This window comes from Myotis yumanensis, unplaced genomic scaffold, assembly GCF_028538775.1.
Source record: "Myotis yumanensis isolate MYYU_CA2020_CCGP unplaced genomic scaffold, mMyoYum1.0.hap1 SCAF_9, whole genome shotgun sequence".
NCBI lineage: Eukaryota > Metazoa > Chordata > Mammalia > Chiroptera > Vespertilionidae > Myotis > Myotis yumanensis.
This window is the reverse complement of record NW_027223760.1, coordinates 11584518-11656606: the sequence shown is the minus strand read 5'-3', so window position 1 is coordinate 11656606 and position 72089 is coordinate 11584518. Positions and strand designations below refer to the sequence as shown.

General features: G+C 42.7%; 1 protein-coding gene and 1 long non-coding RNA gene across 2 annotated transcripts; one reads left to right on the top strand and one right to left on the bottom strand.

Annotated features, from left to right (window-relative positions):
• Positions 1–16460: 16460 nt before the first annotated feature.
• Positions 16461–26299, top strand: LOC139016750 (uncharacterized). The gene is made up of 3 exons (XR_011472704.1): positions 16461–16539; positions 25090–25213; positions 25831–26299. It is a non-coding gene; the product is annotated as an uncharacterized lncRNA (long non-coding RNA).
• A 13626-nt stretch (positions 26300–39925) lies between these two features.
• LOC139016749 (leucine-rich repeat-containing protein 37B-like) lies at positions 39926–57470 on the bottom strand. The gene is made up of 12 exons (XM_070424976.1): positions 57411–57470; positions 56247–56327; positions 54724–54795; positions 54029–54103; positions 51215–51330; positions 49312–49434; positions 48927–49054; positions 48079–48177; positions 41742–41779; positions 40375–40429; positions 40193–40293; positions 39926–40078 (listed from the first exon to the last, which is right to left on the bottom strand). The coding sequence occupies exons 2-12, from the start codon at positions 56264–56266 to the stop codon at positions 39997–39999; spliced, it is 909 nt and encodes a 302-aa protein (XP_070281077.1). The 5' UTR covers positions 56267–56327; positions 57411–57470; the 3' UTR covers positions 39926–39996.
• Positions 57471–72089: the final 14619 nt, after the last annotated feature.

Here is a 72089-nt window from a genome sequence, read left to right as displayed (position 1 = left end):
AGGGCTGGAGCAGCTAGGAGGGCTTTCTTTAACTGGTTAAGGCAGCCTCTTCTTTCTCAGTCCATTCAAATGCCCTCCCCTCTTTGGTAGCTTCATATAGGGGCCTGGCGATCTCAGCAAAACTCAGTATCCAGAGGCGGCAGTAGCCGGCCGATCCTAGGAATTCCCTTACTTCCCTTCGGGAGGTGGGAGTAGGGATTTTCAGGACAGTTTCTTTTCTGGCATCTGATAACCACCACTGTCCGCCCTCTAGGATGTATCCCAGGTAACTTACCCTCTCTCTGCATATCTGAGCCTTCTTCGCAGATGCCCGGTACCCTAACGCCCCCAAGGTGGCCAGCAGATCCTGGGTCCCCCGCTCAGTCCTCGGCCATGTCCGCATTAGTCAGGATGTCATCTACGTACTGAAGGAGGGTGAGGCTGGGGTGCTCCCTCCTGTACTCACACAGATCCTCGTGTAGCGCCTCGTTAAAGATGGTGGGCGAATTCTTGAACCCCTGAGGCAACCGTGTTCAGGTTAATTGTCCACTGTAGCCCTCCTCCGGGTCCTGCCATTTGAGGGCAAATAAGGGTTGGCTTCGGGGTGCCAGCAGCAGGCTGAAGAAGGCATCCTTTAAATCTAATACGGTATACCAGACTCTAGAGCAGCCGTGGGCAAACTATGGCCTGCGGGCCGGATCCGGCCCATTTGAAATGAATAAACCTAAAAAAAAAAAAAGACCGTACCCTTTTATGTGATGATGTTTACTTTAATTTATATTAGTTCACACATACACTCCATCCATGCTTCTGGTCCGGCCCTCCGGTCCTGTTTAAGAACCCATTGTGGCCCTCGAGTCAAAAAGTTTGCCCACCCCTGCTCTAGAGGGTGCCAAGGAGCTCAAGAGAGTATATGGGTTGGGAACTGTTCGGTGTATATCCATGACTCTTTTACTTACTTCCCGGAGGTCCTGTTCTGGTCGGTAGTCATTCGTGTGAGGCTTCCTGACGGGCAGGAGGTGGGTATTCCAGGCAGACTGGCAGGGAACTAGTACCCCTAGGCTTCGCAGTCTCCGGATGTGAGGCTGGATTCCCTTCCGGGCTTCCTGAGACATAGGATACTGCTTCATCCTTACTGGGCCTTCTCCTGGTTTAAGCTCTACTAGGATTGGGGTCCTGTGAGCAGCTAGTCCTACCCCGCCCCTTCTCTGCCCAAGCTGTGGGGAATTCTTGTAGCCATCTGTCCATGTTGTTCTGTATTGGGGACACTTTCTGGTGGAGGCAGTACTCATCCTACAGTCTCAGAGTCAGGACCTGGATGGGGTGGCCTTTGCCGTCGGTGACCTGAGGCCCCCCTTGACTGAAAATTATCTGAGCTCCAATCTTGGTCAGTAAGTCCCGTCCTAATAGTGGGTAAGGGCATTCTGGTATCACCATAAAAGAGTGGGATACCCGGCCCGTTCCTAGATCTACCGTTCTTCGGGTAGTCCATGAATATTGGCTCATACCTGTTGCCCCTTGTACCCAGGACTTCTAGCTTGCTAGCTTCCCCTGAGGTGTGCGGAGGACCATATATTGCACTCCTGTGTCGACGAGGAAGTCAATAGGGATCCCCTCCACGATAAGAGTTACCCTGGGCTCGGGGAGGGGGTCCAAACCCCGACTCCCCTAATTGCTCAGTTCATGCAGCTCTAAGATTTTCACTCGATCAGTCTTGCTTCACTTCCCGCCGGCCTTCTTTGGACATTCTCAGGCCCAATGCCCTATCTCCTTGCAGTAAGCACACTGATCCTTCTGCAGCCTCCGCCTCCCTTCCCTGGCAGTCTCCTTACCTCTTTTCCGGTCACTTGCAAGCTGTCGGAGGTGACGGTCCTGTTCCTCAGGAAAGTCCGCGGTGGTAGCCAGCAGTATCCTGGCCAGGTCTCGGGTTTGCTTACTGCTGGCAGCCACCACAGTGCGAACCTGTTTATCTTCAGGAGCCTCCTTGTTGTTGTACACCTTTTCGGCTATTACCAGCAAGTCCTGAAGACTTTTCTCCCCTAGTCTATCTTCTGCAGTTTTCTCCTAATGTCTGCAGCAGATTGGTTTACAAAGGCCATGATAACAGCCGCCTTATTTTCAGGAGCCTCTGGGTCCATGGGGTTATAGGTACGGAACGCCTCCATGACCTGCTCTAGGAAGGCCGCTGGAGATTCATCCTTTTCCTGCTGAATATTTCCTACCTTAGCCAAATTAGTCAGCTTCCTAGCAGCCATCCGAAGACCACCCCCCCCCCATTAGAGTCTGCGGTAGACTCAGAGCCTCTCCTTACCTTCTGCCGCGTTGAAATTCCATTCAGTCCTAGTTAGAGGAAAGGAGGTATCTATCTGAGCCTGGTTGGTGGTAGGATTCCCGTCCACGCCCAGGACTAGCTTTCGGGTCACTGAGGATCCTCTCCCTCTCCTCGGTGGTGAATAGGACCTGCAAAAGCTGCTGACAGTCGTCCCAGGTAGGCTGATTGGTGAAAAGAACAGAGTCTAGTAAATCAATGAGCCCTGCCAGCTTTTCAGAGAACTTAGGATTCTGAGCTTTCCAATTATAGAGGTCACTAGTGGCAAAAGGCGAGTAATGATGGGGCTGATGGCCCCCCTCATCCGGGGGACTGGTGGCTCGCAGGGGTAGAGTCTTAATAGTGGAGTCGGTGACGGAGGAAGACTGCTCTCTCTGAGCCCTTTGTCTGGTATAGGGTGGGCTTCCCACTGGAACTCCTCAGCGCTCTGCTTTCGGAGCAGCGTCTGCTTCCCCAGATGGGGGCTGGCTGGATCCCTCCAGCACTGTAGGGGACTGATATGGGGGAGGAAAAATTAGTTCTTCTTCAGTTCCCCCCTGCAAGACAGGGTAAAGGGGAGCTGATGGCTGAGTGACCTTCTTCTCCTCCTCCATCTCTGTCCCCTGCAAAGCAAGAATAGGTCTCGGCTCTGGAGGATGTGGATCCTGGAAGGGCTTAAGCAAAGAGGGTGGGTCCTCCACAAGGTCCTGCCAAGTAATAATGTAAGGGAGTTGATCAGGATGACCCTTCTTGGGCTGGGAGACGACGTCTCTGACCCGACGGATGGTAGGGAGGTCGAAAGTTCCCCCTGCGGCCATCTGACATTGAAAGTGGGCCACTGACCCTTCCCTACCTCCACACTGAGGTCGTTGGCTCTTCCCCTAATCTCTTTGAGATGATCAATCATAATACTTAAAGGAGTAGTCTGAGTCTGTCCCATAATGTTCGTCCATTAAGTCCACAGAATAAAATAGAGAGACACAAACACAGACAAACAAAGGGTACCAAAGAACAGTCTTCCAACTCCGCGGAAGCAAAACCGAAAGCTAGACGATGGCCTCAGGCTGACCGGCGGATCCATGTCCCTCCAGAAAGGAGGATCGGAACGTCTTCTGAGTCCTCCTGCCTGTGGTCCTCCAGTGCGTCCACTTAGAACATGTCGGGCACAACCAGAATACCAGAGATGAGCTCACACCAGAGGGACAGAAACACACAAACACACAGACACCTACCACAGTCAGTCAGGCTCTCCAGGTCGGGGTCCCTTGTGGGTCTTGGGGATCCCGGACGAGCCCCCAAATATTATGCCCAGATTTCAAGATCCCCAAAGACCACCATGGAGCCGGGTCTGATGCAAAACCAAAGAGCCTTTATTCAAGCTCGAGCTTGGTCTCTCCGCCTCTACCAACGCAGCGGCAGGATGCAAAAGAGCCCCCAGTCCCAGAAGTACAGCAAGTTTATAGGGCTTGGGGTCAGGTGGTGGGGTGATGCTCGGACCACTGAGTTGGCTGATTCCGATTGGTTGGGTGAGGGCTAGGGTCCAGTTACACAAAGACAGGATGTGGTTAGCATACCTTTGGCTTTAGGTTATTCCCCTTGCATTTCCATTGGCTGATTTAAGGGTGGGCTGAGTAACTGACACATTCTGTGGATTTTTTCAGAAAGAGGTCATGTCGGGGACATAGTTTCACAAGATGGAGGATGCAGTACAAAATGGAGTCAGTCCTGCTCTGCCCTTTCATTATCAAATTACCCAGGTCCACACCTTTAACACCAATAGGCAAGAGTTGATGCTGAACTTCACAACAATCTGGAATTGAGTTTGCTGCCTCATGATGTATTAAAGGTTGAGCTTTAACATCCATAGAGGATTTTGGAGGTTGACATAGACTCTTCAGAATGATTTGAGAAGTTTGTATATCATCAAGAGCAAAGGTCCTCAAACTTTTAAAACCGGGGGCCAGTTCACTGTCCCTCAGACTGTTGGAGGGCCGGACTATAGTTTAAAAAAAAACTATGAACAAATTCCTATACACACTGCACATATCTTATTTTGAAGTAAAATAACAAAACGGGAATAAATACAATATTTGTATTTGCATGTGGCCCGTGGGCCATAGTTTGAGGACCCCTGGACTACAGGATCTTCTGTCCCACTGATACTTATCTCTCCTCTCCCCTCTCACATGCAGGAACACCAACTTCTGTTTCTCGAAAATCCTGACATGTCCCTGACCCAGTCCCCAGCTCTAAAGCCAGCCACTCTCCTTCCTGCTGCCTCCACCCTACCTGCGGCAACGCATTCTTGCCCCAAGGTCATCGAGGCTCTCACTCAGCCTTGGGCAGGACTCTCAGATTCTCCTCTCTCCAATCCTGACTTAACTCTGTTTGTGGATGGAAGCTCCTGCCTGGACCAACAGGGAGGTCGGAAAGCCTTCTATGCAGTAGTGATACCCGAGTGGACCCTGGAGGCAGCCCGATTCCCAGAGGGTACCACCTCTCAAAAGGCCGAGCTCATCGCACTGACCCGCTACCACACCTGGCCAAAGGGAAGAGAGTAAACATATATACAGACTCCAAGTATTCCTTTCTGATAGCCCATTGCCATGTGGTTATCTGGAAGGAAAGGGGCTTCCTCTCTAATAAAGGCTCACCTATTATCAATGCTAGACTCACAACACGCTTACTTGATGCCTTACAGCTTCCCTCCCAGGTAGCCATCATGCACTGCTGAGGCCATCAGACAGACTCCTTGCTGGTTACTCCTCGCAGGGAAATGCCCAAGCAGATGTGGTACCCACAGGCTTAACTCAGGGTGAAGGGTCCGCAGCCCCGGTCCTGTTCCTTTCCCTTCCATCCATTACCCCTCAATACACAGAAGAAAAAAAACAAATTCCTGCAGGTGTAGGCTCTCTGGTCCTGAGGGACGGATCTTTATAAACAACAAAATCGCCCTTCCTCAGGCCCAGACAGGGGCCATTGCCCAACAAATCAACCGGTCTTTGCATATTGGACCACTGGCACTTTGGAGGTTCCTCGAACCCCTCTTCACCTTGTCCAAACAGCGGGAGGTGATCACAAGTACCTGCTCCTCCTGCCCCACATGTGCGGCTGTCTCACCCCAGGGAGGGTTGCGCCCCAACTTTCCCACCCATCAAATGAGGGGACACCTTCCAGGGCAGGACTGGCAGGTAGACTTCACCCATATGCCTCCCCACAAAAAGACCAGGTATCTGCTTACCATGGTAGACACCATGACAGAGTGGGTGGAGGCCGTTCCCACCAGCAAGGAATCTGCTGAAGTGGTGGTGAGACCCTAATAACACACATAATCCCAAGGTTTGGCCTCGCCACCTGCATCCAATCAGACAACGGCCCAGCTGTGATATCAAGGGTGGTCCAGCAGGTTAGCACTTCTCTTGGCATCTTCTGGAAACTACACATACCCTACCGACCACAATCATCAGGTAAGATTGAGAGAATTAATGGACTCCTTAAAGACCATCTAACTAAACTCTCTCTAGAAATTTGCAGCTCCTGGCCAGACCTCCTGCCCATGGCTCCGACCAGAATCCGGGCTACACCAAGGAGCCCCACCTTCTTAAGTCCTTTTGAGCTTCTATATGGGAGATCCTTCTTGCTCAACAACTGTCTCCCTATTGATCCTCCTCCCTTGGGTCCTTATGTTCCATATTTGTCTCTACTCAGGCAGCTGCTCTGAGAACACACAGAGAGGTTTCTGCCCAAGCCAGAACCAACCAACCAAGGATCTCTAGGACTAGCCCTTCACCCTGGTGACTTGGCCCTCTTTAAGAATCTACATCCAAAAGCCTTGGAGCCTAGGTGGACAGGACCTCACACTGTAATCCTAACAACCCTCACCGTGGCCAAACTGCTTGGTGATCCGTCGTGGGACCACCTATCCAGGCTCAAGAGGACCCCGGAGCAGCATGACTTTTAGAATGTGAGGTGCTGGGCTCCACAAAGGTCCGCCTTAGTCGCCCTCCCCCTCCTCCTTCTCCTCCCGGCCCTGAGCAGCCTACACCCACCCCACCCGCTTATGTATGGAGGTTCAAGGTCTGTGAAACCTACTATCAGGATGACAAACAAGTCACCCGGCAGGTAGGATCTCAGCATTGCCCTCTGGTCAGATGCCAGATGGAGATCCTGATGGCTGTCGAACTCCAGTCAGTGTCCAACCGGGGGCAATCCTATGTCTGTTTTGCTTATGACCAGCAGGACCCAGAGACTTGAAATCAAGATGTTGACACCTATGGGCGTTGCCACTGGAGAGGCTGGGTCACTCATGATGCCTAAGACGAGGTTTGGACTAGGCCCTTTTTCTGGAAGGATGGGACCTTCAACATCAGGGTCAGGGATCTCTGTGACCAGCGATGGGTTACGGGTGTTATGGGAATGCTATACTGGAATGATTGGAGCTCTACCCCTTCAGGGACCATTTATATCTCCTGGGAATATGTCTTGGACCAGGAGGCTCAAATCCAGGTTTCCAACAGCATCCTTAAAGGGAAGCTGCCTGACTCCCCCGTGTAGAAGTCCTATCCTCTTGACTCCGACTTATTCAACATACTCTACTATTCCTCAATGAGACCCACACCCTGCCCAATGTCTCCCGCTGCTTTCTATGCGACTCTCTCCAAAGGCTTTTGCTGGCTGCCGTCCCACTCATAACTCCTCCAGGAGCCCAGGGGCAAGGTGAATGTGAGCCTCCCTTGGCTGTCATTCCCTTTTGGAACCCAAAACTTCAGAACCCATGCTTCCGCCACGGATATGCTACAAACCAGTAATCCGGTAACTGGGGGACGAGAAACTTGGAAATCTACCCAAAACTACACCGCAGCCAGTCTCACCAAGGCCAGCCCGGGTACCTTCTTTTGGTGCAATGGCACCTTCAGCAACTGCAAAAACTCCTCTGACCCCGGGCCTTGCTTCGTGGTCACAGTAGTTCCCCAACTAACCTTGTATGGAGAGTTGGAGCTCACCTGGCTGCTCCCTTCATCCTGCTCCTGGGCCTGCTGGGCCGCCTTCCTCCCTGTCATGTTAGGGGTAGGTATCGCTGCCTCGGTAGCCCTTGCGGGGGAGGGAGGGGGCTCAGGAACAGTCTGGTCACTGCTCAGGAATTCACTGACATGCCCCAGTTAGCCCTGGAGTCTACAACCACCTTTTTAGCCTCCCTACAATAACAAGTAACATCAATACCCCAGGTAGCCCTACAGAACTGGCGTACCTTAGATCTCTTGACAGCAGAAACAGGAGGGACCTGCATATTCCTTCAGGAAGAATGCTGCTACTACATCAACGAGTCTGGAGTAGTGGAACAAAACGTGCAGATCCTGACTAAGCTGAGTGAAGAACTACGTGCAAGACACTCCCAGAACAACTCTCCTTTCGGCTGGTTCCAAAGCCCCTTAGCTATCTGGATCCTACCCATGATAGGACCCCTAATTCTCATCTGTGTCTTTTTTCTCCTAGCCCCCTTCCTCCTTAAGTGCATCCGCTCCTGCACTGCGGAGATGTCACGGGTGACTGGTAATCAGCTTCTGCTCCATCCCTACACTCGGCTACCCTCCGACCTGCTTCTGCCTGACCCCGGCCTTTAACCTCCCCCCCGCCCTTTGTCCCTGGTCAGCTGGGAGTAGTCAGAACGAACCTGCGCCCCCTATCACCAAAACACCTGGATGTTAGGTCGAAAGGGGGTCCAGGAGCTGATGCATGCCTCCACCAGGCAGATGGTAACATAAATACTGAGCCCTTCCTAGAATCTGTAACAGGACAGTTCACCAGGTCAATAGTGACGCAGATACTGGTCCCGCCCTGGAATTCCTAACAGATCAGCTACCAGACAGATGATGACACCTGGAAACCATGTCAACCCCCGAGGCGGGAACACTCACAACTCATGCTCCCCCACCCTCACTGAACAGCTGTATAAAAAAGCGCCCCCCTCCCTATTGGTGCGGATCCACATGCCCTGTCTTTGGGGTTCATGGGTCGCCCAGGGACGCAGAATAAAACCTCTCATTCCTTCCTTTTCTGATCAGCTCTCTTTATTTCCCATGCTGCCTCCTGAGCCACCTAACCTAACAACTACCTGGTGCACATGAATTTTGATTATTGAAAAAATATCTACTTACTATTTTTATGTCTCCAAAATCATCTTTAAAAGAGCGAGTTAGCCCAACTGGCTCCCAGACAAAATTAAGTATTAAGAATCTCAACAGAATTTTTTTCAAATTATTAAAAGTACTACCACATATACTATGATAGAAAATAAACAAGAATTACAAAAATGTGGTAACATTAAATTTAAAACAAGTTCCCAGTATTATCATGTGTAATAGTACAATGAATTGTGAGTCAAAGCTTAAAAGATTTAAAAAAAAAACCACACACACTCACACATACACACAAACACCCAGGACTAGTGGCTGCCTAAATTTCAGAAATATTTATCAGATCCACCTGGTTTCTTGCCCTCTTTGTTTTAGCAGTCTCCTCTCATCAGTGAACCAAGCAGAACACTGTAGTCATTCACTAAGTAGGTAGGTGGCTTTCTGACCTACTCCAGGAATCTCCCTGGGGGAATTCCCAAATCTCTTCAGACAAATCCAAATTACTGATTTCTTATCTGACCAGGAATGATACTTACGATAAACCTGTAAATGCATCCAGGTTTATTCTGAGTCTGGTTTACTAGTCTGATGATGGCATCTGCTTTGTAAAGGAGTGCTTCAGAGGCAGTGTTTTGGTGTGAGAGAAACAGCTATCCCTCTAGGAGAGAGAGTGCTTTTGTGGGCATCCCACTTTCTGAGTTACACTTGAGCCCCACTCTGGAGCCAGAAAGCCTACAGTGACGATCCCACTTAGTACTTGTATTATCTTGGGTGGTTTACATAACTTTTCCGTACTTCAGTGTCCTCATCTGTAAAATGAAAATAATAATTTTAACACTTACCTCAATAAGTTCCAGTGAAGATTTTGTGAATTAATGACTATAAAGTGATTAGGGAAGTGCTACGTGTTAGATAGTAATGACTTAGAGCATGGACTACAGTGCTGTTTCCTGCCTTTGAATTCCAGCCCCATTAGGTAGGTGATCTTGGGTAGGTGACTGTACCTTTCTGTGTCTCCATTTCCTCTTCTGTAAAATTGAGATAGTATTGAGCTCAACGGGTTGTGTATTGAATGACTTAATATAGGTTAAGCGCCTAGGACAGTGACTGTAATGTGGGACGTACTATAAAATGAAATTACTATCATTATTATTTTTTTTAATATATTTTATTGATTTTTTACAGAGAGGAAGGGAGAGAGATAGAGAGTCAGAAACATCGATGAGAGAGAAACATCCATCAGCTGCCTCCTGCACATCTCCTCCCGGGGATGTGCCCGCAACCCAGGTACATGCCCTTGACCGGAATCGAACCCAGGACCCCTCAGTCCGCAGGCTGACGCTCTATCCACTGAGCCAAACCGGTTTCGGCTACTATCATTATTATTGCTATTATCATCATCCTAGGTTACAATTCAGTGCAAGATTTTTGAGACGTTGATGTCTTCCAGGTCTCCTGCTTCTTTAATCACTCTTTCTCAGGCTCCTTTGTTGCTTCCTTTCCTTTGCTGGATTTCTGAAAGAATAGTCATTCCCTAAGGATATGTTCCCAGCCTTCTGATCTCATCCTATCCCTTCTCCCCTTGGCAATATCATTGCTTTAATATGTCCATTATTACGTCTTAGGAAGATATTTTCTAAAGCTGAACTAATAGCCCAGGTCCCTCTGGGAGCTCCACATCTTATCTGAACATGGATGTTCCTCAGCATTTCAGACTGTCTCTGTGCAGAACAAAGCTTATCTCTGTTTCTTCAAAATGTTTTCTTGTGTTCTTGTCACATTAGCTTTGACTCCTCCCACCTTATCCTTCATATACAGTCACCAAATTCTACTGATGCTAATTCATGAGAAATTTTGAATGCATGCTCTCCTCTCCATTTTTCCTGCCATTTCTCCAATTCACAATGACATTAGCCTTTTAATGAGTCCTGGCATCTCCTGAAATTACCCTCTAAAATTAATACTACATATTATTTAGCATAAAGAGTCATGGAATGAATACAATGTAGACATATATGATATACTGGGGTTGACCAGTATCCCCACAAAACATTTGTTCACTCAGAACCTGTGAATGTAACCTTGTTTGGAAACAGGGGTTTTGCAGACGTAATCAAATTTAGATGAAGTCATACTGAATTAGGGTGAGCCCTAAATAGAGAGGCAGAGATTAAAATGATGTATATATGAGGTAAGAAATGCCAAGGGTTGTCAGATACCACCAAAAGGAAAGAAAGTATCCTCCTGTAGAATTTTCAGAGGGTACATGGTGCTGTTTACTAGGACATTGTGATTTCACACTCCAGAATGGTGAGAGAATATATTTCTATGGTTAAAAGCCAACCGGCTTGTAGTAATTTCTTATGGTAGTCCTAGGAAACTAATATAAACGGTATGGATATGCCACCTTTTGTTTATCCATTCATCAGCTGATGGACTTTTGGGTTGTTTCTACTTTTTGGCTAATAGAAATAATGCTGCTGGGAACATTGTGTACACCTATGATACATTTTGAGTTAATTTTTGAAAAGAATGGAAGGTTAGATAGATTCTTTTTTAACCTATGAATATTGAGTTGGTCTAGCATCATTTGTTGACGATTATCCTTCCTTCAATGAATTGCTCTTTCATCTTTGTCAAAATCATTTGTTCTTACTTCTAGGCTCTCTATTCTGTTCCATTAATCTATGTAGCTATCCCTTCTCTAACACAATCCAGTCTGATTACTACAGTTACACAGTAGGTTTTTAGATCAAGTAGAGGAATTTCTCCTAATTGATTCTTCTTTCTCAAAATTCTTTTAGCTATCTAGGTTCTTTGCCTTTCCACATATATTTTAGAATAATCTTATCTATTACCATAGTCTGCTTGGGCTGCTATAAGAGAATAAACACACTGGGTGTTTTATAAGTAACAAAATTTTTTTAAATGTATTTTATTGATTTTTTATAGAGAGAAAGGGAGAGAGATAGAGAGTAAGAAACATCGATGAGAGAGAAACACCAATCAGCTGCCTCCTGCACATCCCCTACTGGGGATGTGCCCGCAACAAAGGTTCATGCCCTTGACCTGGGACCTTTCAGTCTACAGGGCGACGCTCTATCCACTGAGCCAAACCAGTTTCAGTGAGTAACAAAAATTTATTTCTCACAGTTCTGGAGGCTGGGAAGCCCAAGATCAAGGTGCTGGCAGATTTGGTGTCTGGTGAGAGTTGGCTTCCTGATTCATACAGCGTCTTCTTGTTGTGTCCTTACATGGTGGGAGGAGAAGGGAGCTCTCTGGAGTTTCTGTCATGAGGGCACTAATCCCATTCATGACGGTTATGCCCTTCCCCATGACCTACCCAGCTTCCAAAGTTTCCTCCTCCACAAACCATCATTTTGGGGATTAGGTTTCAGCATATAAAATTTTTTTTGGCGGGGGGGGGGGGGGGGGAGATTAGAAACATTTAGTCTAGAGCATCTGTACTTACAACTATTTTTTTCTGAGTAAATCCCAAGTTTGAAAAATCAATTACATATTCAATTAAATGAATAAGTCACATATTTCTATCTCTTAACTCCAGCCTTTCTCCTGAGATGCATATTTGAATATCCAACTAACCACTTGACAGCTACACTTCAGTATTTTGTTTTGAATATGTTAATTTTGAGATGCTCCTTTTATCTTCAAGTTTATCCTCTAGTCTTCTCCCTTTTAGAAAATGGCACCACTACTTAGCCAGATGCTCAAAACAAAACAAAACAAAACCTTCTTGTACTGGCTGGATGGCTCATTTGGTTAAAGTATCGTCCTCCTCTACACCAGAAGCTTGTTTGTTCAATTGCAAGTGAGAGTACCTACCTAGGCTGAGGGTGTGATCCATGCTCAGGGTGCCTGCATGTGTGTGTGTGTGTGTGTGTGTGTGTGTGTGTGTATGTGTGGCAAATGATCAATGTTTCTATCTCCCTTCCTTTCTCTCTAAGATCAATAAAAAACAGCATGTACTTGGGCAAGGATAATGAAACAATAACAAAAAACAAACAGAAGAGTTTTAGTGTCTTTAAATACACACACACACAAGCACAGCAGAACATGTCTTTGTTAGTTTCAAAACATTTCAGGTTCTGGTGAAGTTGGCAGAATAGGTAAATGCAGTGCTCACAGTCTCCTACAACCACATCAGAAGCACCTGAAATATAGACGAACAGAAGTCCTAAAACTAAGGATACGCAGAAGAAGGCACATAAAGACTAGCAGGAGGGGCACAGAAGCAAAAGTTGCTGGTCCCACATCCATGTGTGGCAGGAAAAAATCGGGAGGGATATTTCATCATTGGAGATTCCTCCTGAGGAGCTGAGGAGCAAGGAGTCCCAGTCCCACACCAGGCCCCCCAGGCCAGGGTTCCAGTGCCATGAAGAGAAGTGCCCATAATTTCTGGTTTTGAAAACCAGCAGGAATTGTGACTGACTGAAATGGAGGGCTTCAGGAGTCCCAGGTTTTTCTCTTAAATGGCCCATGCCCAGTGTTACTTGAACTCACTTGTTCTGAGCTCCAGTGTGTGTGGAGTAATAGCTCTAAAGGCTTTAGGGGAAGGGTTGGCAGGGCAGCTTTCTGCAAGACAGAAGTGCTGGCAGAGACCATTGTTCCTTCGCTGAGCCTTCACCCCACAGAGAAGGTGCCTTGTCTGAGACTCCATTCATCTAGCTAACACTGTTTGCCCCACTCTGGAGATTCCCTGAGACCCTGCCCCAACCAACTTTTGGACCCACCGAACTTTCCAGTGGCTCCTCCATACAAATGGCCTGTCTTGGCTCATGCAGCAAACTTTCCTAGAATTTCTCAAAGGTTCACAAACCCCCAACAAGTAACATCTGTCCTCAGCATGCTCCATACCTCTTGCTAAGTGGCCCCAGGCCCAGCACCAATAGCAGCTGGTCATGGGTTGCAGCTTGGCATTTCCCAGGCATCTCCAAACCCAGCACAGGTAACAGCCATCTGTAGATCTCTCTGTAGCTCCTGCGGAACAGGGCACTCGCGGCAAATGATCCCGGTCTGCACCTACTGGAAGGTCCCAGAGCCAGCTCATCCCGTAGACAGCTTCAGATCATACCAGAGCACCACCCAAGCACCCCCACAATGACACACTCAAGGGGTGAACTCAGTGGGCAGTGGAACCCCTCTGAAGTGGAGTTGGCCCCTGCACAGCAGCTCCTCTGCTGCCATCTTGGCCAGTCCTCAAGCCAACTGACCTGAGGGTAAGTCCCTCCCAGTGATGTGCCAACAGAAATCAAGGCTCAGCTACAGCCGGAGGGTGCACAAAGTCTCACAGGGTGAACCCCTGAAGCACCTCGTTCAGGTGACTGAGAAGTCTGAGTGGGCCACTGGGCCCTACAGGACACTTACTACATTAGGCCACTCAACCAGCACTCTACCCAATACATAGAAACATACACAGGCAGGCAAAATTAGGAGATAAAGGAATAGTATGTCTCAAATGAGAAACAAAACAAAACAAACACATACACACACACACACACACACACACACACACACACACACACACACACGCAAACCCCAGGACAAGATTGCAGAAAAAGAATTAAATAAAATCGAAGCAAGCAACAGATCAATGTTTCTCTTACATCAATGTGTGTTTCTCTCTCTCAAATCAATAAAAACATGTCCTCAGATGAGGATTAACAAACAAAAACACTTGTGAGCTCCAAGAGACAGCTTGTTTTGTCTGTGATGTTGTCTCCCCAAAGCTAGCTGTGTTCAGTTATCCATAACGCTTATTGAATGGGTGCATTAGAAAGAGAGGCATGACCCCCAAAGTACCAAACTACCTAAAAACAGTTATCTCTGAAAATCTCTGAAGTAAATAACTCCAAACTCTTACATCAAAGATTCCTTAAGGAAAAAAAAAAATCATTGCCAAACTTTCAAAGAATAGCACATGGTTACCTTTCTTTTCAATCAGCCTCGGGTGATAGTCCGTGCTATTCCTTGGTGGATCTACATTTCTGTGGCATTTCTCGTGGAGGTCAGCCGCGGAACCGTGGGTCTGGGCTGCCTTCACCTAGAGCTGTTTGTATTATTGACTTGTTCTCTGAACATTTAAATAATTTCTTCTTCCCAGCTCTTGGTCCACTCTCTCCCCTTCCTTCCTTGACTGAATTTTTCCTTGAGTGGGTTTACACTCTCTAGGTGGGAAAGCGTGGGGGTTTTTTTTGTTTTAACTATATTTTTATTGATTTCAGAGAGGAATGGAAAGGGAGAGAGAGAGAGATAGAAACATCAATGATGAGAATCATTGATAGGCTGCCTCCTGCATGCCCCCTGCTGGGGATTGAGCCCGCAACCCGGGCATGTGTCCTTGGCTGGAATCGAACTTTGACCCTTCAGTCCACAGGCTGACACTCCATCCACTGAGCCAAACCAGGTAGGGCTGGGAAGCGTTTTGATGCTCTTATATTTCTGAATCTACAACGACATCTGATCGCATGAAGTTTATTTTTATTTTTTAAAATATATTTTATTGATTTTTTACAGAGAGAAAGGTAGAGGGATAAAGAGTTAGAAACATCGACGAGAGAGAAACATCGATCAGCTGCCTCTTGCACATCCCACACTGGAGATGTGCCCGCAACCCAGGTACATGCCCCTGACCGGAACTGAACCCGGGACCCTTCAGTCCCCAGGCCGACGCTCTATTCACTGAGCCAACCGGTTAGGGCAAACCCCATGACATTTAAAGGGAGGGATTCTCCTGGCACGTTCGCCAGCGCCCATGTGTCTCGCGGCTTCTTGCCTGCATGGCTGGTGCTCCTTAGGGATAATATGCTCCCCTCTCCAAGGGTAGCATGTCCGGCGGTGGGTTTGGAGGCGGGTGGGAGACGGGGGCGGCTGAAGGGGAGAAAGCATAGGCATACCTTGGCGTACAAATCCCAATTCCGCCCCAGCGACAAGTGGGGCAACCCTGAAAGCCCAAGGACTTCTTCAAACGCTGCCAGCCCCACCTGCTCCATGAGACATGCAGGTCCCATCTCATAGCCACTGGCTACCAAGAGGGATGAGGGCGGCTGCGCGAGGACACGCGCCTGCGCACCTGCGCCCAGGAGCCCCAGGTCCTGGCTGGAGCACGCAGGTCCCGCCTTCCCGGGTAAACCAGCATGGCGCAGGCGCAGGCGCAGGCGCAGGCGCAGGCGCAGGCGCAGGCGCAGGCGCAGGCGCAGGCGCAGGCGCAGGCGCAGGCGCAGGCGCAGGCGCAGGCGCAGGCGCAGGCGCAGGCGCAGGCGCAGGCGCAGGCGCAGGCGCAGGCGCAGGCGCAGGCGCAGGCGCAGGCGCAGGCGCAGGCGCAGGCGCAGGCGCAGGCGCAGGCGCAGGCGCAGGCGCAGGCGCAGGCGCAGGCGCAGGCGCAGGCGCAGGCGCAGGCGCGAGCCAGTGGAGGGGCAGGGTCTCACGCGGGCAGGGCGGAAGGGAGGGGCAGGCGGCCAAGGCTGCGGACAAGGCCTCCAGCTTGTTCTGAGGCCTGGCGGTGGCTGGTGGAGGCCAGAGTAGCGAGAGCGAGGATGACGGCTGGGAGATTGGGTATCTCGACCGGGCCTCTCAGGTAGCAGGGGAGGCTGTTTCTTCTCCGCGCCGAGGTCTACCTCCCCGGCTCTCGAAGCCCCGGCCTCCTCGGGAACCCTCTTCCTTCCTCCCCTGTTTGCCCTTCCTCCTTCGTTTCTCCAGTGGGAGTACAGGCGCTGGGGTTGGAGAGAAACACGCAGCGTGTTGGTCTGGTTTCCTTACTGTGCTTTCCATCGCCGGCGCCTCGCTAGGGTGTCCACGTGGTAGCTCGTCCCGTGGGCTCGGACCCGCCATTACCCGGGCCCCTTTCGAGGTCATTTGAGACACGAATTCTTTGCAAACTTCGGGTGTCGCCCACCACCACCGTCCCGTCCCCCCTCCTCCCTCTTCCAAAACGATTTACCGGTTACGGTGGAAATGAAAACGTGTATAATTGTTTTTTATAAAAGGTCTGCTTTTTTTAGAAATTAAAAGAACTGTGACCCACTGAAGACAAGAATGAAACGTTTAAGAAAGCGTTGACCACAGGCGATATTTCCTTGGTCCAGGAGCTCCTCAGTTCTGGTGAGAGATACGGGGTAGTTTCAGCCCAACACCATTGTCTAAGTTCACAGCTGTTTCTGATTTTAAAAGGTGTGAGTTGCTTTTCTCAGGGGGTCACAGCGAAGGTTAGTGGATCGAGTGTCCTGCAAATCTTTCTGACTCTGAGTTCTCTCTGCCTTTTCTTCCTCTAGTTTGAATGCCACCCTGTTACCTTCCATTAGTTCTTCCACCTCAAGACGCTTATTCTGACCAGTCCTACCCAACTAATACTGTTGTTGTTTTTTTTCTTTACTTTTTTTCAGCATTTCTTAATCTATTAATATGTTTCTCAAGAGTTGATTCTAGTTAGGTACATCTCAGTTACGGTTTTCTCCTGTGCCTGGTGTGTGTGCGTGTGCATGTGTGTATGTGTGTGTATGAGAGTGTGTGTGTGTGTGTAACATGAGGCCTGGGGTAGGAATCAGAATATCTGGGTATCTGTCCCAGCTGTATTGACTGCAGTGTGGTTCCCTGGAAACGTCATTTAAATTTCCAGAGCATCAATTTCTTTGTGTCAAGCATCATAATGCTGGCCCTGGGTCCCATGACATTTTATTTTCCGTGGATCAAATACTATTTTTAGGAATTGCCTTGACGTAGAAATGTGAGTCGTTGATCATAATGATTGAAATTATCCAAATGAACACCAGGCATTTACCATTGGAGTGGAGGTGTGGGGGTGGGTGGAGGATTGAGCAAAAAAGAAAGAGAGAGAGAACTCATAGACATAGACAGCAGTGTGGTGATGTAGGGGGCAGGGATAGAGAAGGTGGAAAATGCATGGAGGGGGTAAATGGTGATGGAAAATAGAAAATAAAAACATTCACACACAAAAGAGTTAAATGATATTGTATATAGAAAAACGTTTGTCTTCTACCCTAGAGATGCCTCATTGTATAGTGGAAAGGAAGTCATTTTGTTAACAGTACAGCTCTGGGTTTGAGTACTAGCCCTGCCATGGGTGGCTCTGTAATTTTGACCAAGTTACCAAACATTCCTAAACTTCAATCCCCCACCCCCTTTTCAATGGGATACATTTTATCAAAGATATTTTTCAGGGAGGGATGTTAAAATGAGATAATACATTAATAAAGTTATTAGAACAATAGGCATTAGGTAAATATTAGCTGTTATAACAAAAAAGTTTTATGTGAATTTGTGGACAATGGAACTTGAGTTGTAAGTGAAGAATGAAATTCGAATAATTAAACAGGGCCTACTACATAACATAAGCACATGCAAAGAATGCACATAGTGTTGGATGTGATGTATTGTCTTTCTCTGACTTATTTCACTTAGCACAATGCCCCGAGATACATCATTCCTGTTGTTGCTGAAGGGAAAATTTTGTTATTTTTTATGGCTAAGCAATGTTCTATGTAGTTGTTCTTTTTTTTAAACATTTCTTTTTTTTCTTTCTTTCCTTTTTTTAATATATTTTATTGTTGTTTTTTTTACAGAGAGGAAGAGAGAGGGATAGAGAGTTAGAAACATCGACGAGAGAGAAACATCGATCAGCTGCCTCCTGCACACTCCCTATTGGGTATGTGCCCACAACCAAGGTACATGCCCTTGACTGGAATTGAACCTGGGACCATTGAGTCCGCAGGCCAACACTCTATCCATTGAGCCAAACCGGTTAGGCGGGTTATGTAGTTCTTCTTTATTCATGCATCTGTTGATGGACATTCATGTAGCTTCCTTATCTTGCCAATTATAAATAATGTAGCAGTGAAAATATGTGTGCATATGTGTTTTCAAATTCGTTTTGGGATTAATTCAGATAAAATACCCAGAAAAGGAAATGCTGTGACCTTTCTTGTCTCTTGTTATAGTCTTTGTTTTAAAGTTTGTTTTGCCTGGTATAAGTATTGCTACTTCAGTTTTGCTTGTTTTCATTTCATGAAATACCTTTTTCCATTCCTTTACTTTTCTTTCTTTTTTTTCTAACATGTTTTTTTTAAATTGATTTCAGAGAGAGGAAGGAAAAGGGAGAAAGAGATAGAAACATTAATGATGAGAGAGAATCTCCTATTGACTGCCTCCTGCATGCACCCGACTGGGTGGGGATCGAGCCTTCAACCCAGTCATGTGCCCTTACCAAAATCAAACCATGAATATTTGGTTCATGGGTCCATGCTCAACTACTGAGCCACACCGGTTGGACCCCCCTTTTACGTTTCAATCTGTGTGTGTCTTTTGATCTGAAGTGATTTACTTGTAGGCAACATATGCAATGGTCTTGTTTGGTCAGCCAGTCAGCCACCCCATGTCTTTTGATGGGAGCATTTAATACATTTACATTTAAAGTAATTGTTGATAGATATGTATAGTTATTGCCATTTATTATAAATATTTATTTATTTCCTTCTTAATGAAGTCCGTTTAACATTTCTTATAATACTGGCTTATTGTTGAAGTCCTTCAACTTCGTCTTGTCTGGGAAGCTCTTTATCTTTGATTCTAAATGATAGCCTTATGGTTAGAGTAATCTTGATTGTAGGTCCTTTCTTTTCATCACTTTGAATATTTCTTACCAGTCCTTTCTGGCCTGCAAAATTTTTGTTGAAAACTTAGCTGAAAGTCTTATGGGATCTCCCTTGTAAGTAACTACCTGCCTTTGTCTTGCTGGTTTTAAGATTCTCTTTGTCTTTAATATTTGGCATTTAATGTATGTGTCTTGGTGTTGGCCTCTTTGGGCTCATCTTCTTAAGGACTCTTTGTACTTCTTGGACTTGTATGTCTATTTTCTTCACCAGTTTAGGGAAGTTTTCTGTCATCATTTCTTTGAATATTTATCAGTCTGTTGCTCTCTCTCTTCTCTGATACCTCTGTGATAAGAATGTTGTTATGCTTGACATTGTCCAAGTTTCCTCAGACCATCCTAATTTTTTTATTCTTCTTGTGTGTCTTTCCTTTCTTTTTTTTCTTTTTGCTATTGCAAGTGCCTGTTTTTCGCTACCTTGTATTCCACATTGTTAATTTGATCCTCCACTTCATCTAATCTATTAATTCCATCTAATGTATTCATTTCCTTTTTTGTAATCTTCATTTATGAGGGTTCCTTTTTATGTTTTCTCTCTTCTTTTTTATGTGTTTTATCTCTTTGTTGAAGTTCTAAGTTCCTCTCTTCTTTCCCTAAATTCGCTGATCATTCTTATAACCAGTGTTTTGATCTCTCTATCTGGAAGATTGCTTGCTTCAGTTTTATTTAGTTCTTTTCCTAGAGTTTTATTAGGTTTTTTCATTTGGGACATGTTTCATTGACTCATTGTTCTGATTGCCTTCCTGTGATTGTTTCTATGGATTAGGCAGAGCAGCTACATCTCTCAGTCTTGGTAAAGTGGCCTTATGTGTTAGGTGTCCAATGAGGCCCAGCAGCACAGTCTTCATGGTCACCTGATTAGGATCCTCCATGTGTTTCTTCCATATGAGTTATGTGTGCCCGCTTTGATTGAGGTTGGCACCTTAATGGGAGGGATTGAACCTCAGGTGATTGGTTGTGATTATTGGCAGTTAAGGAGCTGTTGTGAAGAGGCTGACCTTACTAAGATTCATCTTAATGGGGCTCTAGTGCTGGCTGCGACTACCCTTTTAGTGTGTGGTTGGTAGAATTGTTTGTGCAGTGCACTGATGTGGTCTGAAGCTGGCCACCAGGTGTATCGGTTCTGGACCTTTTGGAAAGGGTTCGGGGGCAGGCCAAGGTCAGCTGCTGCCTGTACCTGCCCACGACCACTTGGTTTGAGCTAAAGAGTGACCTGAGGATGTTTCCCACTTATGATTGGCATGGAGGTCCCTGGAGGATGCTAAGCTGTGAACTGAGGTTGACTGCCTCTAATGCTGGGCTTGGAGCTGTTTATTAAGAGGACTAGAGGCCCAGTGCATGAAATTCATGCACTGTGGAGGGTGGTGTCCCTCAGCCCAGCCTGCACCCTCTCCAATCTGGGACCCCTCGTGGGATGCCTGACTACCTGCAGTCGGACATCCCTCTCACAATCCGGTACTGCTGGCTCCCAACCCGTCGCCTGCCTGCCAGTCTGATCACCACCTAACCACTCCCCTGCTGGCCTGATCGACCCATAACTGCTCCCCTGCCGGCCCGATCGCCCCCAACTCCCCTCCCCTGCCAGCCTGGTCACCCCCAACTGCCCTTCCCTGCAAGCCTGGTCACCCCCAGCAACCCTCCCTTACTGGCCTGATCACCCACAACTGCCCTCCAGTGCTGGTCATCTTGTGGCTGTGGGTGCTGCCATCTTTGAGGGTGGGCATTGAATTACCATATTTCCTCCTTGACTGTGGGTGCCCCCATCTTTGTGACAGTGTGAGGGTCAATTAGCATATTCCCTCATTATTAGATAGGATAAGAGACTGCTGTTTAGGGTTGTATACCTTTGAGAGATTTTAGGAAAGACGAGCACGAGCCAAGATAGGCCATTTGTATAGAAAAGCCATTGGAATTTACTTGAGTGGGCCCCAAATTTGGGAATGTTGGGGTCTCAGGGACTCATCAGGATGAGGCAAATGTTGTCAGCCAGGTTGATGGAGACTCAAACAGATATGGCACCCACCAGTGTGTGCAGGCTAAGTTGGGCAAGGGCTCAACAAAGGAACAATGGCTCTCCCCAGTACTCTGTCTGGGAGAAAGCTACCCCTACAGCTCTTGTCCTGAAGCCAGACAATTCACTTCCTGCACATCTCTCCCTGGTACCTTGAACTGCTGCCCCAGTGCTGGAGTTCAGAGCGAGTGAGTCTCTCAGTGAATATGTGTGTGGGCCCTTTAAGAGGAACATTTGGGACTACAGCAGCCTATTTTCTCACTCAATCACAATCTTTGCTGGTTTTCACAGCCAGAAGTTACGGTGACTTCTTTTCCTAATACTAGAACCCTGGGCTGGGTGGCCTGGAGAGGGGTTGCTCCGAAAGGGGGACCTCTGCATGTGAAATAGCTCTCTGGATTTTTAACCACCACACATGGATGTGGGACTAGCCCCCTCCTACCTATCTGCCTGTGGCTTCTTAAGTATACCCTTAGCATTGTCTACATTTTCAAATTGGTTTTTACTTATATTTCGTCTGTTAGGTCTTTAATTTTTTCTGTTCCATGTAGACTTTTTTAATCTTGTGGAAAATGGCATTGACTTAATATTTAATGATTAGCTTTCTATATAAGTACATCAAGATCTATTTTGTTGTTTTATTTTTTCTTATGTTTAAAAATTCTTTTTTATTTTCCCTCCAGTGGGACTAATAGTCAAAACATGATAACTTGAGCCTGGCCGGAGTTGCTCAGTGGTTGAGCATTGACCTATGAACCAGGAGGTCACAGTTCGATTCCTTGTCAGGGCTCATGCCCGGGTTGTGGTCTTGTTCCTCAGGTTGGGGGGTGGGGAGACAGGGGGGAATGCAAGAGGCACTGGATAAATGATTCTCTCTCGTCATTGATGTTTGAGTCGCTCTCTCCCTTCCTCTATGAAATTAACTAAAGCATATTTTTTTTTTAATAATGTCAGCTTGAAAACCATTTTTAAATTAACACAAATCACATCTTACGTTTCTCTTGGATCTTGCTATTGGCAATACTTAGCGCATTGTTTTTTGTCTAGCAAATATGGGAATTTAATACTGTCTTATTTATTGGGGTCTTAGAATTTGTTTCTGGGGTGATGTTTTTTAGTTTTTAAAGGAAACATGTATTGAATGTTTTCTGTGTACTGGTTATTGTGTTAATTGCTTTTAAGTGTGTTATTTAATATATTCCTTACAACTAGAGATAGGTGCTATTTTATTTGTACATAAAAGAAAATTGGCATGAGAGCATTTAAGTCTTTGAGTGCAGCAGAGGTTTAATCTGAACAGGATCTACCATTGGAATGAAATTATATTTTCCATTTTCTCTGTATTTGGGATTATATTACATATTTTCTCATTGTTGCAAAACACATGTCTGTGTTACATTGCCGTATGTCTTTGGGTTTTTCCCTCCCTTTCCCTAAATTGTTGTAGGTAATTGAATATTTGGGTTTAAAAAGTCTACAGATTGCAATGGGAAGCACTATATGAACAGAAAAACATTGTTACTTTAATTTGACATAATATTTAGCCCTGAAAACAAGGTAGCCTGTGATCAACTTAAGTGAAACTTGGCAATTGTGCCAAAGTATGGATTTAACATTCCTTTTTTATTTGCAATGGTAATCTACACTTCTACACTAATAAAAGAGAAACATGGTAATTGGCGTACGACCGCTACCCTTCCCATTGGCTAATCAGCGTATCCTTATGCAAATTAACTGTCAGCCAAGATGGCGGCCGGCAGCCAGGCACCAGGCCTCTATTCTATATAGTAAAAGGGTAATATGCCTCCCGGCACCGGGATCAGCGGAGCAGCGAGGCTTCCCGGCACCGGGATCAGCGTGACAGGGGGCAGCGCCCAATCCCCCTGATCAGCCCTGCTCTGTGCCTAATGGGGGGGAGCTCCCCAATCCCCCGATTGCCCTGTGGCTCTGTGTTTGACAGGGTGCAGCGCACCAACACCCTGATTGGCCCTGCTCTGTGTGTGACAGTGTGCGGCGCCCCAATACCCCCCCCATGGGCCCTGCTCTGTGCCTGACAGGGGGGAGCTCCCCAATCCCCTGATTGCCCTGTGGCTCTGTGTTTGACAGGGTGCGGCGCACCAACCCCCTGATCGGCCCTGCTCTGTGTGTGACAGGGTGCGGTGCCCCAATACCGCCCCCCCCCCCCCACGGGCCCTGCTCTGTGTGTGACAGGGTAGAGCCATAACCTCTCCATTGGCCCTGCCCTGAGTGTGACAGTGGCGGTGCCCCAACCCCCTGATTGGCCCTGCTCTGTGGGTAATAGAGAGCGGCGGCCCAACCCCCCTCCACGGGCCTTGCTCTGTGTGTGACAGGGTAGAGCCATAACCTCCCCATTGGCCCTGCCCTGAGTGTGACAGGGTGCAGCACCCCAGCCCCCTGATCTTCCCTGCTCTGTGTGTGACAGGAGGCAGTGCCCCAGAACCCCTATCGGCCCTACTCTGTGAGTGACAGGGGGGAGCTCCTCAACCCCCTGATGGGCCCTGCTCTGTGAGTGACAGGGGGCAGCGCTCCAACCCCCCTGATGGGCCCTGCTCTGTGAGTGACAGGGGGCAGCGCCCCAACCCCCTGATCAGCCCTGCTCTGTGAGTGACAGGGAGCAGCGCCCCAACCCCCTGATTGGCCCTGCTCTGTGAGTGACAGAGGGCAGCGCCCCAACCCCCTGACCGGCCCTGCTATGTGCGTGACGGGGTGGCGCCGCAACCTCCCCATCAACCCTGCCTTGAGTGTAACAGGGGGCGGTGCCCCAACCCCCCAATCAGTCTACCCTGAAAGTGACTGAGGGTGGCATTGCAACCTCCCGATCCGCCCTGCTCTGTGCATGACGGGGTGGCGCCCCAACTCCCCAATCGGCCCGGTTCTGAGCCTGACCAGGGGCTGCAGTTAGAGATTGGGCCTGCCCTCTGCCACCCGGGAGCAGGCCTAAGCCAGCAGGTCGTTATCTCCCGAGGGGTCCCCGACTGTGAGAGGGCACAGGCCGGGCTTGGGGACCCCCCCCGCAGTGCACAAATTTTTGTGCACCGGGCCTCTATTGTGTTAATAAAAGATAGTATAAATTATGAAAGTCTAAAAGGTTTCTATTAGATTATTAAATACATGATAAAATTTGAAACCTCCTTCAATCTTGCCTTAAATTTAGAATTGACATTTGTATTGTTGGAGACTTTTAAAAGTATATATAATAAACATTTCTGGATTTAGGAATTAGGTGGGTTTTCTTCCTAGTTTGCTGACACATTTTTTTAAATAAATAAAAAAATTCATTACACTTAGAAGGCAGTTTTCCTGGCAGAAGAGGGTGTTCTATTGAGATTGCTCAGTCACGAGGTAAAGGTTTTGTAAAATGATGTGACACTTTAATTTCAATAGGTGTTTTATTAGTGTTGATAAGACAGCACACATTAACTAATGTCCGAGGTTTTTACGTAATCATTGTGCGATCATTAACTTGTCAAATGTTAATGCCCATTTTAACAAATAGAAAATACCCTGGGAAAAATGTTGCTTTCTTTCTCTGAAGAGAAATTTAGTTGTAAATGTCACTGAAGCAGTTTGGTAGATTGAGGCCTAATTTTGTATTATAATGTTATCTTGTTTTTTAGTTATGAGGAATTAAGTGATATATCTTTGTTGAAGTCACACAAATATTTTCAGAAAGGGTTTGTTAATAGCTTATTTAGAAAACATTACTAGAAATGGTGATTTTTCTGATTTTTTTCCTGTATTTTTTCCAATAAATTGCCTGTCCATATCCTATGCTCATTGTTTTATTTACCTGTTTTCCTTATGTACCTTTAGGAGCTGATCTTAACTTTGTTAGCAGTTTTACATGTTTGCAGACAATTAGGAATATCTTAGTGTAACTTTACATGAAGAGGGCATAGCATTCATATTGCTGTTTATGTACCTGGAAATCTACTTGTTCCTTTTGAAAGCACAGAATGGAGATGAAGGAAGTCCTTCGCAAAGGCACAGAAGTGAAGTCTTAACATTTAAAAAAAGAAAGAAAACTACCTTCCAGATTCTGACTTGACTTTTTGACTTACTGGTGTCTAGAACCAGTGGTAAGTTGTGTGCTGGCATTTATTCTCTTTCATTGTGGTCACATGGGCATATATAACTTCAAGGGAGTGAGAAAGTATAATCTTCCTGTTTTCACAGAAGTGAAATCAGTAATAATGGTGGACAGTCCTGACTATTTACCACCTAAATATATTTTCTTCATGACCACAATAATTGTATTTCTTTTTACTATGTGGTTAAAGCAATAACTAATTTGAAAATAAATTTGCACCAAGAAACATTATTTATCGCAAATTATTTCATTTACTCTTATATATAATTTGTCCCAAATTGGTTCTTTCTTTGTAATGTCTGTTAGATTCATTGCAGTTTTGATATTGTAATCCTTTAGGGCAGGGGTGTGGTACATCCAGCCTGTGGGCTGTCAGGAGGCCCTGGAAATCATTTAGTCAGACCCTGCCAATGCATTAGGAGTGAGTTAACAATGTTTTACCAAATAGAGCAGGCTAATTTTTAAGGTGATAATTTTGTATGGCCTATGAATGATAATATAAATGGCCCTTGGCAGAAAAAAAATTCTACACCCTGCTTTAGGGGTTACTTTTATAGCCCCCTAATTGATATTTTTTTAAATATGTATTTTATTGATTTTTTACAGAGAGGAAGGGAGAAGGGTAGAGATTCAAAATGCTGACACGCTGAGCTCAAAAGGTTCGACATCACTGGTCTAAGAGAAGACTAATTTGCTGTTTTGTCAATGCGGTTTCAATTAACCCTTGGATGAGACCCACAACACGTGGGATGGTGTGAGATCTCATCACTGTAGCTCCTAATCAAAGGGGTGAATGTGGACACCATTGCTCTAGTGCAGTGGTTCTCAACCTTCTGGCCCTTTAAGTACAGTTCCTCATGTTGTGATGACCCCCAACCATAAAATTATTTTCCTTGCTACTTCATAACTGTAATGTTGCTACTGTTCCGAATTGTAATGTAAATATCTGATATGCAGGATGTATATTCATTGTTACAAATTGAACATAAAGCATAGTGATTAATCATAAAACAATATGTAAAAGTTGTCCCAAAGTCACAAGAAGAAGTAATTTTGATAGAAAACACAGGTTTATAATTCAAAATTGTAAATTTCTTATTGATTCATAAAGTATACCATATAGGGTTATGTATGGAATAGCATATAGGGCAAATGGCCTCAATGGCTTCACTGGCACATACGCACTCTTTTTTTTTTTTTTGTAATATACTTTATTGATTTTTTTACAGAGAGGAAGGGAGAGGGATAAAGAGTTAGAAACATGGATGAGAGAGAAACATCTATCAGCTGCCTCCTGCACACTCCCCACTGGGGATATGCCCACCACCAAGGTACATGCCCTTGACCAGAATGAAACCTGCGACCCTTGAGACCACAGGCTGAAGCTCTGTCCACTGAGCCAAATCGGTCAGGGCACATACGCACTCTTGTGTTGAAGTTTTCCATGACCGTTTTACATAAATGTGGCTGAATTTTGTTGATACAGTGCTCAATTTCCTCCATGAAGACGTGGGTGGTCATGGGCTTGTTGGAATAAACCTTAGAATTCAAAAAACCCCAAAGAAAAAAGTCCAACGTCGTTAAATCCCATGATCTGGGTGGCCAATTCTGATCACCAAAACGGGAAATTACACCACCAGGAAATGACTCATGCAGTAATTGAATTGTTTCTCAGGCGTATGTGGCAGCAAAGCCATGGAGGCCATTTACCCGATATGCTATTTCATACATAACCCTACACAGTATACTTTATGACTCAATAAAAAATTTACAATTTTTTATCATAAACCTGTGTTTTCTATCAAATTTACTTTTTGGGACACTCTTTAATTATATGTGTTTACTGATGGTCTTAGGCAACCCCTGTGAAAGGGTTGTTTGATCCCCAATTGTGTCACGAGCCACAGGTTGAGAACTGCTACTCTAGTGCATCAGAGAAAGGACCCTCAATCCCAGGTTCCAGCTCACTCATCAGGTAAAGCTGCCAATGCCTTAGGGCAGTGGTTCTCAACCTGTGGGTCGCCACCCCTTTGGCGGTTGAACGACCCTTTCACAGGGGTCGCCTAAGACCATCCTGCATATCAGATATTTACATTACGCTTCATAACTAGCAACATTACAGTTATGAAGTAGCAACGAAAATAATTTTAGGTTAGGGTCACAACATAAGGAACTGTATGTAAAGGGCCAGAAGGCTGAGAACCACTGCTTTAGGGCCTTAGTGATGGTCTGTGTGCTGTGTTGTCAGGGATGAATGTGCAGCACTGGCCCACATCTTCCTCCTCCTGCCTGTTCTCCCAGGTCACCCTGCTGCCGGCATCTAGCTGTTCACCATCCCTTTAGCTGCATCTTAAGGAGAGTTAACAAGTGCTGGTTCTAGAAAATATAATTAATCCACCACATTCCTGTTCACACCTCTATGGATAGGTGGTCAAATATCCTATCTAATAAAAGACAAAAAGGGTAATTGATGGTACCTTTGCTACGCTTCCCATTGGTTAATCAGGGTGATATGCAAATTAACTGCCAACAAAGATGGTGGTTAATTTGCATACATAGGCTCCAAGCCCCCAAGTCAAATTGCCCCGAAGCCCGCCGAGCAGCCAGGCCTCCTGGCCACGGCGCCAAGCATATCCGCAAGGCCTCCCAGCCCCAGGATCAGTGGAGCTGCAAGGCCTCCCCGCCCCAGGATCAGCAGAGCCGCAAGGCCTGATAGCTGGGGTGGGGCTCTGACCTGAGCCCAGCCAGAGCAAAGGCCTTGGTCCTGGGTGCCAGAGGAAAACTGGTGCCAGCAGCCAAGGGAAGGGAAGGCCTATTGCACAAATATCTTTATGCAACAGGCCTCTAATCTATATAATAAAGAGGTAATATTGTAATTTGTCCATTACGGTGTCCCAGTCACAACTAGTCTGTGGGCAGGGCCGGGGCGGGCACTTCTGCCCCCAGCACTAACATCAAGTTGCCTGGGTGCATCCCCATTCAGCACTGATATGATGCTGGGGGGGTGGGAGGGGGGAGTGGGGAGGCTGGGCTTGGCGGGGGACCTCAGGCCACATCCCCTTGTATGACTCTGGGCCAGGAGACCTCAAGTTGCACCCCCCGCGCCAGCACTGTGCCGGGGGACCTCAGGCCATGCCCATGGCCCACAGGGCTTGATGGGGAACTTCAGGCCATGCTGCCCGCCCTGGCTCCAGGCTAGAAGACTTCAGACTGGGCCCCCTGCCCTGGTGCCAAGCCGGGAGACCTCAGACTGCGCCCCCCACCCCAACACTGGTCCGGGGGACCTCAGGCCATGCCCCCCACCCGGCGAGGCTTGATAAGAACCTCAGGCGGTGCCCCCTGCCTGGTGGGGTTTGATGGGGAACCTCAGGCCACATCCCCCACCCCGGCACCAGGCTGGGAGGCTTGAGGCTGTGCCCCCACCTGGAGGGGCTTCTCAGGGGTGTGGTCAGCTGGGTCTAGGTCTCACCCAGTGGGGATGTGGCCGGCTGGGTCTGGGTCTCCTGCATTTTCGAAGTGCATGAGGGTGGTGGTCAGGGACTTGACTCTAGGTCCCGCAGCATGCCCCAGACTCGGACAGGAGGGAAATTTTATATACATTTTACTAATTTCTTTCATCTCTGGCACTTCTATTATAGAGAAACGGCAAATAGCAATATTAAAATATTTCTTCTCATTAATTCTCTTTTAATGTGCATGAATTTCATGCACTGGGCCACTAGTGTTATAACTGATGAGCCAAGGGGATAGAGCATCAGAATAACCTATACCCCTGGGGGAGGAGGTGTCTTCCAGTTCTCAGGGACTGAGTGTCTTGGGGAAACAAGGAAGAGAAGACCTCTTCACCAGGTTGGACCACACTGCTGCTTGAGGAAGTATTGGCTTCCCCAGGGATTCTAGCTTCAGCCCAGCTTTTCTTGTCTCTGGCCCTTCTTATTTGTATATAAATACTTGACTATTTACACTATAATTCCTTACCTTAAGGCTAGAGTTAGCTATGAATTGATACATTCACATGCATGCTTTAGTAACTATACTAATAAAAGCCTAGGTCAGGGGTAGGCAGCCTTTGTGTGAGTTCATGCCAAAACCAGCAAAATCTCTGCCTCAAAATTCTTCTGCCTGCCAACCCTAATTTTTTTAGAACATGTTACACCTACTTGATATCTCTTAAGGTGTACGTATGTGAAGAACCTTGAAGAAATAATAAAATTCAATCGAGCGACAAAAACACAGTATATGATGATGAAAAATACATTTATTTTTTTAAATTAAATCTTTATTGTTCAGATTATTACATTAGTTACTCTTTTTTCCCACCATAACCTCCCTCCACCCAGTTCCCACACCACCCTCCGCCCTCACTCCCCACCAACTGTCCTCATCCATAGGTGCACGATTATTGTCCAATCTCTTCCCGCACCCCCCACAACCCTTCCCTCCCGCCCCAAGAATAGTCAGTCCATTCCATTTCTATGTCCCTGCTTCTATTATAATCACCAGTTCATACTGTTCATCAGATTATTTATTCACTTGATTTTTAGATTCACTTGTTGATAGATGTGTATTTGTTGTTCATAATTTGTATCTTTACCTTTTTCTTCTTCTTCCTCTTAAAGGATACCTTTCAGCATTTCATATAATACTGGTTTGGTGGTGATGAACTCCTTTAGCTGTTTCTTATCTGTGAAGCTCTTTTTTTAATTTTTTTATTGCTTAAAGTATTACAAAGGGTATTACATAGGTGTCCCTTTTTTTCCCCTGCCCTGACAATCCCCTGGCCTCCCCACCCCGCCAGTGTCTTCTACCCATTGGTTATACTTATATGCATGCATACAAGTCCTTCGGTTGATCTCTTACCCCCTCCCTCCTGCCCCCCAACCCTCCCTGGCCTTCCTGCTGCAGTTTGACAATCAGTTTGAGGCAGCTCTGCCTCTGTATCTATTATTGTTCAAAAGTTTGTAATGGTCTCTATTATCCATGAATGAGTGAGATCATGTGGTATTTTTCCTTCATTGACTGGCTTATTTCACTTAGCATAATGCTCTCCAGTTCCATCCATGCTGTTGCAAATGGTAAGAGGCCTTCCTTTTTTACAGCAGCATAGTATTCCATCATGTAGATGTACCACAGTTCTCTAATCCATTCATCTACTGATGGGCACTTAGGCTGTTTCCAGATCTTAGCTATGGTGAATTGTGCTGCTATGAACATAGGGTGCATAGAACCTTTCTGATTGGTGTTTCTGGTTTCTTGGGATATATTCCTAGAAGTGGGATCACAGGGTCAAATGGGAGTTCCATTCTTAGTTTTTTGAGGAAACTCCATAGTGTCTTCCATAGTGGCTGCACCAGACTGCATTCCCATCAGCAGTGCATGAGTGTTCCTTTTTCTCCACATCCCCTCCAGCACTTGTCGTTTGTTGATTTGTTGATGATAGCCAGTCTGACAGGTGTGAGATGGTACCTCATTTTTGTTTTGATTTGTATCTCTCGGATTATTAGTGACTTTGAGCATATTTTCATATGTCTCTTGGCTTTCTGAATGTCCTCTTTTGAAAGGTGTCTATGTAGGTCTTTGCCCATTTTATGATTGGATTGTTTATCTTCTTTTTGTTAAGTTGTATGACTTCCCTATAAATTTTGGAGATTAGGCCCTTATCAGATATGATATTGGCAAATATGATTTCCCACGCAGTGGGTTTTCTCATTGTTTTGTTGATGGTTTCTTTTGCTGTGCAGAAGCTTTTTATTTTGATGTAGTCCCATTTGTTCATTTTCTCTTTAGTTTCAACTGCCCTAGGAGCTGTATCAGTGAAGAAATTGCTTCTGCATATGTCTGAGATTTTGTTGCCTTTAGATTCTTCTAGAATTTTTATGGTTTCCTGTCATACATTTAAGTCCTTTATCCATTTTGACTTTATTCTTGTGTATGGTGTAAGTTGGTGTTCTAGTTTCATTTTCTTGCATATATCTGTCCAATTTTCCCAACGCCATTTATTGAAGAGACTATCTTGGCTCCATTGTATGTTCTTGCCTCCTTTGTCAAATATTAATTGAGCATATTGGTTCGGGCTAATTTCTGGACTCTCTATTCTATTCCATCGATCTATATGTCTGTTCTTGTGCCAGTACCAGGCAGTTTTGAGAACAGTGGCTTTGTAATACAGCTTGATATCTGGCATTGAGATCCCACCTACTTTGTTCTTTCTCAGGATCGCTGCAGCTATTTGGGGTCTTTTTTTATTCTAGATGAATTTTTGGAGAGTTCGTTCTAGATCTTTGAATTAGGCCTTTGGTATTTTAATGGGAAGTGCATTGAATTTATAGATTGCTTTGGGCAGTATGGACATTTTAATGATGTTGATTCTGCCAATCCAAGAACATGGTATGTTCTTCCATTTCTTTATGTCTTCCTCTATCTCTTTTTTCAACGTCCTGTAGTTTTCTGAGTAGAGGTCTTTTACCTCTTTAGTTAAGTTTATTCCTAGGTAGCTTAATTTTTTTGGTGCGATGGTAAATGGGATTGTTTATTAAGTCTCTCTTTCAGCAAGTTCACTATTGGTGTATAGAAATGCCATAGATTTCTTGGCATTAATTTTGTATCCTGCTACATTGCTGAATTCTTTTATTAAGTCTAAAAGTTTTTTGATGGAGGCTTTAGGGTTTTCTATGAATAATATCATGTCATCTACAAATAAGGACAGTTTTACTTCCTCTTTTCCAATTTGGATGCCTTTTATTTCTTCTTCTTGTCTAATTGCAATGGCTAATAATACTTCCAAGACTATGTTGAACAGGAGTGGTGAGCATGGGCATCCCTGTCTTGTTCCTGTTCTTAGGGGAAATGGTGTTAGTTTTTGTCCATTGAGTATGATGTTGGCTGTGGGCCTGTCATATATGGCTTTTATTATGTCGAGGTATGATCCTTCTACTCCCACCTTGCTGAGAGTTTTTATCAAAAATGGGTGTTGGATTTTGTCAAATGCTTTTTCTGCATCAATTGATAGGACCGTGTGGTTTTTTTCTTTCAATTTGTTTATGTGATGTATCACGTTTATTGATTTTCGGATATTGTACCATCCTTGCATCCCTGGAATAAATCCTACTTGGTCATGGTGTATGATCTGTCTGATGTACTGCTGGATCCAATTTGCTAAGATTTTGTTGAGGATTTTGGCATCTATGTTCATGAGCGATATTGGCCTGTAATTCTCTTTCATTGTGTTGTCTTTCCCTGATTTTGGTATGAGGGTGATGCTGGCTTCATAGAATGAGCTTGGAAGTGTTCCTTCCTCTTGGATTTTTTGTAGTAGTCTGAGGAGGATTGGTTTTAGTTCTTCCTTGAATGTTAGGTCAAACTCCCCTGTGAAGCTGTCTGGTCGTGGGCTTTTGTTTGCTGGAAGCTTTTTGATTACTGCTTCAATTTCTTCCATAGTTATTGGCCTATTGAGATTTTTAGATTCTTCCTGATTGAGTGCTGGAATGTTGTATTTTTCTAGGAATTTTTCCATTTCCTGTAGGTTGTGTAGTTTGTTGGAGTAAAGCTGTCCATAGTATTTTTTAACAATCCTTTGTATTTCTGTGGGGTCTGTTGTTATTTCGTTTCTATCATTTCTGATTTTGTTTATTTGGGTCCTCTCTCTTTGCTTCTTGGTGAGCCTGGCTAGAAGTTTGTCAATCTTGTTTATCCTTTCAGAGAACCAGCTCTTGGTTTCATTGATTTTCTGTATTGTCTCTTTGGTCTCTATGTCATTTATTTCTGCTCTAATCTTTATTATCTTCTTCCTTCTGCTCACTCTGGGGTTTTCTTGTTGCTCTCTTTCTAATTCTTTGAGTTGTAGAGTCAGATGATTTACTTACCATTTTTTCTTGTTTTTTGAGATAGGCCTGTATAGCTATAAACTTCCTTCTCAGGACTGCTTTCATTGTGTCCCATAGGTTTTGGATTGTTGTGTTTTCATTGTCATTAGTGTCCAGGATGTTTTTAATTTCTTCTTTGATCTCATTGGTAACCCAATCAATATTTAATAACATGCTATTCAGCTTCCTGTAGAGGGCCGCCTGGGAGGCACCTAGACATTTTCTTATTATTATCAGCTGAACTCAGAGTATAGGCAGCCATGCCCTGGGAACATGCTTCCCCAATAAGGCTGGGCATGTTAATCAGGCAGGCGCGGAACTAGATATGTAAATCTAGGCCTTTAAAATAAACCTGCTGTGTGGCTCAGCCGCTTTTGCCGCCCCTCCATCAGAGAGGATGGCGCCCACCTGGCCCCAGCTTAAGATCTATTTCTGCATCTTGGTCTTTCTTTAATTTCTTAATCCCCAGCTCCTCCGCTCAAGAACCTGTCGTTTTCCCGTGCGGGTCGTGGGAAACAGAAATAGCCCACCGCAAGCTTCCAAGTGTTTCAGTATTTTGGGTTGTTTTTATTGTAGTTTCTTTCTAATATTATGCCATCGTCATCTGAGAAGATGCTTTTTATGATTTCAATCTTCTTGAATTTGGGAAGACTTTGCTTGTGACCCAATATGTGGTCTTTTTTTGAATCTGTCGCTTGAGCACTTGAGTAGAACATATATTTTGTGGCTTTGGGGTAAAGTGTTCTGAAAATGTCTATTAAGTCCATCTGATTTAGTGAGTCATTTAGGATTGCTGTTTCTTTGCTGATTGTTTGTCTAGAGGATATCCCGTGATGTCAGTGGTGTATTAAAGTTCCCTACTATGATTGTATTCTTGTTGATCTCTCCTTTGATATCTTTCAGGAGTTTTTTTATGTATTTGGGTGCTCCTGCATTAGGTGCACATTTGTTTACGATGGTTATATCTTCTCGTTGTATTGATCCCTTTAGTATTAAGAAGTGGCCTTCCTTATCTCTTGTTATGGCCTTCACTTTGAGGTCTATTTTGTCTGATATAAGTATTGCTACCCCAGCTTTCTTTTCCTTTCCATTTGCCTGAAAGATATTTTTCCATCCCTTCACATTCAGTCTGTTTGAGTCCCTTCTAATGAGGTGGGTCTCTTATAGACAGCAAATATATGGGTCATGTTTTTTTATCCATTCAGCCACTCAAAGTCTTTAGGTTGGAGCATTTAGTCCATTTATGTTTAAAGTTATTATTGAAAAGTACTTGTTTGTAGCCATTTCTTTTTTTGTGTGGCGGTTTTCTTTCTGAACTTTTTATTTCTTCTTTTTACACCAGTCCCGTTAGCATTTCTTGCATTGCTGGCTTGGTGGTGATAAACTCCCTTAGCCTTTTTTTTTTTTTTGTCTATGAAGCTTCTTATTTCCCCTTCAATTCTGAATGCTAGCCTTGCTGGATAGAGTATTCTTGGATTCAGTCCTTTGCTTTGCATCACTTTGTAAATTTCCGTCCATTCTTTTCTGGCCTGATGTGTTTCTGTTGAGATATCTTTTGATAATCGAATGGGAGATCCCTTGTATGTATCTTTCCATCTCTCTCTTGCAGCCTGTAAGATTCTCTCTTTATCCTGAACATTTGCCATGGTAATTATGATGTGTCTTGGTGTGTGTCTTTTCGGGTTCACCTTGTTTGGGACTCTCTGTGCTTTTGTGACTATTTTCTCCCCCACCTCAGGGAAGTTTTCTGATATTATTTCTTTGAGTAGGTTTTCTAATCCTTGTTCCTCTTTCTGTTGTTCTGGCACCCCGATTATTTGTATGTTGTTTCGTTTCATGTTGTCCCAAAGCTCCCTTAGGCTCTCCTCCTGTCTTTTGATTTTTTTCTCCAATTGCAGTTCAGTTTGGGTGTGTTTTGCTTCCTTGTCTTCTAATTCACTAATTCGGTCCTCTGCTTCTCCTAGTCTACTGTTGATGCTTTCAATGGTGTTTTTTATTGCAGCTATATCACTCTTCATTTCTTCTTGGGTCTTGCATAAGTTATTGATTTTTTCATCTGTTTCTTCTTGCTTCTTGCATAAGTAGTTGATTTTTTTCATCTGTTTCTTCTTGCTTCTTGCATATGTTGTTGATTTTTCCCTCCATCCGGTTTATGCATGCTAGCACACTTATTCTGAATTCTTTTTCTGTCAGGTTGCATGCCTCTGTCTCACTTAGCTGATTTTCTGGTAAGTTCTCCTTTTCTTTCCTTTGTGGGTTTCTTTGCCTTCCCATGTTTGATCTCACTGACATATCTAGATGTTGAGTCTTTCAGTGGCTGCTCCATGGGTGGCATTGGCACCTTGGGCTGTGGTTGCGATAGAAGCTCCTTCTCAGTTGGTAGCAGCTCCTTTGGTGGGTGCTGTTCACAGGTGTGGTGGCTCTTCTGACTAGTGGGGGGAGGCTTCACGTACAGCTGCGGTTCCTCAGACGGAGGGTGTGGTGATCAGGAGGCTGCTGTTGCTTGGATCTGCTGCGTTGATTTAAAGGCACAAAATACAACACAACAAGGCACAACGTACCAGGCACTGAACACAAATATATTCACGATATTAATAACCCCAAATAAAGGTGACCACCCGAAGTAAGAGAATTAGGGGATAAGGAAGAAAGAAGAGAAAAAGATAAAAGAGAAAAAAGAAAAGAAAAACAAAATCACAAAAAAGGAGTGCAAAAATGAAATTGGGAAAAAAAGAGGGGGGTGGGAAAAAGAGCGAAAAAAGAATGAAGTAGAAGAGAGGAAGTGACTATTTGTATGAGGAGAAAACTGATAGAACTGCCACTAATCCCAACAAATTCCAGCAACAGATCCTTGGAGATGAATGCAAACTACAAACAACCAATGATATCAAGAGAGGTCAAGGGAAAACAGAAGCACAAAAATACCCGGGGGGTGGGGGAGGGGAAGGAGGGGGAAAACCAGCAGAAAAAAATAAAAAGAAAAAGCAAAACAACCTCACAACCAGTTCTAAAAAAGCAAAGAAAAGCACAAAACATAACAAACAAAAAAACAATATACTCAACAATCAAGCAAACAGCAAGAAAACAATAGAAAGATAAGAGAAAAAATATTTGGATAGTGAAGAAGGATAAGGGATAGGTGTATAAGGATTTAGAGCAGTGGATTGGAAATAGGATATATAAGTAGGGTGAAAATAGACAGGGGGTAAAAAGACGGAATAGGGAAAATCTAAAGCAGGAATAGGGTAAGAGAAACAGGACACCAAAAGGGGAAAAGTGAGGAAGAGGGTTTTAGCATAGAGGTAAAATTGAGGTAGGGAAAATTGATGCTAAAGGAATGATGAAAATAGAATGGAGAACACTACTCCCAAAATAAAATAAAGAGAAAATAAAATGGCACTTTAAAAAATGGTAAAATGATAGCAGTAATAATACTGGTTAAAAATAAAAACGTAGTAATTAAAAGGGTAAAATCAGGTGATGGAAAAATAAGAAAAAGAAAAAAAATTGGTTTCTTAGTTAAAAGGTGAAAAAAGAAAAAATTTGCAGTAGTGAAGGTCTTTCGGTTCTCCTACTCTTCAGCCTGGCTCGCCTTAGTCCTGCCAGGTATTCAGGAGAGTGTTGAATTTCCCTGCGATACACTGTTCCTCCGTGTTGTAAATCACAGTCCTGATTTTGAAGCAGGACGTATTTGTGATCCAGATTGCCTTAATTTGTATTCACCTAAGAGTCAGTTTGTGGCTCAGACTCTGGGTGGCAGTGTTTTGGGGTTGGCCTCTGAGGCTATACGGCTTCTCTATTCAGCAGCAAGGGTTTATTTTCTCTCTTGCACTTAAAACTGGTTTTCAAAGCTCTTTATCTGACCTTCACTTCTGAATGATAGCTTTGCTGGATAAAGTAATCTCAGTGGTAGATTCTTGGCATTCATCACTTTGAATATTTCTTGCCACTCTCTTCTGGCCTGCATAGTTTCTGTTGAGAAATCAACTGGAAGTCATATGGGTACTCCCTTGTAGGTAACTGACTTTTACTCTCTTGCTGCTTTTAAGATTTTCTCTTGGCATTTTAATCATGATGTGTCTTGGTGTGGTCCCCTTTGGATTCCTTTTGTTTGGGGTTCTCTGTGCTTCCTGGGCTTGGAAGTCTATTTCTTTCACCAGGTAGGGGAAGTTTTCTGTCATTATTTCTTCAAATAGGTTTTCAATATCTTGCTTTCTCTCTTCTTCTGGCACCCTTATAATTCTGATGTTGGTACTCTTGAAGGGGTCCCAGAGGCTCCTTACACTATCTTCATATTTTTGGATTCTTTTTTCATTTTGCTTTTATGATTGGGTGTTTTTTGCTTCTTCGTATTTCAAATCTTGGACTTTATTCTTGCTATCCTCTGGACTGCTGTTGGGAGTCTGTATAATATTCTTTATTTCAGTCAGTGTATGCTTAATTCCTAGTTGGTTCTTTATCACAACATCGAGGGTCTCACTAGATTTCTCGAAGGCCTCACTACATTTATCGGCAGTCTCACCAGTCTTTTCGAGGGCCTTACTAAATTTATCGGCGGCTTCTAGATAGTTCTTTAAAGTCCTTAAAAGTGTGGTTTTGAACTCTATACCCAGCAGTTTGCCTTCCTCCATTTCTGTCATTTGAGTCCTGTTTCTTTGTCTCTGCATATTTTGTGCTTCGTTGTGTTGATAGAGTACCTTTCTGTGCTAAGTGTCCTAATTACCTGAGGTAGACACTCTAGGTGCACCCCTTTGTGGGCTTTGTGCACAGTCTTGTTGTAGTTAAGCCTTGATTGTTGTAGTTATCACTGTGAGGAATTGACCTCCAGCCCAATTGGCTGTGAGAATCAGCTGTGTCTGCAGTGGGAGAACTTCTGTGCTAGAGACTCCCCTCTGGGGCAAGACTTGCTTCAATGGGGCTTTGGTGCTCACGGAGTCTGCCCCCTGAGTGTGTCTTTTATGGTCCCATGGAGCTGCCAACTGGATGGTCCCACTCTGACCTCTGGGCTTCCTGGCTCCTGAATCTCTAGGGAGGTGCTAATCTCGCCTTTGCCTGTGGCTATCCAGCAAAAGCCTCCCAGCAGGGCTTGGTCCCATGGGATCAATAGGGTGGGACTAGCAGTTATGGCTGCTCTCAGTCTTGCCCTCAGAGGCTCTGGGAATCGCTGCAAGCCCCAAGGAGAGAAAGCTGCCCTCGGGTTCTGACCGATGCTAGACAGTTGCACTTCTCCTGTGGGAGTCTGGGTCCCTAGAGACCCGCCCGGAACTGGAGCTCAGAGCCTGAGACTCCCTCCTGATTGAAAATGACAAACGCGCCCTCAGCCGCCAGCCTGCTCCCCATGCACTACGCACTTTAGTATTTTACTTCCGCACTGGGCCTCCTCTGAGCCTCGGTGTGCTTTTTTCTTTCCTTCTAGTTGTAGAATTTCCACTCAGCCAGCCTTCCTGTGGTTCTGGATGATGTCCATTATGTCTTTTATTTGTATTTTTGAAGTGGTTGTTCGAGTCAGCAAACTCCGGTGTTTTTCACATATATATTTTTTTAATATTTTATTGATTTTTTACAGAGAGGAAGGGAGAGGGATAGAGAGTTAGAAACATCCATGAGAGAGGAACATCAATCAGCCTCTTCCTGCACACCCCCAACTGGAGATGTGCCCGCAACTAAGGTACATGCCCTTGACCGGAATCGAACCCTGGACCTTTCAGTCCGCAGGCTGACGCTCTATCCACAGAGCCAAACCAGTCCGGGCTACATTTATTTTTCAATGTATACATGTACACTGATAGTCTGACCGAAAACTTTATGACTCTGATATTATCCGTGGGACTTTTGCTGCTGTGTCACTGATGACAGAGATTTTACATCAGGTTTATATTTTGTGACCTTCAGAGATATGCACGAGCTACTACTTTCATCCGTCCGACTATTCCTATTAGGAGACTTAACAAAATTCATCAGTGAGAACAAAGATTCACAAGCGTATATGGTTGAAACCAAAACACTGGTGGGATATAGGAAGGCAGGAAGAGTTAAGGCAGAGGCATAGAAATTGCTCTTCCCCTCTCTCGTCAATCCATGTCTATGGTCTTAAAGATAACTTGTTATGTTAAATTGTTTATTTATCTAAGATGCACCTACACTGAATTTATCTGAAAAATAAAAAAGTCGATATTAAGAAAGAAATTGTAAATGGAAGATTATGAGAGGGTTTTGCATACCAGCAGAACTTAGTGGCGCGCCATGTTTGGCATGCGTGCCAAGGGTTGCCCACCCCTGGCCTATGTGGTCCTCACGTCCGTGCAAGCGATGTCATCACAAGATGGCCATCACAAGATAGCCACCAAAAGATTGCCACGTGCCCAGTGCCGCTCTACGTGGTGAGGTCTAGGACTCCCATGCCTCCACACGGCACAGAGGAGGCCAGTATCGGCATCTCCTCCACCTCATGTGAAGGAGGCGGGTCCCAGTGGAAGAGACGGGTCTCGGTAGAGGATGGCAGCTGAGGGCGATTGGGCCCACAGGGGAGGGCAGCTGGGGTCAAACAGGCTGGCAGGGGAGGGCAGCTGGGGGGAATGAGGCCAGTGGGGAAGGGCAGCTGGGGGAGATCAGGCCAGCAGGGCAGTAGTTAGGCATCAATTGGGCTGGCAGGGGAGCGGTTAGGGAGCAATCAGGCTGGCAGGCGGAAGCACTTAGAGGCAATCAGGCAGACAGGCAGGCGAGTGGTTATGAGCCACTGGTACCGGATGGAGAGAGGGATGTCCGACATCCCTTGAGGTGTCCCAGATTGGAGAGGGTGCATGCCGGGCTGAGGGACACCACCACCCCCCATGCACGAATTTCACACACCGGGATGCTTTATTAATAAGCCATAATCAATCATCCTTAAGTTGGCGTTCATTTTGATATTTTAGGTAGAACTTTCCCCTCCTGTGTCCTCAGCTGACTCTGAGTCAATGTTTGTTAAAGAAGGGGAGGATGTACTCTGCTTCCTAGGGTAAGAAGAAAAAGAAGAAGGTCAAGGTTTTGACTCTTGAAAGGAGCAATTCAACTATTCATTATTTCCTCATTTTGCATAAGAATTCTGAGTGTTCCCAATTATTTACTTTTTTAGGAAGACCTCCTGCTCCTCTGACTTTGGTGTGTTTTTCTTTCTTCCATAAATATTTTTTAGCCAAAGAAGCCGCTTTCTCCAAAATCCACGTTCCTAGAAAACAGATCGGGAGACATGAACTCTACATTTGCCCTGCTTTGTCCCGCCACAGTACTTTGTCCTCCTCAAATTTACCTCAATGTCATTATCTGATGATGCCTTTGATGTCTTGAACTTGGAGAAAAAGCTGCTTGGAGGAAAATACATACCAACAGTTAGTGATTCATGCCATTCTCCATGACTCTCGCACATATAGTTCTGGTCTTATTCGGACTAATTGGGTACCTGGGTCCATATTCCTGAGCAAAATCACCACAGACCTGGGACCTTGAAAATGATTCCCTGCGTGCTGGGCTTCCAGTTCTCTGTGACAGTTTAAAATGGCCCTGCAATGTCTCTGGGAGACCTATGTATGTGGCTTGGCATGGGGTATAGGCAGGATTTTCAGTGTTGCTTACTGCATTTTTAAGCATGTGCAGTGTGGACAAAAGGGGCCACATGCCAACCTGAAAAGCTCAGGGGAGGCCTGCATGGCAGTCTTGCAGACTCAGAGACCTAAAGTAACCACAAAAGATGGTCTGAAAATTACATATTTAACTGCAAACAGGTTATAGTGGGTTGTCATGTCCTAGGCCAGTATTTTCCCTGACAAAGATCAACTTAGATCTTTACTGAGCCCATTTGTCTTTTTACCTCTAAGATAACATATCTGTGAAATGTCTGGGTAATTTGTAAATTCCTTTTTTCTGGACCTTCAGGGTGCAACAAATATCACCAGGACATTTCCTCATTGTTATGTTGTCAAGTTAATTGTCAACTGTTAATGATGTGGAACTATCCTGTGTCCATCTATGTAAAAGCAGCACATGTCCACCATTTCACTTTTTATCCTATCCCAGAGGTTTTCCTGCTTTGCTTAATCCCACCTCTTTAATCTATCACCAATGGATTTCATGTAATCCACCTACATCCCTTTCCTTTGATTGCAATGCATAAATACAGATGTAACCTGCCATTCTTTGGAGCATTACCTCAATTCCTAGAGGTTCTGATTCCCAGCATGTCGACAGTTTGGCTCAAATAAACTCACAAAAATTCTTTACAATGTTTTTTTTATGTTAACAGCAGCAAAAATTCAGCACTCTTTGGGGTCACCAACCTGCACCCAATCCTGACCCAGCCTCTCTCTCTCTTTGGCCTGAGCACGCCTACCAACTCTACCACTGTAATGACAGAATTGCACACATTGCTCCTATAAAGTGACATCCTTGAGATGCTTGGTGGTTTTCAGATATGCGTACCCTTGATGACCCGTGTACTTTCACGAGTGTCCTTAAAGTGAACACAAAGGTTTAAATCTCTTGACTTTCATGATTTTGTGAGGTTTTCTGACTCAAGTGAATAATGAACCATTTTCAGAGGTCACCTCTGGCCGCTTACAGAAAGAGGAAGGTCCTTTCCTTATAAAATTCTACTTTAAAAATCTCCAGACCCTTATTTACCTTGAGCTTCGTCTTTTTTGTAACTTCCTCCGAAAAATCTATTTTGGAAGAAAACAGCATCGTGATTATTCATACAATGACCACTCTTTCTAAAACTTTATTCCTTCTCTTTTAAGTGAGATGGTAACTTTTTGAGGACAGACTCTGCCTAGTCCTTTGACTCTTCCATAGTCCTATCTTAGGACCTTGCATGCAGCTGGCAATGCATTTTCTTGGCTGTTTCAGATAACATTCAGCACATAATTCCCAATAAAAACTCTTAGAAGTAGCAAAGAAAATGAAAGTATCTACCCGAAACCTACACAGCAGCTCTGTTTTCTGTTACTATTTATCATTGTCGAGGAGGTCCTAATCAATGTAATAGGAAAAATGAAGTACTGGGAAGAAAGAGACAAAACCTATTTGCACATGAGATGATGCACAACCTAAAAAGCCCAAAAGCATAGATTAAAATTTTTTGGCAGTAATATGACAACTCAGTAAGAAGGCTAAATCAAGACATGCAAATTTTAATAGCTTTCCTACATACCACAAATAATTAATAAAAAATGAAATAGGGGAGAAACCAAGATGGCGGCATAGGTAAGCACCGGAAATTGCTGCATCCCACAACAACTTCAAAAATACAATGAAAAGACAAAACAGACATCATCCAGAACTACAGGAAGGCTGGCTGAGTGGAAATTCTACAACTAGAAGGGGAGAGAAAAGCACACTGAGAGTCAGAGGAGCTGCGAAAGTAAAGTGCAGAGGTACGGAGGCTCTAGCGCACGGAAAGGTGCTGGTACCTGAGGACGTGGCTTTCTTTTTGAATCGGGAGAGAGTCTCCAGCTCCCAACTGCTCTGAACTGCAGTTCGGGGAAGTCTCTGGGGACCCAGGACTCATACCGGGAGAAACTGGACTGTCTGGCAGCGGACAAAACTCGGAAGTTGAGGGCGGCTTTCCCTCAGAGTTGCTTGCAGCAATTACTGGGACACTGAGATTCGGGGCTTCTTAGGACAGGGCTGAGGATCAGCCATAGCTGCTTGCTCTGCCCTGTTGATTCCCTGATATCCAGCCGCACCCAGGATGAGGCAGAGGATTTGCATATGAATATCCTGGCCCTTTGCAATCTGAAAATTACCCAACAATTTGCAGCTGGGCCAGACAGACCCAGCACTTGCAAGAGAAGGCCCAAGGCCCCACAGCAGCTTGCATTGCTTCACAGCTGGGCCTCATCTGGGCACCTCCAAACCCCCCGAAAAAGAAGGGGAATCTGCAGATCTCTTTGTAGCTCCTGCTGGGTAGCCTCAGGCAGAGGCTAAATTAGCACCTCCTTAGATCCAAGAGCCAGTGTACCCAGTGGTCAGAGTGGGACCATCCAGATTACAACTCCTCAGATCCATAAGGGTCACACTCAGGTGGCAGACTCAGTGATCACCAAAGCCCCAAGGAAGCAAGTCTTGCCCCAGAAGGGTGTCTTCAGCACAGAAGTTCTCCCACTGCAGACACAGCTGATTCTCACAGCCAGTTGGCCTGGAAGTCAATTCCTCCCAGTGATAACTACAACAATCAAGGCTTAACTACAACAAGACTGTGCACAAAGCCCACAAGGGGGTGCACCAAGAATGTCCACCTCAGGTAATTGGGGAGACTAAGCCACTGGGCCCTATATGACATCTAGCACAGAAGGCCACTCTATCAACACAGGGAAGCAGCCAAAATGTGGAGACAAAGAAACATGACAGAAATGGAGGAAAGCAAACTATTGGATTTAGAGTTCAAAATCACACTTTTAAGGTTTTTCAAGAACTTTCTAGAAACCGCCGACAGATTTAGTAAGACAGAAGAGACCACCAATAAATGTAGTGAGATCCTTAAGAAATCTAGTGAGAACATCGAGGGTATGAAAAATGACCAACTAGAAATTAAGCATACACTCACTGAAATAAAGGATATTATGCAGAGTTCCAACAGCAGACTAGAGGATCGCAAGAATCAAGCCAATGATTTGAAATACGAAGAAGCAAAAAACACCCAATCAGAAAAGCAAAACTAAAAGAAATCCAAAATTATGAAAATAGTGTAAGGAGCCTCTGGGACCCCTTCAAGCATACCAACATCGGAATTATAAGGGTGCCAGGAGAAGAGAGAGAGCAAGATACTGAAAACCTATTTGAAGAAATGATGACAGAAAATGTCCCCTATCTGGTGAAAGGAATAGACTTCCAAGTCCAGGAAGTGCAGAGAACCTCAAACAAAAGAAATCCAAAGGGGACCACATCAAGACACATCATAATTAAAATACCAAGAGCAAAAGACAAAGAGAAAATCTTAAAAGCAGCAAGAGAAAAAATGTCAGTTACCTACAAGGGAGTACCCATATGACTTTCAGCTGATATCTCAACAGAAACTATGCAGGCCAGAAGAGAGTGGCAAGAAATATTCAAAGTGATGAATGCCAAGAATCTACAACCAAGATTACTTTATCCAGCAAAGCTATCATTCAAAATTGAAGGTCAGATAAAGAGCTTCACAGATAAGGAAAAGCTAAAGGAGTTCATCACCACCAAACCAGTATTATATGAAATGCTGAAAGGTATCCTTTAAGAAGAGGAAGAAAAAGAAAAAGGTAAAGATACAAATTATGAACAACAAATACACATCTATCAACAAGTGAATCTAAAAATCAAGTAAATAAATAATCTGATGAACAGAATGAACTGGTGATTATAATAGAATCAGGGGCATAGAAAGGGCATGGACTAACTGTTCTTGTGGAGGGAAAAGGAGGGTATGTGAGAAGAAACAGGACAAAAATCATGCACCTATGGATGAGGTCAGTGGGGGTGGGGGGCAAAGGGCAGGGTTGGAACTGGGTGGAGGGGAGCTATGGGGGGAGAAAAGAGAAACAACTGTAATAATCTGAACAATGAAGATTTGAGTATTTAAAAAAATTAAAAATCCCATAAAAAATGAAAGACCATTTACAGTATCAATAAAATCTATAAAGAAACAAACTTAACAAAAAATGTTAAGACCCATTAAAACTCTTCTAAAAGACTTTAGAACGAATACACAAGTGAAGTACTATGTTCCTCCAAGGTAGTAAAGATGCCAATTCTCCCTAAATTAACCTACAAGTGCAATGTAATCCTATTCAAGTTCCAAGATGATTTTTAAACATAAACCGACCAACTGACATTTGGTAGAGAAAATATGCAATGAAATGTATGAAAAAGATCAAAAAGGAGGAGTTTAACTTCCAAAAAGGAGTTTAAAAAGGAACCGGAATTATATAGTGACAATTATATCCTCTAGCCAGTTTTGCTCAGAGGATAGAGCGTTGGCCTGAAAACTGAAGATTCCTGGGTTCCAATCTGGTCAAGGGCACATACCCGGGTGGCAGACTCCATCCCTGGCAGGGGATGTGCAAGAGGCAGCTGATCAATGATTCTCTCATCATTGATGTTTCTATCTTTCTCTCCCTCTCCCCTCCTCTCTGAAATCAATCAAAATATATGTATAGTGATACTGCTACTGGTACAAAAAAAGATAACTGGGTCAGCAGAATAGAGTCCACAGATTTCAGGTCAGTAAAGAAAGAATGAGATCTTCAATAAAACATTTTAAGACAATTGGATCTTCACATAGGAGAAAAACAGTCAACTACAAGAAAAACAAATGAAACCAATGATAGTTTTTTTTTTTTTAATTTGAGAAAATAAAACCCAAATATTATAAAAAGGACTAGAAGAAAATATCAGACAACTTTCATACTGTGAGGTGACAAAGACCTCGCTAATAAAATCCACACCCCATAAACCATGAGAAGATCAACAGATATGTTGACAGATGTCTACACACAGCCTACTCTTCACAGCCCTTGCCCTCTTCCACCCTGGACTGTCTTCTTCCTGTTGATTTATGGAAATCTTTTTACATTAAATAACTTAATCCTTAGTGGCTTTCATTTAATTTCAATGTTTCAAATATTCCCCAGTGTACTTTTTTGTTGTTAATCCTCACCTAAGGATATTTTTTCCATTGTCTTTCAGAGAGAGTGGGAGGGAGGGGGCAGGAGGGAAAAAAGAGAGAGAGAAATAGGAATGTGATAGAGGCACATCTACTGACTGCTTCCTGCATGGCAGGTGCCCTGCAACCCAGGTACCCGCGCTTGACCTGAATCAAACCTGTGACCCTTTGGCACTCAGACTGATGCTCTCACTATTGAGCAACAGTGGCCTTGGCCCCGTGTTTTTGTCTTTAAGGAGATAGAATAGCGGAGTAAGAAGCAAAGACTTCACAGTCAGGCAAAACAGGGTCCTGCTTTTGACCTTGCCACTGGGAACTTAAGTCGATCTCCATCTTTGGGAGAAGGTGGAACTATCTTCCTCACAGGATTGTGGGGATTGAATCACTCAATATGTATATGGAAACATCTTCATCCTGTGCTTGGGATCAACCAGTGCTAAGTTTGCTAATGGTGTCACAGAAAAGCTGGTCAAATCTATCAAAGTTTCTGCCTGTGGGATCAGACTCAAAAAGCTATTTCCTGCCACCAGATTATAAATATATTGCTTCTGTTTTCTTCTTGTACTTATACAGGTTCTATTTTTTTTTACATTTACATAAATATGTTTGTTTAAGATGAGAATATAGATTTGCTATTATTTTCCCTCTCAAATAATTAGGTGGCTTTTCTATTCCCATTTTTCATTTTCTTCCACAGATTAGAATATTAAAATGTGATATTTCAAAAGTCTTAGGAACACATAGGTCTGAAGCCACTTGGTCTATACACATCTCTGCTCTGCTCTATGATGTGTTCACCTAGGTATTTCTGTCTTGGGGACACACATTTTAAAAAATTGTTTACCATATTTTTAAGTTCTCAAGGGAGGCGAATTCCTTACTATCACCTCAAAAAAAAGAAAAATAGTGACACAGCTCACAAAAGGACTAGGAACAGCATGGCTGGAAGACTCCGGGAAAGCTTCATGAACAAAAATAAACCTGAGCTGGCTTTTGAGATATTCACAGGACTTTCCCAGGGAGAGCACAATAAGGGAATTTTAGATGGGCAAAGGCATTTAAAAAAGTGGGAATGGGCCTGGTGTGGCTAGGTTATGGTGAGGGGTGGCTTTGGCTGGAATGGAGGACTGCCATGACTGTTGAAAGGGTAAATAAAATATATTATGTTGGATTTATAGGGTAGAGTCAAGATCGTCAGCTTATTAAATCATTCTTTTATTTTTTTTAAATATATTTTATTGATTTTTTTACAGAGAGGAAGGGAGAGGGATAGAGAGTTAGAAACATTGATGAGAGAGAAACATCGATTCAGCTGCCTCCTGCACATTCCCCACTGGGGATGTGCCCGCAACCAAGGTACATGCCCTTGACCAGAATCGAACCTGGGACCCTTCAGTCCGCAGGCCGATGCTCTATCCACTGAGCCAAACCGGTTAAGGCTTAAATCATTCTTTTAATGTCAGCAATCTGCCTGTAGGGAAAGTACACCATTATGTAATTGAACAAAAGGGACACAGACAAGCTCTAGGAACAGGTGACTCTAACATGACATGCTTTAGAGAAGCCTGATGCAGGATTTAGTTTGCAGTGTTTTAACTGAATCTACTAACACCATGCCTTACACACTGGAGAAGAAAGCTGCTAAGTAAACCTTAAGAATTGCCAAGATCACACTTTTATAGTTATGCCATGTCCCATCTGCTAGGGTGACATAGCTCCCTGAGGTTGGAGATTCTATATCTCTCCTCATTTTAGCCAACACAAAAAGAAGTCAGGAAGAGAGTAATTGGTGAGTACATCAACCTAACATCATTCATGTTGAGTTGAAGAAATTTTGCTATCATATCAATTCTGGCATATCAAACTTAAGTTTCAAAATAGTCTAGTGACTGGTTTGGCTCAGTGGATAGAGCATTGGTCTGTGGACTGAAGGGTTCCAGGTTCGATTCCAGTAAAGGGCACATGCCTGGGTTGCGGGCTTGCTCCCAATAAGGGGTTTGCAGGAGGCAGCCCATCATTGATGTTTCTATCTCTCTCTCCCTCTCCCTTCCTCTCTGAAATCAATAAAAATATATTTTTTAAAGTGGTCTAACGGCTTATTATCTTGATTTAATTTTCACAGATATCTGGGAATGGGCTTCCTTTAAACATCCCTGGAATATAATTTTTAATAAAAAAAGAATAAAGCATATCTCAGTGCTCATGACTAAAGAAGAGTATCAAGTAGGAGTAGACAGGAAAGTGGCTTTGATTTTCAGGTTGTAGGTTCTGAAACTCCTCAAAGATGGACTATATATTAGAATCTGAATTAACTTGTCTTACCACGATGAGACAGAAAACTACAAAGTAAAACATCGTTACTGCAATCACAGGTGTTGCAATGATGACTTCTTTCTTATATCTTGGCACTTCTTGCCTGAGCTAGAAGGAGAAGGAGGAGGAGGAGGAGGAGGAGGGAGAGGAAGAGGGGGAGGGGGGAAGGGGAGGAGAAGAAAAAGAACAGCAACAACAACAACATTAAAAAAAAATCCACAAAGATATGGAAAGCATAAAAACTATTCTTTAGCCTATTCTAATGAATTGCTAACTATTCTTAACTACTATTCTAAAACCCCACCTTTCCACGTGGTTCTTAAGCAACATACCAAATCTTATAGGCTCTTAAAGAACATACCACATCGAATGTGTTATGTTATCTGATCATTAGCATGTTCTTGTACAATTTGTTTATCTTGGAATTTAGGTCCTCTTCTCATGTACCCTAGGAACAGTGGCACAAATCTCTAAATGAGCAAAGTGGAAGATCACTGTCTAAGCCAAAGTCACATGATCAAGACATGATTGAGACGAGGTGCCCCTGGTCTTCCTACCTGGGTACTTTCATGGCATGTCCTAAACGAGTGATAGCGAACCTTTTGAGCTCGGCCTGTCAGCATTTTGAAAAACCCTAACTGAACTCTGGTGCTGTGTCACATATATTAATGTTTTGATATTGGCAACCATAATAAAACAAAGATTTATATTTTTGACATTTATTTTATATATTTAAATGTCATTTAACAAAGAAAAATCAACCAAAAAAATGAGTTCGCCTGTCACCTCTGATACGCCATCACTGTGACCTAAACTGACTATAAATCCAGGTCAGGTGTTTCAGGACCTGTCCTCACCTCATTGGACGCCTTCTCTTCCTGCTTCCTGGGGGCTTGCATCCTCTCATCTTTCCATTGTTCCGCATCCCACTCTGGGTTGGATATCTTTACTTCCTGCTCCTCGGTGAGCAGTTTCATCAGAAGGCCTATTCCAGAAAATAGAGTTTCCTCGGTTAATTTTTGAAACTTGAATAGTTAAGTTCCGGTTTAACAGAAGGATTCCTTCTGTTGTTTTTCAAATGATTCCGGGGCATATCTGCATCGTGTACATTTGAAAGAGGGAGTTTAATGAATGGGAATAAAGTTGATTCTATATCTTCTAGATTTCCCTCCAAGAAATAAGGCAATTGGTTATTTAGTGCACTATTAACATCACTTTTATCACTAAAGCCTAGCTGCTCACTCATAAGGGAAGTGTCGCTCTTTTTGTTTGAGGATGCCCTCTCTGGCTCAATTGTCAGCTCAGTTCTGATGTTCCTCCGGCCTTGCAAGGCTTTGATGACAGGTCCTGCTAATAGTTGTTCATCTGTCCAAAAAGAAGAAACCACATTTGATATTGAAAGACTCATGGGACAGATATTTGTCAGTCCAGAGCCTACATCCCAGTCCAATATATAGGGAATCGGCAAATACTTGAGTGCCATTTGGAGAGGAAAAATATAAACCCCAACTTACATCTATGATTGTTGACAAAACCAAAGGAGAAACTGTATCTTTTTAAACAAGTGGTTATTTACTTAGAACATTCCATAACATGACATATGGTGACTATATTTAGGATTATTCCATTGGTCCCCAAGGGCCAACTGCCCGTTACTGGAGAAAAGCCAGGGCTCGAAGACCCACTCAGTTAGACGCTCTGCAGATCTACTGTGAACTCCTCACATTCACGCACCCCATCCTGTCCTGCTTCAGATGCAGAGGGGGCCTGAGCCTTCCTCTCTCCACTCTTCAGGATGCTTGTGTTCTTGCTACCATCACAGATGACCACGATTCACACCCACTGCTAACACGTCCTCATCTGGACATACCCTTCTCCAGTAACCCACCGATTCCTTACTTGGGTGCTGCCTCCACATAAGCCAGCCCCATAACAGACGGCTCTAAACAGAAAAGAACAATATGTCTACCCTCGCTCTGTGCTTAAGATTTAGACAGGCACTTGGGATGTACGTTAAGAGACTTGCCAGGTTGTGCACCACTGTGGAATGTTCAATAAATCTATGGACTAATACTTGGGGTTCTAAAATACAGAAGGGAAAAAATAACTTTTGTCAGATGCCTACTTTGCTATCATTTCATGTCATTTCTTATATTTTCAGCTGTACTTGGGGAACCCTCCCAAGATTCTGACTGTGTGAAGGTCAAGTGTGCCATTGTGCAGCTGGTACACAAGGATTTTCAGAAGAATTAAAAGTATTGCTGGTGGTGATAAGGGTGAGAGAAGAAGGTAACGTCCTGGGAAAGAGCATGGGCTTGTGGAGAGCCCCAAATTGGGAGCTGGAGACCTGGGCACGCGGTGACAGCTCTTAGCCCTTTCTGATCTTGTTTTTACTCCCCTTTAAAGGAGATTAAAATGCCTAATCTGCCCACTATTGGGGCAGAAGGGAGTAATATCATTGGTCAAAACATTGTTTTGAAAAATAAGCAACACTGACTTCATATAAGTAGCATAGATCACTGATGGAAACTTGTATTTAAGCTCTCTGGGCGTAAAAGCACATTTTGGAAGTTATCAAGTAGCTGCCAATAAACCTAATGTGGAGAAAAATACTTAAAAGCACACGACTGTTTGGTGGATAGAAAACCTTGTGCTTCAGCACAAGCTCAGAGTTGGACAGTCTAAGAAAGAGCCCTCCCATGCCTTAGAAGGGCTGAGTAGCAGCTTCTGGTGATGGATCCAAAAACTCTCAGGTTCCAAATAAAACAGCATCATTTGTACTCTTTTCATAAACTTGCAAAAACAAACAAAATAAAAATGTCTACACTGCAAAGGGTAATTGAAACCTGATGCATACAAAAGAGTTTACAAACTGTGACACACTAATGAACAAGTTCTCATTTGGAAGTAAAGCACCCAGCAGAGAGCACCACACACACGATGTGGCCATTAATGGTAAGACCCTTCCCTTCATCTGACTTTCAGCAAGGAGTAGTCCTTAAAATTTTAGAGTTGAACTCTGATTAAATGAATAAAAATAATACAGTTACTTTACTTGGCTAAAAATGTATCGTCATTGATTACAAATAAAAAGTGAAAACAAAATAAAAATTAAAAAGTTTATCATCAGGCAATTGAGACTCACCACAAGGTGTGTTGGTCACACATTCGGTCTGACAAAGCAGTTTGACCGTCTTGGCAACAGCCTCAATATGATTTTTAAATTGGCAGAGGCAGCAGGCCAAATGGGTAGGTAAGATACTATAAATGGAAACACAGAGAATTATATTAGTGACAAAGGAGTTACTCGGAAAATAATTTTTTAAAAAACTTAAACGTACACCTACTGTATGACATAGCCATTCCACTTTCAGGCACTTATCAAGAGAAATAGAAGTATATTTCCATAAACAGACTTGTACATATATATTCACAATAGATTTATTTATAGTGGTCAAGAATTAGAACAACTCAAATAGCCCTCAATGTTGAAAAATACTGATATATCCATTCTTAATGAAATATTATTCAGCAATAAAAATAAATGAATTAATGATAGGCAAAAAAACATTAGGCAAATATGGACTAATCCTATATAATAAAAGGCTAATAAGCAAATCGAACAAAGGGCAGAATGACCAGTTGTTATGATGTGCACTGGCCACCAGGGGGTAGACGCTCAACACAGGAGCTTCCCCCTAGTGATCACTGTGCTCCTGCAGAGAGAATGCCTCTCGGACAGAAGCTGGGCTTATGGCTGGCGAGCACAGAGGTGGTGGCGGGAGCCACTCCTGCCTCCACAGCAATGCTAAGGATGTCCAAGTGCTAGCCTAGGCCCACTACCTATTGGGAGCCGTCATTTGGGCATCCACCAAGATCTGGGCTGAGAGACACTCCCCTGCCCGCCCCCCCCCCCCCCCCCCACTGCACTATTTTCCTGCACTGGGCCTCTAATCTTGAAATAATCATCAGAATAAAGGAGGCCAGTTAGAAAAGAGTAGATACTATACGATTCATTTATATAAAGTTCTAGAAAATGCAAACTAACCAATAGTAACACAAAGCAGAGCAGTGTTTTTACAGGAATTGGGGAGGGCAAGGAGGAATGGGAAGGAAGAATTATAAAAGGGACATGATGCAGCTTTTTGAGGTTATAGAAAGTTTGTTTTTGATGATGGCTTTGTGGTGTGCACGAGGCAACCAATCAACCAATTGAAATGTCTCTCTCACATCTCTCTCTCTCTCTCTCTCTCTCTCTCTCTCTCTCCCCCTCTCTCCCCCTCTCTTCCTTTTATCCTACTCTCTTCCTCCCTTCCACCCTCACTCAAATTCAATAGGAGAAATATCTCCTGGTGAATATTAAAAAAAGACAAACAAAAACATACAAACAAAAAAACATTCCAGCCTGCCGGTGTATTTTAGAGATTGAGAATTGACATATGAACCAAGAGGTCACAGTTGGATTCCGGGTCAGGGCACAGGCCCGGCTGCAGGCTCAATCCCCAGTAGGTTACATGCAGGAAGCAGCTGATCAATGATTCTCTCATCATTGAGGTTTCTATCTCTCTCTCTCTCCCCCTCTGCCTCTCCCTCTCTAAAATAAATAAAAATATATATTTTTAAAAACTTCTGGTCTTCAGTGATACGTTTAATAGAAGGCACAACCTTGGAAAATATATTTCGTAAACACATATCTTACCGAAAGGACTTTATATAAAACACTCTTAAAACTCAATAATAAGATAAATGTCAAATTAAAAGGATTTGAACAGACACTCCATTGAAAAATATATTTTCACATAGACATTCCACACCCTCAGCTATTAGAGAAATGCAAGTTAAAATCACACTGCAATACAAATGCATTCCTACTAGAAAGGCTAGTTAAAAAAAACCACAGAAATATAAAGATCAGGTGAAAATGTGGAGCAATTGCAACTCTCATCTACCACTGGTGGGAAGGCAAGATGGTACAACCACTTTAGAACACAGTTTAGCAGTTTCTTTACTAGTTAGGTATACACTCAGCATATAATGCAGCAACCCCACCCTTAGGTATCTTACTCCAAAGCAATGAAAACATATGTTCACACAAAGACCTGCATGTGAGTATTTTTAGCAACTTAATTCATAATAGCCAAAAAACTAGAAAGAGCTCAAATATCCATTACCTGATTACTACAGAAACAAACTAGTATATACACACAATTGGAATACTACGCAGGGATAAAAAAAAAATGTACTACTGATAGATGCAACAACTAAGATGGATCTCAGAAGGATCATGCTACATGAAAGAAGCCAAACACAAAAAGCTACATTCTACATCAAGCCCATGGCCACCTGCCTCATTTATTTGGACCATGTTAGCCTTTGAGTTTGACACACTTGCTCTACATGATTTCAATTATAAGACACTCTATAAAAGGAAGGACTATAATAATAAAAAATCAGACCGGTGCTGGATAGGGGCTGGTGGTGGGAGGAGGAATTGACTGCGAAGAAATATGAGAGGATCCTAGCCGGCTTGGCTCAGTGGATAGAGCCTGTGGACTGCAGGGTCCCAGGTTCGATTCCAGCCAAGGGCACATGTCAGAGTTGTGGGCTCACTCCCCAGTAAGGGGTGTGCAGGAGGCAGCCAATCAATGATTCTCTATCATCATTGATGTTTCTATCTCTCTCTCTCCTCCCTTCTTCTCTGAAATCAATAAAGAGATATATTTTTAAAAAAAAAGAAATATGAGGGGCCCTGTGGGGATGATAAAAGTGTTCTGGATCTCTAATGTGATGGTGGTACATTTATCAAGACTACACAATTATCAAAACTCACTAAACTGTACGCTTTAAAAGAGAGAATTATTTTAAATACAAATTATACTTCAATAAACCTGACTTAAGAACATAAAAAAGCAAACCCAAAAGAACTAAGTGAAAATAAATATAAGAAAAATCAACTTACAGTTTCTCTAACTCAGGAGCTGTCATGAGAATGTTATCAAGTGTTGTAAATGTCACTTGTGTTGTTCCCATGTCTCTGAAGGAGAAAGACCAAACATGCATGATATGAACCCAAAGACAAAAATTCTATTCTTGAAAAGACACTTAGCAACATCCATTTACTTAAATCCTGGCTTCTCTGTCAAGCCAGCTCCATAATTCAAGGTGCTTTAGTTTACTTTCCATACATAATCATTTTAGAGAGCTCTTCTTGAAGAAATTTAAATGTATTGCATCATCAAATTAATATATTTTCATCATCAAATTAATGGCTTTGGTGAACAGTACAATGTGATATTTTGTTTTTTGTTACCATCATCCTACTTCCCTTCCTCTGTTCCAACCACTATTTGATCACTCTTTTAAAAAGACAGAATGTACAACTTATTCCTTTTTTCTTTCTGAGATGCATGGTATTTCTACATGCATCTACATGTTTCATGTCAGAATGTGTTTGTCAACACTGCTCCCTTCCTCTGCTGGCTGTCTTGCCCTTGTACGGTCTTTATCACTTTCATGTGCCAATAAATCATTTTTGAGAATAACCAAGTTAAAATTTAAATTATGAGTTTTTTGTCAAAATGCAAAATAGTTCATCTTTGACAAAAGAAAGAACAGAAATCATCTCATGAGCCATGAAATTGCTGCAATACTTACAAATATTTCAACGCTGGCAAATTAAAAAGATAAGGATCTTGAATCGTCATCAGAGGATTTTCATGTAGAATTCTGAAAAATGCAATAGAATTAAAATTGTCTGCATTTTTAATAACTGCCATGAAAGTTTATATTCATTTTGTTGGTTCAAAATGTGAACGTTGAAAAGAATCATTTTCTGTCTATTCCCAGAGATCACTGTTAGAATCTGTAAAGCATTCTCTTTTGTTGTTGTTAATCTCACCCGAAGATATTTTTTCCACTTCTTTTTTTAGAGAGAGTGAGAGAGAAAAAAAAAACAACACATCGATGTAAGAGAGACACATCGGTTGGTTGCTTCTACCACATGACCCAATGAGGGCCAGGAATAGAACCTACAACTCAGCTATGTGCCCTTGACCAGGTATCGAACCCGCAACCCCTTGTTGTATGGGCCAATGCTCCAACCACTGTATTACACGGGCCAGGGCTATAAAGGATTCTTTATTGGGGAACTACCCAAGTCTCTGAATGAAAAAGTGGAGAAGAGAAAGTAAAAAAAAAAAAAAAAAAGAGGAAAGAAGTAGATAGCAAAGAAAACTATACTGAAGAACCTTTCAGATTGAAAACCCCATTAGTGACTATGCTGATAGGAAGCTCCTGCTCTACAGGAAATGCCATTTTTTTCTTTTTTATATTTCTTTATTCATATCACAGAGGAAGGGAGAGGAGAGAGAGAGAAAGAAACATCAATGATGAGAGAATCATTGATCGGCTGCCTCCTGCACAACCCCTACTGGGGATCAAGCCTGCAACCCAGGTATGTGCCCTTGGCCAGTATCGAACCTGGGACCCTTCAGTCCGCAGGCCAACACTCTATCCACTGAGCCATGCCAGCTAGGGCAAGGAAATACCATTTCTAATGTCCTCATAATTCAAGGTGCTTTTCTTTCATCTCCAGAAATTTTTAAAAATCCAGCGTAAACCATCCAGTTAAAAAGAAAAATAGACCTAATTCTTTGGTTTTGGAGCCACAAATAGGATAGATGTAAGAGGAACTGGTGAAAGCCATGCTCCTATCACATACTCCTATGTGTATTCTTGCATCACAGGCTTTCTTACAATGTATGTAATCACCTATTTACTTGTCAATTTCTTGACTATTAGTGCCTGACATTTACTAGGAATTTAATGGATGTTTGTTTAAAAATAAATAATATTTTGATTACATATCAATCAAATAAATAAATTTCTTAATTGACACAAACTTTTATTCCCAGTGCTGAAATAAATTTTCCTCTCAATTCAGTATTACCACCCTCCCCCCTCAATTCTTGAAAACAAAGAAGCCCATGCCAAAGGTCAGTTCTGGGAAAGCAGAGCATGGCATATGTCAGTTAAACAAGTCTCTTGGACACTTTGTACCTTAGTTTCCTCATTTAAAGAAGAAAAAAAAAAAACTGAGCTTGTACCCAGCCAACCAATCACTGTATGAAGTTTTTACACATAGCTTTTTACATGTGTTCATCTTCTATTTCACTTACAACTTGTGTAACAGCTGCATTCCATGCCAGGTCTGAAATGTTCCAAAGTTCACTTTGGTGATTAAATTGCAACCAAGATTTCTATTAAAAAAAGACAAGAGCAAAAGAAGAGAAAAAAAATTCTTTCAGATCACTTATCCTTTAGCAGAGATTCTAATTTATATATGATAAAACAACCTCAATACTCCCTCTATATACCAAAATTCTTACTATGGGAGATATTTGCTTATGGTTTATGCTTTCATGTTTATACATGTGGTGCATTAGATAAAAAAAAAAATGCTTCTATTAAACTGATCTATATTTCTCTGAAATAAAGCTACACAACCTCAACACTATTGACATTTGGGGCTAGATAATTCTTTATTATGGGGAACTGTCCTTTGCCTTGAACAATAATTCTGGCCTCTGCCACTAGATGCCATTAGCAAATCTACAGTTCTGACAACTACAACTCTCTTTGGCTATTGCCAAGTGTCACCTGGTGCAAAATCACCCTGGTTGAGAACCACTGCTATAGTATGGTTCATACTGTTTTTAACTTTTTGAGGAAAGTCCATACTGTCTTCCACAGTGGCTACACCAGTCTGCATTCCCACCAGCAGGGGAGGAGGCTTCCTTTTTCTCCACAGTCTCACCAGTACTTATCATTTGTTGATTTGTTGATGATAGCCATTCTGATTGGTCTGAAATGTTATCTCATTATTGTTTTGAGTTGCATCTCTCTGATGATTAGTGACTTTGAACATGTTTTCATATGTCTCTGGGCGTTCTGTATGTCCTCTTTCACAAAGTGCCTATTTAGACCTGTTCCCCATTTTTGTTGGATTATTTATCTTCCTTTTGTTAAGGTGTATGAGTTCTCTGTAAATTTTGGAGATTATACCCTTATTGGAAAAATCATTGGCAAATATGTTCTCCCATGCCCTGGGCTTTCTTGTTGTTTTGTTGATGGTTTCTTTTGCTGTGCAGATAGAATGGTTCATTCGGAATGTGACAGAATTCTCACACTAATCTATGCTAGAGACAAATGGGATTTTCTACATAAATTTAGTAGTTTTCTAGTAATAAAATTTTAATCTTACTTCAAAATAAATAACAAAAAGGTTTACAATTACGTTTCATGAAATTCCTAAACACAATGAGGTTATATTTATAACTTACATATATTGTAAAAGAGGTAATGAATCAAATGCATTCTTTTCAATAAATTCTATCTTATTACAGGACAAGTCCCTAGAAAAAGTAAAAGAAAAATAGTGTTTAATTACTTATTAGTATCTAATTAGTAGGAATAACTGGTAGAGCTTACAATAATATTGAATACACAGGTTTAGTCTAAACTGAAAACCTTAAGAATTGTGATTTGAACCATCTAGAACCCATTATACTGCCCTCACTCAAAAGTCTCACCATCAGGATCTTCACAAATACAACATACAACTATAGATCTGGATACATTTTGAAGGTATTTATTCCTGAGAGCAGAAGAATTGATTAGAAGACCCTTTGTGGTCTCATCAAATTTAGATTATGAGCTAAAGTTTATATCTTCGTGTACATTTATAAATGTCTAACATTAAAAAAAAATAGTCTCACATCTACACACCTCCCTGGTTTACTTCTGTGTTTTAGACAAATTCAATACCAGAAGAAATAAAAGATGCCTTTTCACATAACTTAAAAGGAAGTGACTGCTCTAAATAATACAGAACTTTGAACTAATACAGAACGTTGAACTAATGATACTTTCTATTATACTAATAGCAATTCATTTCTTATTATACATTGTTTTAATATCCATGTATTTAATGGCTTCAGTTGTACAGTGGTCGGACAACACAACACAACATGGTGCTGGATTTTTATTTGAAAACACCATCACTTGTCTATAATTCACTGTCATATTTCCATTGATTCCACTTTAGTCCCTCACTTTTCTCCTCACTTTTCTAACTGTCTTCTGACTGGTGTTTCCATCTATAATCTCCCCTTTGCTAAACCATCCTGCACACAGCCACCAGATTAACACTCCAGAAGTGGTTCTCAAATACCAAGTCAGCATCACTTGGGAACTTATTAAAGATGGAAATTCTCAGTCTGACTGTGGAGCGACTGAATTAGTAACTGAGGGTACAGCTTGGGTTTTAACAAGCCCTCCAAGTGACTCTGTTGTAGGCTAAAGCTTCTCCTCAAGCAATGGTGTGATAACTTGGTACTTGGTATTCAAAACTCCAGAAGATCTGGCTCTAATCTCCTCCTCCGCCTACGTGTACTCTACAGCTACTCAAGGTACATTTTCCCAAGCTCCTTTTGCAAGCTTATTCTACTCAAGATGTCTGTCCATTGATCCCCAAAAGCCCTTCAAGGTCGTGTTCAAACAGCATTGCTCTACTGACATCTTTGCTGATCCAACATAAAGTCTTTTTTCCCTCTGCTGTCACCAAAACCAATTTATATATTCATTTCTTACCAAATTTTAATAGAGTTATTTTTGCATCCTATCTCCTCTGAGTATAAACTCCTTAAAGTATGGACTGGGTCTTGCTCATCAGCATTGTCTACTGACATGCAAACAGGTGCAAACTGAAATATTTATCAAATAAACAAATAGCTGGGAAGTAGAGAGAAAAATGATTTTTAACAGAAATGTAGTTTTATTATTTCATGGCTCCCTCTTGTGTGCCACTGCAGCACATAGTCTTCCATTTAGCACTTGTGCTCTATGGTTTGAGTTGATATGTTTATTTTCCCTATGAGAGCATCAATTATCAGAAGGGTAGGAACCCTGACATAGCTATATTGTGCCTATAGTTCTAGGTACAGTGCTTGGCATGTTCTGTTTTAGATTGCTTATTGATAGGCATTTTTTAATGGATGGGAATATTTTATGCTAACATCAAATAGGTAGCTTACAAAGTATTTCACAGTAGAAGTAATGAATGACATAACCTATTGAGCAGTTGTTTACTTCATTTTATTTCCTCCAAACTGTATGGAAGGTTTGAAAGCGAGATAGCAAGAAGACCAATATAAAAGTGGATGTCCCTCTGAAGTTTGAAAGGTTTAATAATACAAATGACTATTTTTAGTGTCATGTGAGGCTCTTTATACCTACTTGCCTGAAGCCTTCCATATTTGCAGAAAGAATCCATTTGCTAAATAGCATCATTCATTAGCCTAATAAGGATTTATGACAGACACACCTCTGGGTGCCATGGACAAAGAATCATAGTTGAGTTTTTATCGTAACCACCATCTCCCTATTTCTAAGTAAATAGGATACGAGAAAAGCATTTCTTCCTTGACAAGGAGGCTGAAGAGATTTTTATTTTCTAATTAGTGAAGTTAGGGGCATTTCTGATATATTTACTTAGTGGAGACATTTCTAATATCACTTAACCATCATTTTAAACATTTACTTTTAGTATTGGTATACCAATCTTGCATTGAAATCCTCAACACCAGTCTGCTCTCTTCATAATATAATATGTTCTTAATAATATTTTTTACATAAGTCATCTGCTAAAACATTTAATTGTAAATGTTAATCTAATTTAGAATCAATTATAAAAAAATTTTGGGTTAATGGCATTCAAATTAATGTAAATGCTTTATAGTTTCTTGTCCTATAGGAGGCAATTTGAGGTTAAGCTAAATTCCTCTCATTTGACTAAATCAACATTTTAAAACCTTTTATGTAAAGGTCAGACAGTAAATATTTTAGGCTTTGCAGGCCACAAATAGTCTGTCTTGCATATTCTTCTTTGTTTCTTTTCTTTCAAAGTCCTTTAAAAGTGTGAAAATCCTTCTTAATTTATGTGCTGTAAGATCCAAACAATCTGGAGGAGGAAGGAGGTGGCCAGGGAGAGGTAAATGGGGGGGAAAGGATACTTATGTAATACTTTAAAAAATAAAGAATTTAAATTAAAAAAACGTAATGAGCAATCATAGGCCCATTTTGATTCTTGGGCCCTAAACTAAATATAAATATAAGCAGATGGTATATAAACCTTATATAACAAGGCTCATAATGGTGTGTATCATTACTCAGACCTCATCACCACTTTTACTCCATAACTGAAGAGTTTTTCCTATCAATATTTTGTCTAGGGGGCTAAACTGAAACTGAAAATGTATAGGAGATATTAAATGCTAGAGATGAGCTATACAGACTTATGGAATTGTAGAATTTTATTGCTGGAAGAAATTGTAGAAATTTTTTCATTTGAACCCCTTATTTATTTTATAGATAACATAACTAAAATCTCATAAGTAAATACAATTAACTTACAAATACTGGAGGGAAGCCAGGCCTTCAAATGAATCTTTACGTAATTCTCTCAAATTATTTGCACTGAGATTTCTGAAAAATGAAAAGGTTATATCTGGATCAAAATGCAAAATAACTACAATTATTTCCTGCACAGAAATATATATGGGGAAACCCGGGTAATGGTGCCCGCGAAATACCCTAATTTTTATTTAATCGAAGGAAGATAATCTGTGTGTTTTTTTTTCAAACCTTTCTTCTCCTGTCCTCTTTTGCAAACAATATAGCATTCTAAAATGGATTCACTTTCTTTACTCAGCTTTCTTTCTTTCCAAAGAACTTACCAATATTTGAAATGATATGTACCTAGTTAATACGTATATATGTGTGTATATATATACACAATATAGGCCTAGTGCACAAAATTCATGAATAGGGTAGGGTCCATATACCTGGCTGGTGATCAGGGCTAATTGGGACCTTCCGGCTGCCTGGCCAGGGCCTCCCTTCCCTGGTTGCTGGCTGCTGGCCAGGGCCTTCCTTCATTTGTTTCGCACCACTCCCTGATGGTCAGCGCACATCTAAGCAAGCCATCGGCCTCCCAGTTGAATTCCCATGGGGACAATATGCATATTAGGCTTTTATATATATAGGTATTCATTTTCATATTGTATACTTGTAAACCCCTTGAAAAATGGAGTAATTTGTCTACTTTGTTCTTGAGCATGTAATTCTGGCACATAAAACAGTTCCTGGCACACAGCAGACGTTCCATAAATACCTTTTCCATGATTTCAGAAAATGACAAACATCATTTTCAGTCTACTACTTTTGTTTAAAACAAATCATCCATTTATTATTACTCATGAGAATAAGCACAGCTTTATAGGCAAGGAACTGTCTTTCTTTTCCTCTACATTTATGACTATGAATCTTTGGAGACAAGAGCCCTGTGAGAATTTCATAAAACTATGGACCCTTTCCCTAGAAAACTACACTTTCTTGAATACATGCCAAAGTGTGCATATAATTTTCATTTGCTGATTACCACTTCAGGCCAGAGTCGGTGAATAGCATTGTATGGATTGAATTCAGGGGGCCAAACCTGAATGGGAAATAAAATTACATCTCTATTTTCATGAACATCTACCAAAAATTAGCATTGGCCTACATTGTGAATGTAGGCAACAAACCATACTAGATTAACAGTATAGTACTTCATTAGGTCTCCAATAAATTCACAGATGTTTTCATATAATATATTTGTTGCAGATATCTCAAAATAACATTTATTCTCATGACTACATTGAAGTTATAATAGTTATCAGATCAACCACTATAGCTTGTGTTACTTATAAGAGGAGCAGATTTGCCATGGCTGGTTTTGCTTAGTGGTTAGAGTGCTGGCCAACAAACCAAAAGGTCATGGGTTCAATTCCCAGTCAAGGGCACATACCTTGGTGGTAGGTTCAATCCCTAGCCCCAAACCAGCAGGAGGCAGTCAATCGATATCTCTTTCTCATGTCTTTCTATCTCTCTCTCTCTCTTTCTCTCTTTCCCTCTTTCCACTCTCTTTGAAAAATATTAATGGAAAAAATATCTTAGGACAAAGATTAAAGAAAAACGTAAAAAAGAGAAGTAGTATCAATAATATTTTTATTGCTTTAATTTAAAAATATACTTTTGTTAATTTTACAGAGGAAGGAAGAGGTAGAAAGAGAGAGAGAAACATCAATGATGAGAGAGAATGATTGATCAGCTTCCTCCTGCACAGCCCACTGGGGGTTGAGCCTGCAACTGGGCATGTATCCTCAATGGGAATCCCACAGGGACTTCGATGTGCATAGGCTGACACTCAACCACTGAGTCATGGTGGCTGGCCTTTCAATAATCTATTTTTTTTAAAATTTTAGACCTAGCTGGTTTGGCTCAGTGGATAGAATGTCTGCCTATTGACCAAAGGTCCCGGGTTCAATTCTGGTCAAGGGCACATACTTGGGTTGCAGGCTCTTCCCCAGCCCAGGCCTGTTAGGGGCTCCTGCAGGAAGCAACCAATCAATGTGTCTCTCTCACATTGATATTTCTCTCTGTCTTTACCTCTCTCTTACACTCTCTCCAGAAATCAAAGGGGAAATATCCTCAGGGGAGGATTAAAAAATAAATAATCATAGGAAAATAAAAAATGATTTTAAATACGCATTTTAATAATAGCTTTCCTTTATTTCCATATATATTTTAACTTATACATCTTTTAAAAATATAGTCCTCAAGAATATAGGCTTCTGCAGATAACCAAGAGATATTTGGGAGGAAAAATGGTAAGAAATGGTGCAGTGTGGGGGGTCCACTGACTCTAAGTTAGGAAGGCAGCCAATCAATGGATTCTCTCTCATCATGGATGTTTCTATCTCTCTCTCTCTCCCTCTTCCTTTCTGGGATCAATAAAAAATTATTTTTAAGAAACAGATGTTCAATAAATAAATAAAAGTATCTGAATTCACAAGTAATCAGAAAAATTCAAACTTAGGTGGGACCGCCTTTATTCACCCATTAGATCAGCCAAAAAATGGAGACTATCTAGTGATGGAAGGATAGAAGACAATAAATACTGTAGTTGCCCACTTAGTGGTGTATAAATTGGCATAATTTCTTTATGGAAAATTAAATGCTGTATCAATATAGTTTCATCCCAACAATTCCATTTCTAAATATCTATTCTACATAAATACCAGCCCATGGTCCCAAAGATGCATGGACAAGAATGTATGTTGCATCAAATACATGTAACAAGAAAACTGGACATAATCTAAATAGCCATCAATAGGGGGATTATTAAACTATGAAATATTCTGAAACAGTTTAAATGAATTGGGTAACCCTCTCTCTAACAAGAAGGAAACATGTGTAAGATATATTATGAGGAGAAAGAATCAAGACGTAGGATGTTATCAATTATGTAAAGAAAGATATGAAAATCACATAACATACCTATTTTGCTATCTGTAAATATGTATGTAGGCAAATGCATTGAAAAGGATATGTAAGGAAATATAGGAAACATAGAGAAGCAGTTACCTTAGGGTGGGGATGAGGACACAAGCAGGGTTTTCAGTATATCTGCTCTCTAATTTTCATATATAAAAAAAATAATCATGTGTTGCTTATCATAAAAGAAAATAAGTTTCAATTGACTGCGATTATAAAGAGGGCCTACCAAATTTAATTTTTTAAAACGAACAGAATTGCAATCAATAGACTTGATTTGGGATACAGAGTAGGAAATACCTTTTCTCAGAGCTACTGACCTCAAAATTCTGGGCCAAGAAGTTCTTACAATGCAGTTAGTTTTTTTAAATTTACGTATGGAGAGAATATACTCACAGTTTCTCAACCAAATGGTATGACTTCCACGTATCTTTACCAATGTAAGAAATGGCGTTTCCTTGCAAGTTTCTGCAAAGAAACAGTTAATATCATTGAAAAAGTAAGAAACAAATGAACAGAATAAGTAAAACAATCATTGCAACCTTGATATTTAAATGGAGGAAACACAAGTTTTCTAATCTACACATCTGACAGCTTTCCAGTTTGCACAATTAATAAAGATATAATGTGAGCTCCAGTTGGTTTTGCTCAGTGGATAGAGCATCAGCTTGTGGACTCAGGGGTCCCAGGTTCAATTCTGGTCAAAGGCACATGCCTGGGTTGTGGCTCCATCCCCAGTAGGGGGCGTGAAGTAAGCAACAGATCAATGATTCTCATCATTCATCTCATCATTGATTCTCATCATTGACCTCATCATTCTCTCTCTCCCTCTCCCCTCCTCTCTGAAATCAATAATAATGTATTTTTTTTAAAACCCACAAACAGTGAGAATGTGTCCATGAATTACAAGTGTTTAAAAGAAGCTGTTAAATTCCTGAGGTTCAGTTTCAAACACTAACTCAGTGGATGACTTTGAATCTTTAGCTTTGTCCTCATCTCTCAGCAATAACTTACCTATTCAGTTTACATATTTTTCAGGAAGGTCAGAAAAAGTCAGTTATCTGTCTGCCCCTCTGCCTAGTGGACATCTCCTCTCAAGCAGAAGCCTTCTTGTTGCTTTATGCTCACCAATGAAAGAAGCCCAAACTGAGCTCACCTCCTAAACCTGGCTCTCTTTCACAACTGCTGTATGCCCACCTGTCATACCACCATCATTCTCCTTATCATCCAGGACAGAAATTTTCCAGGGTCATATTTGATCTTTCTCTTGACTGTACATCCCATCCTCACTCCAGTCAATTACTAAAGCTTGTCAGTTCTTCCTTTATAGTGTTCCGAGGATTTTCTTTCTTCTTCTATCACAACATTCTGATTCAGAGTCTTCTCACTGAACTCCTAGGGTATTCAACTTGGTCTCCCTGAGTCAAGATTTCCTTTCTAGATCACTCTACCAATGGAATCTGAAATAATCCCCCCCGCCCCCCCACCCTTTTTTTTACTGATCTGTCTTCCTCACTTGAAAACTTTCACTAGAACTCCTTTTTTCAGTGTAACTTCGAAACCCCTAGATCTGATAGTCAAGAGTTTTCATCATCATATTTATCACTACTTCCTAAATCAATTCTTTATAACCAGACTGGTCTATTAAGTCATGATCATTCCTGTAGCCATGCCTTTGCCCTACTGTACTCACTATTTTACCAAACCATAGCCTCCCTTAAGTCCCAGCTAAACTTCTGGGTTATCCATGCAGCTTTCCCTGACTTCCTTACACCAATAACTAAAGATTCTGCTGTATTATAGCACCTCTGGCCTGTATTTCTTTCAGAGCTTAATTATATATCACCTCCTTTTTTATGTATATTCCCTTTCTTCCCCCCTACCACTGTCATGTTCCATAGACAAAGTCATACTTCTGTGGCTCACACAGTACTTAAACCTGGGCTGGGAACAAAATGGGTCATTTATATAGAAAGCCAGGCGGCAAAGATAAGTTCTAGATATGACTGAGGGATCAAATAATAATAGCGAACACAGACATATGTTAGGAAATTTTATAAATTATATATATGTATACAAACACACACACACACTCACACACACACACACACACACACACATTAACTCTCCTAAAACTCACAACAATCCTATGCAAAGGTAACTATATAATCTTCATTTTACAGGTGAGGAAATTGAGTCTCAACACTAATAAAGGTGTACTGGGTTCAAACCCAGTCACTCTGGTTGTAGAATCTCTACTCCTAACCACTTTGTTGTATCACCACCAATGAGTCTGGGAGAGGGCCATGTGGCTAAAAAGAGAATGAAGCATAAGTGGGAGGACAGTAGAGGTTAAGGAATGAAGGGCTAGGGCTAAAAATTTGGAAAAATAATATGGGCAATTACAAGCAAAAGACTGGTTAAGGGGGAACAAAGTATTAAGAAGAATAAAGATAAGAAAGAGCTATCAAACAAAGATAAAAACAAAGTCATTCAACATGGTTTGGGGGAGATGAGGAAGGCCCAGGAAGACCTCAAGGAAAAGGCTGCCATGTCAGCCAGGATGCAGAGAGCAAATGAGGAAAGGCAATACTTACAAGATGGTGAAGGTGCCATTATAGGTGCTGGGCTCTGGTACTGGCACTCTGTTGAGCCTCTGCTTTGAGTCAAAACCAATACACGACAGTGTCCCATTACTGCAGGAACAGAGCTCACAGATGTTCATGGTGGCACTCTGTTCAGTCATTGGAGGAACTGTCTCTGATGTCTCTGGAGGCGGAGTTATGGTGACTTCTAGGTTGAACAGTAGACCTGTGGCTGTGACCTCAGGAAAAGTTGGCTGCGTAACCTGAGCAAGTTCTGGATGTTGAAGTGTCACCTCGGGGTGCTTTGCAGGAGCTGTAGTCTGCTGCAGGGCTGTAACATCAGCCTCCAAAGTCGGTTCTGGAGTGATGGTGATCTCCAGGTCCAAAGGTGGAAATGTTGGCTGAGGAGCCTGAACTGGCGCTTCCTGTGGAAATGTCACCTCAGAGGACTTTGAAGGTGCTGCATTCGGCTTCAGGGCTGTAGCCGCAGCCCCCGAAGTGTGTTCAGGAGTGATGGTGAGTCCCAGGTCCACGGGTGGAATGTTTGGCCACTGAGCCTGAACCAGCACTTCCAGTGGAAATGTCACTTCAGAGGGCTTTGAAGGTGCTGCATTCTGCTGCAGGGCTGTAGCCGCAGCCCCCGAAGTGTGTTCAGGAGGGATGGTGAGTCCAAGGTCCATGGGTGGGATGGTTGGCCACTGACCCTGAACCCCCGCTTCCTGTTGAAATGTCCCCTCAGACGGCTTTGGTGGAGCTGCAGTCTGCTGCAGGGCTGTAGCCGCAGCCTCCGAAGTGTGTTCAGGAGGGATGGTGAGTCCAAGGTCCACGGGTGGGATGGTTGGCCACTGACCCTGAACCCCCGCTTCCTGTTGAAATGTCACCTCAGAGGGCTTTGGTGGAGCTGCAGTCTGCTGCAGGGCTGTAGCCGCAGCCCCCGAAGTGTGTTCAGGAGTGATGGTGAGTCCAAGGTCCACGGGTGGAAAGGTTGGCTGCTGAGCCTGATGGATGTGAGAATTTTTTATCTCTTCAAGAGGCACAGAAGGTAGAATTGATCTCTTTGAAGAGCGAACATATGCACGATAGGGTTGCTGTTTATCTTGATCTCCGTGGTGGTCCAACAAAAATTTCAACGGCTCAGAGGACACTGCAGGCTGAGTTGCAGCTTCTTGTTGGGGTGGAAGCTGAACTAAAGCCTCCTGAGGGTTTGGAGAAGGTTCCGTTTTCTCAGGGGCCTCTGCAAGTACAGCTGAGACTTCACGGTTGACAGAAGAAAGGTCAAGGTGTGCAGGATTTTGCTGATCCCAAGACCAGGGCTTGGTGGGCCCCAGGGGCATGGGGGTCAGCAGGAGAGAGTCCATGGCCACCTCCGGAATCGGAGCTGCCTGGACCTGCAGCCACAACAGCTGCCATAGGAACAGGAACCGTGGGGCCCACATGTGCAGCCCGGACATGACAGGCAGAGGTCCGGGGCACAGTGAGCCACCAAGGCGAATGGGGCAAGGAGAGTGACCCAGAAGACTGGGGCACAAGAGGTAATCCAAAATAATGGAGCACAATACGCGATCCAGGAGACTGGAGCACAAGGAGCGATCCAAAATACTGGGGCACGTACACGCAACCCAGAGAAGTGGATGCAAGTGCCTGCGCTGAGCAGGAGCCCAATAATTGGCAGCCATGTCACAATTGGCAGCCATGTCACAATTGGCAGCCTGTCCTGCATGTGCCCTTAGCAACCAAGCACCCCTCCCCCACCTCAAGTTCTAACCGTTATGTAGGCAATCTTGATTATTCTTGGGCTGAAGTGCCTACAGAAGAGGGAGCTTTTTTCCGCAGAATCATCAGGGACCAAGTGGTTTTTTCACCTGCAGAAAAGAGAACTATCTCCCTCTGGGTCTCCCCTCTCCACTCACAGTGAGGCAGGATTTGGACTGCACACTTGGGTGGCCCCAGAGCCCAGGCATGGTGGGATGTGGGGAGGGGGTGTAAAAGAAGGTGGGGAGGGGGGAGTGTTGAAGAGCTCTCCAAGAAAGCCACAGGGCCTGGCATCTTGTTATAATGTACCCCACGAATCACAGAAGGACGCCTCAAGCAGTCGAATTAAAGAGTCACATTTATTGCAATCCGGGGCTCTGAGGGGGCATTTCACTCTCCCAAATCTCAAATTGATAAGATGGCCGCAATACCAGATTTATAGAGGCAAAAATCACAAAGGTATTGACTACATCCCAGGGTTTGGGATGAGGAAACTGGTTGGCAATAAAGCAGTTTGCAGAAGCAGAATTAAGCATGTTAATTATAGTTTTGGGTCTCCGGATCAATGCATTGACAGGAACACATGATCTAGAGCCCTCGGGTCTTGGGACCACTGAGTTACCAGGAACACATTATCTAGAGCCATGGGGGCAATTTAGAGTAATTACGCTGTCCTGGTTTTTGGGGACCAGAAAAATATGCTTCCTAAAACCAGTAAGATCACAATCAATGGGATATTCACATTACAATCAATAAGGCATTCAATCTAATTGTATGGCTTGACTCAGCGAGATAGACCAAGGACTCAGAAGTTAAATTTAGGCGCCTTTATTAAGCTGGCCAGCTGACGACAGTTCCAGCACCCCGCCGAAGCAAAAGGCTGACTGTGGTACCAACTGCAAAAGTTACAGCATATTTATTTGCAAAAACTACAAAGTTACAAAGCCTTGTTTACGCAATTTGTTCCCGACACAGTATAGCATTATCACCTTCCTATCTATGTTTTCCGGGGACAGAGAGCACAGTATATTGAGGAAGGACCATGAGACCATATCTCAAGGCCTGACCTGATGTCAGTACCTTTCTATCTGTCTGTTCCAGAAACAGACAGCACAGCGCGCACGGATATGCAGCCCAGTACACTAATGGGATGATTTATATAATTCAGAAAAACAAAATAACTTTTCTATTGTTAAGCCAAAAAGCAAGGTTAGAGTTAAACTACAGTTTCTACCTGAGATGGTTGCTACCATATTTCATTCTCAGGAAATTCAGAAGAGCTAGTCCAGTCTGGCAATCTGAGCTCCTCTTCAAAGCTGAAATCTGAGTCTTCCTCCCATGGCCATACTGCTCCCTGGAAAAGTAGCTGACTTAAAAAATACACCACTTAGAGTGGTGTGGAGTGGGACACACACTTTACAGTTTAAAAATGTTGCCATTTCCTTGAAATTCTCAATATCCATGTTTGATTTTTTTTTTTAAATTCTCACCCAAAGATATGTTTATTGATTTTAAAGAGAGACAAGGGGGTAGGGAGAGGGGAGAAAGAGAGAAACATCCATATGAGAGAGAAATATATCAGTTGCCTACAGTACACGGCTGATAACACATGGCATCCTCACATGGAGAGTAGACAGAGAGGAAGCAAGCTCTTCATGACCCTTACAAGGGCACTATTCCCATTCATGAGGGCTTCACCTTATGGTCTCATCTAACCCTAATTACTTGCCAAATGAAATCATACCATTGCATTGGTCATTGGGTTTCAACATATGAATTTGGGTTGGGAGGGACATAAATATTGGACCGTAACATTTCAATTTTGGGCTTCTATACACCCAAACAGTGAGAGAATAATATTATGTTGTTTAAGCTAAGTTTGTGGTTCTTGGTTACACTGGACCTATAAATCTAATACAGACTCCAACTACCCTTCAGGAATGGTTTTGAACTTCAGTGATGAGTGGGTTGAGAAATCTTCTCAGGTCTCTGGATTAATATAAAGCTAACTGAAAATAGCATATACATAAATAACTTTCCTTAATCTTTAGAGAATTGAAAGAATTATTACCTTTTTAAAAAATATTTTTTGTTGATTTCCAAAAGGAAGGGAGAGGGGAAGAGAGATAGACACATCAATGATGAGAGAGAATCATTGACTGGCTGCCTCCTGCACACCCTATACTGGGGATCGAGCCTACAACTTGGGCATGTGCCCTGATGGGAAATAAAACCATGATCTGATCATTCATAGGTTGATGCAGCCAGGCTACTTATTACCTTTATAAAGGGACATCTCTCAGTCAGACCCCACAATTAATTCACAGTGTGAAGCTGTCAGGATAAAATCTGGGTATTTCCAACCACCCCAGGGAGTTGATCCGTAAACCACCAGAGATGAAGAACTTGAAGAGCCCCAGATAAGGTCAGTTAATTAAAAAATGAAATTATTTTCTAGGATTCTATCTACAAAGAAAAAATGATGAGAAGAAAAATGAGAAACTCAAGCTCAAGCTCCAGATAACTGAAAATTCCAAATCCTTTCTTGTTGGCTGGGAAAATCCACATCATAGTATAAGTATTATTGTTCTGACTAATTACTGCTGTCTGTGTCTGTGGAAATGCTGGCTAGCCATAAAACAGCAAAAAAGAACACTCCCCTAGAGCACGCGTGTCAAACTCGTGGCTGGCGGGAATGAGGCATGTGCGGCCTGCCGGCTGCAAGTTTGACATGTTGCACTAACAAAATCATTTAAGGCAGAGACTTAAAAAAAATCAACTGAAAACAGCTCACAAACTCAAAGATCAAGTGGCTTGTTTTTCTGGGAAATAAATGAATAAGAAAACATAATTTTTGTTGTTTGTTTACTTTTCTAATATTTACTAAAGAACCACTGATGTTAAAGTAATAAACCAACTCATAGCCACAAATGCCATTGAAAGCAAGCTCTTGAAAGTTGCTTTAATTCCAGTCTACTCCAAGAGTGCATGATTCTCTGCCACCCTATTTTATTTTTAACAAAGTCTGGTTGCATTTTCCAATGAGTTCTGGTAAGCCAGCCAACAACTCTCTGACCTCTCCTATATTTTTGGGAATTTTAAGCATAAAGCCAGCAATGACTTGCCTGGGGTTGAGGGGACAAAGTTATTTCATATTAAGACTCTAATTAGATAAAAATAATTAAGAAAATAATTTAGCAATGCCAGGTACATTTACAAAAACTTATATTCATCTTTAAGTTAAAGATTGAGTGTACAATGGCAAACTAAAATGAAACATTGTATACCGAGCGGTGCTGGGGCCGTGGTCTTCTTCCCGCGTCGCCTGCACTGCAAGGAGAAGGAGACTTGAAGCGGTTCATGCAAACTAGGAGGCGCTTTTGGGATTAAAGAAATAATGAAAGACAGACATAAAATAGATTAAAAGCTTGGGCTGGGTGTGGTGCCTGCCTTCTGGAGGAGCAGTGCACACAGAGAGAGAGCACCAGCTCCGAAAGCTGCTTTATTATATACTTGAGTTACAGGAAGCCAGGTCACATCTGGGTGGGCCTTTGACATCATGAGATCCATCCCTTTAACACTGACAGGGAGAGTCAGTCTGGGTGGCATCCAGTCTTTGACTGGTCCCGCCTTCAGGGAGGGTTTTTGCCCTCACACTGAATCCAGCTGGTATAAATTAAGCCAATGTATTCTAAGGGCCCTTAGCAACATTGAGTCAATCATTTAGGTAATTTAGGTCTAAAGTTGCTAGTATTTAGGAAGATAATATTTAGTTAATGGAGTCATGATTTATGAAAATAAACAACCAATACTGACCAGGTAACAACCTTGCCCATTTCACTCCAAATTTACAGTATTATCCTAATGATTTTTATGAAAATGTTATAAGAAATCTTTTATGTTAAATGAAAACCACAAAAGACTTCATAAATTGACCAAAATAAAATGAAATAGTTCAGTGAATATCTTCTCTTTGTCCCTAATAATATAAAACAACAACCAACACACAAAGAATAGGGCCCAACAAGAATTATATTGAATTCTGAAGACCTTTTTCTTTACCTATTTTTAAAAATTGAATTTTGAGAGAGTGTCACGAAGAGAGAGAGAAAAATTGAGAAAAGTTTTGCTCCACTTATTTATGCATTCATTGGTTAATTCTTTTTTTAAAAAATACATTTTATTGATTTTTTACAGAGAGAAAGGGAGAGGGATAGAGAGTTAGAAACTTCGATGAGAGAGAAACAC

Coding starts and splice junctions, on each gene's coding strand:
- LOC139016749 (XM_070424976.1), bottom strand. CDS start 56,266: ATGCAGCTGTTACACAAGTT. Junction 41,780..48,078: donor TAGTTTTCTGTCTCATCGTG/GTAAGACAAGTT, acceptor CTTCCAAAATAG/ATTTTTCGGAGGAAGTTACA. Junction 40,294..40,374: donor CATCAGATAATGACATTGAG/GTAAATTTGAGG, acceptor TCTGTTTTCTAG/GAACGTGGATTTTGGAGAAA.